At 35.2% G+C, this 72,089-nt stretch overlaps 1 protein-coding gene across 2 annotated transcripts; it reads right to left on the bottom strand.

Moving 5' to 3' along the window:
- Positions 1–23,168: 23,168 nt before the first annotated feature.
- Positions 23,169–69,829, bottom strand: LOC148944336 (uncharacterized). Of its 2 annotated transcripts, none has more exons than XM_089100447.1 (4): positions 69,654–69,829; positions 47,534–47,648; positions 46,337–46,545; positions 23,169–23,420 (listed from the first exon to the last, which is right to left on the bottom strand). In XM_089100447.1, the coding sequence occupies exons 1-4, from the start codon at positions 69,735–69,737 to the stop codon at positions 23,322–23,324; spliced, it is 507 nt and encodes a 168-aa protein (XP_088956573.1). In that variant the 5' UTR covers positions 69,738–69,829; the 3' UTR covers positions 23,169–23,321. The 2 variants fall into 2 exon arrangements, with proteins under 2 accessions (XP_088956573.1, XP_088956574.1); XM_089100448.1 differs by lacking the exon at positions 23,169–23,420 and adding an exon at positions 30,319–30,454.
- Between the last annotated feature and the right edge of the window lie 2,260 nt (positions 69,830–72,089).

The following is a 72,089-nucleotide window of genomic DNA, read 5'->3' as shown; positions in this document are numbered from 1 at the left end:
CAGGTGCGTCAATCATTGAGGGGGTTGGGCAACTGTCCCCTAGATCTTTTTTTTACTCCATCTTAGTTTTTGAATAATATCTTTTGGTATTTTCATCGAAAAATTCCGTCTTTGGCATTTTTGTTGAAACAAATTGAAAGAGGCACAGAATTTCCCCCCTAAGTTTTGAAGAGCACATTTCGCCACCCCTGCTAAATTTTCGTGGATTGATGTCCCCTGAAACTGCCTACCAAATTGGAAGGATTCGCCTAACCCGTCAAAATTCCATGATCCACCCCCCTCTCTCTCTCCAAGACCAACCACATCCTTTCTTTATCTGTAATAGTGTTTTTTTTATCTTGACGTAGATACTTGTTTTTTGCTGAAAATAAAGGCTAGAATTTAAATTTGCAAATTGTAGTGAAGTTATCGGATTATCCTATCTTAAAAAAAAAAAAAATAATTTTCGTTGATTTATACATTTAAATATTTTAAAAAATTTTTTGGTAAGTTCAAAAATAATAAGCGACTCGGCTCAATAGTTACCGAAACTCTAAAAAACGGAATTTTGCAGTCAATTTACATCAAAAGAATTTGCTTTTTATGCTGATTACAAATATAAATATGATTCAATAAGTTTAGTATTGCTCATAAAAAGCTACGAGCCTGAGAAAATTTGACTGATTTGAGAAAAAGGGGGAAACCCCCCAGAAAATTCAAGGAATCTTGATGAAAATTGCAGTGTCAAATTCAACATATCAGATAACCCTGTTGTTGGGGTTTCAGGCTCCTATCTGCGAAAATATGGAATTTTGTATTTTTTGGCAGAAGAAATATCAGAGATGCGCGTTTATTTGTTGTTTTTTTCCCCAGGGGTGGTCCTGTCGAACTAATGGCTCTAGAATATCGAGAGAGGGATAATTCTAACGAAAAACAAAAGTTCTAGTGCTCTTTTCAAATGACCAAAAAATTGAAGGACAACTAGCCCCCAACCCTCTTTTTTCCCCAAAGTCGTCCTATCAAAATTTTGACATAGCCATTTTGTTCAACATGGTTGATAGTTCCATTAACTATGCCTTATTGTGCATCTAAGCTATGAAATTGCCCAGGATCTAACGTTCCCCGAGGGGTTTAGTTAAATTGGGTTGAGTTGCACGAAGGTTCAGTAGTACGAGAGTTCAGTAGCACGGGGGTTCAGTTGTACAGGGTTTCGGTTATAAAGGGGTTCAGTTACATGGAGGGATTCAGTTGAACAAAGGGGGACTTTGGGCAGTGTGTGTCTCTTTAGGCTGTGTGTCTCTTTGGGCAGTTTGAATCTTTATGGTCTGTGTGTGCCTCTTTTGGCTGTTTGTGTCGTTTTGGGCTTTGCGTCTCTCTTTGGTCTGTATGTGTCTCTTTGGGCTGTTTGAGTCTTTTAGGTCTGTGTTTGTCTCTTTGAGTTGTGTTTCTCTTTGGCCTGTCTGTGTCTCTTTGAGCTGTTTGTGTCTCTTGAGACTGTGTATGTCTCTTTGGGCTGTGTGTCTCTTTGAGCTGTTTGAGTCTTTTTGGTCTGTTTGTGTGTCTCTTTGAGGTGTTTGAGTCTTTTTGGTCTGTGTTTGTATCTTTGGGCTGTGTGTGTTTCTTTGGGCTTTGTGCGTCTCTTTGGGCTGTGTGTCTCGTTGGACTGTTTGAGTCTTTTTGATCTGTTTGTGTCTCTTTGGGCTGTTTGAGTCTTTTTTGGGCTGTGTTTGTCTCTTTGGGCTTCTGTCTCTTTGGGCTGTTTGTGTTTTTTGGGCTATGTGTGTCTCTTTGGGCTGTTTGAGTCATTTTGGTCTGTGTGTCTTTCTTTTGGCTGTTTGTGTCTCTTAGGAGTCGTATGTGCCTCTTTGGGCTATGGGTTTCTCTTTGGGCCGTTTGAATCTTTTGGTCAGTATGTGTCTGTATGGGCGTTTTTTTGTCTGTGTGTGTTTCCTTTGGCTATTTTTGTCTCTTAGAGGCCATGTGTGTCTCTTTGGGCAATGTGTGTCTCTTTGGAGGGATTTGAATCTTTTTGGTATGTATGTGTCTGTATGGGCGTTTTTTGTCTCTTTGGGCTGTGTGTGTGTGTGTCTTTTGGGTTTTCGTGTCTCTTCGAACTGTGTGTATGTCTCTTTAGCCTGTGTGTGTGTCTCTTTGGGCTGTGTGTGTCTCTTTAGGCCGTATGTCTCTTTGGGCAGTTTGAATCTTTATGGTCTGTGTGAGCCTCTTTTGGCTGTTTGTGTCTATTCGGTCATTGTCTCTCTCTGTTGGATGTGTGAGTCTCCTGTCTATTTGGGCTGTGTGTCTCTTTGAGCTGTTTGAGTCTTTTTGGTCTGTTTGTGTGTCTCTTTGAGCTGTTTGAGTCTTTTTGATCTGTGTTTTGTCTCTTTGGGATGTTTGTGTATCTTTGGGCTGTGTGTGTTTCTTTGTGCTTTTCGTGTCTCTTAGAAATGTGTGTATGTCTCTTAAGACTGTGTGTGTCTCTTTGGGCTGTGTGTATCTCTTTAGGCTGTACGTCTCTTTGGGCAGTTTGAATCTTTATGGTCTGTGTGAGCCTCTTTTGGCTGTTTATTCAGATATTTTCTTGATAAAACATAGCCATGACTACATCAGATGGTTTTGTAGTGGAGTGAGTTGTTACTAGTAGTAGTATATTCGTGTTTTTTGCAAGCCGTTCATGCTATACCTTAAATGCATTCAGATATTTTCTTGATCAAATATAGCCGTGATTACATCAGATGGTTTTGTAGTGCAGTGAGTTGTTACTAGTAGTAGTTTTTTCGTGTTTTTTGACATAATTGTGATCACATCAGATGGTTTTTTAGTGAAGTGAGTTGTTACTAGTAGTAGTATTTTCATGTTTTTTTGCAAGCCATTCATACTATGCCTTAAATGCATTCAGATATTTTCTTGATCAAATATAGCCGTGACTACATCTGATGGTTTTGTAGTGCAGTGAGTTGTTACTAGTAGTAGTATTTTCGTGTTTTTTACAAACCATTCATACTATACCTTAAATGCATTCAGATATTTTAATGATCAAACATAGCCGTGACTACATCAGATGGTTTTGTTCTCAAAGAGATGACAAAATTTAAAATACTGTTCCAAATTTTTCATAGAAGACAGAAAAAGTTATACTTTGATATAATTCTAAATTTTCTTAAATTCAATTCCGACCTTTCTCAAAGAGATGAAAAAATTTAGTTCTGGTCCAAATATTTTCCAGGAAAAGAAATTCAACTTCGATTCTGAATTTTTTCAATGAAAATGAAATAAGTTATTGATCAATTCTATTTTCATAAAATAATATAAAATTTTCCACTTCAATTCAGATTTTTCTCAAAGAGATGAAAAAATTTAAAGTTCTCTTCCAAATATTTTCCCCGAAGAAGAAAAGTTCAACTTAGAATCTGAATTTTCGGCCACATCAGTTTTAAGTTCATTCTCAAGGAGATGAAAAAATTTAAAGTTCTGTTCCAAATAATTTCCCGTAAAAGAAAAGTTTAAATTCAATTCTGAATTTCTCAATGAAAATGAAATAAGTTATTGATCAAGCCTATTTTCCTAAAATAATATAAAATTTTCAACTTCAATTCAGATTTTTCTCAAAGAGATGAAAAAATTTAAAGTTATGTTCCAAATATGTTCCCTGAAGAAGAAAAGATCAACTTCGAGTCTGAATTTTATTAATGAAAATGAAATTAGTCATTGATCAATTATATTTTCCTAAAATAATATGATATTTTCAACTTCAAGTCAGATTTTTCTCAAAGAGATGAAAAAATTTTAAGTTCTGTTCCAAATATTTTTCCGGAAGAAGAAAAGTTCAACTTCGATTCTGAATTTTCTTAATGAAAATGAAATAAGTTATTGATCAATTCTATTTCCCCAAAATAATATCAAAATTTTCCACTTCAGTTCGGATTTTTCTCAAAGAGATTTATTTCATTTTTTTAAGGTTCATTTAGACGAGGTTACGTGCGCGCCCTTAACCTCGGCTAAATGAACCTTAAAAAAATGAAATAAAGCTATGTCGACTTTGCATATCTCTCCTGATTGGTCCCTAAAAAACCAGTCTGGTTGAAAACGTGGAGTTTTCGTACTGCTCACTTTTTTGCAATGTGTAGGAACCAGTGGGGAATCCCTGTTCGTTTGGAAAGGTGCCAAGGAAAGGCATACAAATAGCATGTAGTTTCAAAACGTGTTTAATCACGTTTCTTGAATGAAGTATCTGTACTGTATATTCAAGAGGTGAAATCAATAAAGAGCTTGTTACTTACTTACAAATATTTTTTTTAATTTCTTGAATGAAATTTCCGTATTGTGTGTGTATCCAAGAGTTGACTTCAAGAAAGAAATTGTTACTTACTGAGAATTTTTTCATAATTTCTTGAATTAAATTTCTGCATGGCGTAGCTAAGTGAACATTGTTTTTGATAAAGAGAAAAAAAAAGCTACTTACTTGCGATTTTTTCATAATTTCTTGAATTTAATTTCTACGTCGTATATCTAACTCATGAAAACACTAAAGTTTGTTACTTACTTAGAATTTTGTCATAATTAATTGAACGAAATGTTTTTTTTTTTATCCAACAGGTGAATTCAAGAAATAATTTGCTACTTAGACTGAGAATTTTTTCATAATTTCTTGAATTAAATTTCTACGTCGTATATCTAACTCGTGAAAACAATAAAGAGTTTGTTACTTACTTAAAATTTTGTCATAATTTCTTGAACGAAATGTCTTTTTTGTTTGTCCAACAGGTAAATTCAAGAAGGAATTTTCTACTTAGTTACAATTTTTTCATAATTTCTTGAATGAAATTTCCGCATTGCGTATCCAAGAATTGACTTCAAGAAAGAAATTGTTACTTACTGAGAATTTTTCAATAATTTATTGAATTAAATTTCTACATCATTTCGCTAAGTGAAAAATGTTTTTTGTTTATCCAACAGGTGAATTCAAGAAAGAATTTGCTACTTAGACTGAGAAGTTTTTCATAATTTCTTGAATTTAATTTCTACGTCTTATATCTAAATCGTTAAAAAAATATATAGTTTGTTACTTACTTAGAAATTTGTCATAATTTCTTGAACGAAATGTCTTTTTTGTTTGTCCAACAGGTAAATTCAAGAAAGAATTTGCTACCTAGTTACAATTTTTTCATAATTTCTTGAATTAAATTTCCGTATTGTGTATCCAAGAATTGACTTCAAGAAAGAAATTGGTAAAATTCAGAAGAGAACTTGAACTTTTCTATCTTCTATGAAAAATTTGGAAGTATTTTATATTTTTTCATCTCTTTGAGAAAAATCTGAACTGAAGTGGAAAATTTTGATATAATTTTGGGAAAATAGAATTGATCAATTAACTTATTTCATTTTCATTAAGAAAATTCAGAATCGAAGTTGAACTTTTCTTCTTCCGGGAAAATATTTGGAACAGAACTTTAAATTTTTTCATCTCATTGAGAAAAATCTGAATTGAAGTGTAAATTTTTAAATTATTTTCGGAAAATATAATTGATCAATAACTTATTTCATTTTCATTGAGAAAATTCGAAATCGAAGTTGAACTTTTCTTTTCCGTGAAAATATTTGGAACAGAACTTTAAATTTTTTCATCTCTTTGAGAAAGGTCGGAATTGAATTTAAGAAAATTTAGAATTATATCAAAGTACAACTTTTTCTATCTTCTATGAAAAATTTGGAACAATATTTTAAATTATGTCATCTCTTTGAGAAAAATCTGAATTTCAGTGGAATATTATATAATCTCTTTTTAAAATATAGTTTCTCAATTAATTATTTCACTTTTCATTAATAAAATTCATAATTGAAGCTTAACTGTTCATCTCCGGGAAATTATTTTGAGCATAACTTTAAATTTTTTTCATATACTTGAGAAAGTACCTAAAACTGAGGGTGACGAAACTTAGATTTATAGAAAAGCAAGACTTTTTCTATCTTCTATGAAAAATTTGGAACAATATTTTAAATTTTGTCATCTCTTTGAGAAAAATCTGAATTGTGGTGGAAAATTTTATATTATATTATGTAAATAGAATTGATCAATAACTTATTTCATTTTCATTGAGAAAATTCGAAATCGAAGTTGAACTTGTCTTGTCCGTAAAAATATTTGGAACAGAATATTAAATCTTTTAATCTCAGTAATAAATGTCTTAATTGAATTTAAGAAAATATTTCCTATATTCTATTTAAAATATTATAACTGACCTTTAAATTTTTTACGTTTTGGTGAACTTCAAGATGACTTGGACGGTTTTTATTTTATACGGAGACCGTAGAATTGAATTGGGTTCGTTGGTAAAATTAAGAAGAGAACTTGAACTTTTCTATCTTCTATGAAAAATTTGGAAGTATTTTAAACTTTTTAAGCTCTTTGAGAAAAATCTGAACTGAAGTGGAAAATTTTGATATTATTTTGGGAAAATAGAATTGATCAATAACTAATTTCATTTTCATTAAGAAAATTCAGAATCGAAGTTGAACTTTTCTTCTTCCGGGAACATATTTGGAACAGAACTTAAAATTTTTTCATCTCTTTGAGAAAAATCTGAATTGAAGTGGAAAATTTTATATTATTTTAGGAAAATAGGATCAATAACTTATTTCATTTTCATTGAGAAAATTCAGAATCGAATTTAAACTTTTCTTTTCCGGGAAAATATTTGGAACAGAACTTTAAATTTTTTCATCTCTTTGAGAATGAACTTAAAACTGATGTGGCCGAAAATTCAGATTCGAAGTTGAACTTTTCTTCTTCCGGGAAAATATTTGGAAGAGAACTTTAAATTTTTTCATCTCTTTGAGAAAAATCTGAATTGAAGTGGAAAATTTTATATTATTTTAGGAAAATAGAATTGATCAATAGCTTATTTCATTTTCATTGAAAAAATTCAGAATCGAAGTTGAACTTTTCTTTTCCTGGAAAATATTTGGAACAGAACTAAATTTTTTCATCTCTTTGAGAAAGGTCGGAATTGAATTTAAGAAAATTTAGAATTATATCAAAGTATAACTTTTTCTGTCTTCTATGAAAAATTTGGAACAGTATTTTAAATTTTGTCATCTCTTTGAGAACAAAACCATCTGATGTAGTCACGGCTATGTTTGATCAAGAAAATATCTGAATGCATTTAAGGTATAGTATGAATGGCTTGCAAAAAACACGAAAATACTAATACTAGTAACAACTCACTGCACTACAAAACCAACTGATGTAGTCACGGCTATATTTGATCAAGAAAATATCTGAATGCATTTAAGGCATAGTATGAATGGCTTGCAAAAAAAACACAAAAATACTACTACTAGTAACAACTCACTTCACTACAAAACCATCTGATGTGATCACGATTATGTCAAAAAACACGAAAAACTACTACTAGTAACAACTCACTGCACTACAAAACCATCTGATGTAATCACGGCTATGTTTGATCAAGAAAATATCTGAATGCATTTAAGGTATAGCATGAATGGCTTGCAAAAAACACGAATATACTACTACTAGTAACAACTCACTCCACTACAAAACCATCTGATGTAGTCATGGCTATGTTTTATCAAGAAAATATCTGAATAAACAGCCAAAAGAGGCTCACACAGACCATAAAGATTCAAACTGCCCAAAGAGACTTACAGCCTAAAGAGATACACACAGCCCAAAGAGACACACACAGGCTAAAGAGACATACACACAGTTCGAAGAGACACGCAAAGCCCAAAGAAACACACACAGCCCAAAGAGACACAAACAGCCCAAAGAGACAAAACACAGATCAAAAAGACTAAAACAGCTCAAAGAGACACACAAACAGACCAAAAAGACTCAAACAGCTCAAAGAGATACACAGCCCAAAGAGACAAGAGACGCACACATCCAACAGAGAGACACAAAGCCCGAAGAGACACAAACAGCCAAAAGAGGCACACACAGACCATAAAGATTCAAACTGCCCAAAGAGACATACAGCCTAAAGAGACACACACAACTAAAAGAGACACACACACAGGATAAATAGAAATACAAACAGTTCGAATAGAAACACAAACCCAAAAGAGACACAAACACCCAGCCAAAAGAGAAAAAACACGCCCATACAGACAAATAAATACCAAAAAGATTCAAATCTCTCAAAAGAGACACACATTGCCCAAAGAGACACACATGGCCTCTAAGAGACACAAATAGCCAAAGGAAACACACAAAGACCAAAAAACGCTCATACAGACACATACAGACCAAAAGATTCAAACACCCAAAAGAGACACACATAGCCCAAAGAGGCACATACGACTCGTAAGAGACACAAACAGCCAAAAGAAAGACACACAGATCAAAATGACTCAAACAGCCCAAAGAGACACACATAGCCCAAAGAAACACAAACAGCCCAAAGAGACACAAGCCCAAAGAGAAAAACACAACCCAAAAAAGACTCAGACAGACCAAAGAGACACAAACAGAACAAAACGACTCAAACAGTCCAACGAGACAAACAGCCTAAAGAGACGCACACAGCCCAAAGAAACACACACAGCCCAAAGAGACACAAACAGCCCAAAGATACAAACACACACCAAAAAGACACAAACACCCCAAAGAGACACACAAACAGAACAAAAAGACTCAAACAGCTAAAAGAGTCAAACAGCCCAAAAAGACACACACAGTCTAAAGATACAAAAACAGATAAAAAAGACACAGATCTTCCTAATAGAAACAAAACTCAAATATACAAAAACAAACCTACGAGACTCAAATAGCCCAAAGAGACAAAGACAGACCATAGAGACACGTAAAGCCCAAAACGACACAAACAGCCAAAAGAGTCACACACAGACCATAAAGATTCAAACTGCCCAAAGAGACACACAGCCTAAAGAGACACACACTGCCCAAAGTCCCCCCTTGTTCAACTGAATCCCTCCATGTAACTGAACCCCTTTATAACCGAAACCCTGTACAACTGAACCCCCGTGCTACTGAACTCTCGTACTACTGAACCTTCGTGCAACTCAACCCAATTTAACTAAACCCCTCGGGGAACGTTAGATCCTGGGCAATTTCATAGCTTAGATGCACAATAAGGCATAGTTAATGGAACTATCAACCATGTTGAACAAAATGGCTATGTCAAAATTTTGATAGGACGACTTTGGGGAAAAAAGAGGGTTGGGGGCTAGTTGTCCTTCAATTTTTTGGTCATTTGAAAAGAGCACTAGAACTTTTATTTTTCGTTAGAATTATCCCTCTCTCGATATTCTAGAGCCATTAGTTCGACAGGACCACCCCTGGGGAAAAAAACAACAAATAAACGCGCATCTCTGATATTTCTTCTGCCAAAAAATACAAAATTCCATATTTTCGCAGATAGGAGCTTGAAACCACAATAACAGGGTTATCTGATATGTTGAATTTGACACTGCAATTTTCATTAAGATTCCTTGACTTTTTTGGGGTGTCTTCCCCCTTTTTCCGAAATTAGTCAAATTTTCTCAGGCTCGTAGCTTTTTATGAGCAATACTAAACTTATTGAATCATATTTATATTTGTAATCAGCATAAAAAGCAAATTCTTTTGATGTAAATTGACTGCAAAATTCCGTTTTTTAGAGTTTCGGTAACTATTGAGCCGAGTCGCTTCTTATTTTGGACCTTACCACAAATTGTTTGAAAATCTTTAAAGGTATCAAGCAACGAAAATGATTTTTTTTTTTTTTTTAAGATAGGATAATCCGATAACTTCACTACAATTTGCAAATTTAAATTCTAGCCTTTATTTTCAGCAAAAAACAAGTATCTACGTCAAGATAAAAAAACACTATTACAGATAAAGAAAGGATGTGGTTGGTCTTGGAGAGAGAGAGGGGGGTGGATCATGGAATTTTGACGGGTTAGGCGAATCCTTCCAATTTGGTAGGCAGTTTCAGGGGACATCAATCCACGAAAATTTAGCAGGGGTGGCGAACTGTGCTCTTCAAAACTTAGGGGGGAAATTCTGTGCCTCTTTCAATTTGTTTCAACAAAAATGCCAAAGACGGAATTTTTCGATGAAAATACCAAAAGATATTATTCAAAAACTAAGATGGAGTAAAAAAAAGATCTAGGGGACAGTTGCCCAACCCCCTCAATGATTGACGCACCTGGCAGGTACCTACAGCCAAGGAAACTTTCTCCAAGAAAGGTTTAACCCCGTACCTTTACAGCGAATGCACTAGAAGAATTCAGTTTCGAACTCCGAGTTTGACCAGAAAATTTGAAGCCTGCTAGCTCTGCTACACAAAAGAGCCAGTAGTTTAAAATTCCTGGAGGAAAGTCTATTTAACTTTAGCGATGTGTCTAATAGATTTCAGGCTGTTTGGGTAATTTCGTATAGTAGATTGGTGCGGCTCGGAATCGGCATGAGTCTTTGAAGATCCATCAATAACATGGGAATTCCTATACACGCAAGCAAATAACATAGGAATTCCTATACATGCAAGCAAATAACATAGGAATTCCTATACATGCAATCAAATAACATGGGAATTCCTATAAATGCAATCAAATAACCATGGAAGTCATATGCAAGCAGTAAAATAACAATTTATTTAAAATACACAAAAGCACATAACTATTTAATACCTCAACATGCAATAAAATATCATTGTTATTCCTATAAAATAAATCACATAACTTTTTAATTAATAAACATTAAAGAAAATAACTTGTTATTTTCTATTCATGCAATCAAATAACATTGTAATTCATATAAACGCAATAAAATAACATAACAATTTCTGTTATTCAAATCCCAACCACAAATCAAGTTATCGTATATTGAACAACCTCTGATTGACTCATAAAAAATGCCCACGTCAAACGATATATTCATTGTTCAATTCTTATCAAAAACAAAAAAGCTTTATACCCCTTTTTTCCAATGAGAGTTAGCTTTAGCAACGACACATTCCTAACAAACTATTCTTGACTAAAGGCAATTGTCCAAAAAATCAATCACACTAGGACCGGTATTGCGTACTCGTTCCTCTTTGAAAGATGTATTGACCTCTAGATTAGAATTACCTACCAGAAAAACCGGAAGGTCATTGTAATAGGCAAATGACCCTGGTAACACGATTACTTGAGACCATACCCACTTATCTATGCCTCAGGTGTAGGTTTGCGTTTAGGTTTTCAAGTGCCTATGGCCTTACTACTTTCAAGCTCATATCTGCAAAAATCTGCAACTTTGCATTTTTTGCCAGAAGAAAAATATACGAATATAGAAGTTCGTTACGTAAGTTAATTTGTAAATTACGTCAGAACCGAATTTAGAGAAAGTTTGACTCTGTCTCACAACTTTGTTTCTTAAAACAATAAAAACTTTAGCGTAAAGAGCGAGGCGTTGAGGAGGGGACAGCCCCTTTCATATACGGAATAATTTCTGTTCGTTTTAAGTTTTAATGTCGCTCCTTACTTTCAGTTTAAAAACTTGTTTTTTTCATTTAATCGTAAGAGGGCTCATGTGAACGGAAATTAAAAGTTCTAGTGCCCTTATTAAGTGACCAAAAATTGGAGGGCAACTTGGCCCCCTCCCACGCTCATGTTTTCCCGAAGCCCCCAATCAAAATTTTGAGATAGCCATTTTGTTCAGCATAGTCAAAAATTTAACAAATATGTCTTTGAGGATGACTTAATCCGCCACAGTTCCTGGGGGAAGGGCTGGAAGTTATGAACTTTGTCCATTGTTTACATATAGCATTGGTTAATGGGAAGTATAAAGACGTTTCAGGAGGGATTTTTTTTCTGATGGGGGGGTGTCGGAGGAGTGGGTTACGGGGGAGGATCATCCCATGGAGGATGTTTCCTTGGGGGATGGGACATTTCTATGAAAGGGGTGCCGGATTTCCCAGCATTATTTAAAAAACGATCAGAAATTAAACAAAAAATTAGTTTTTTCAACTGAAAGTAAGGAGCAACATTAAAACTTAAAACAAATAGAAATTATTACGTATATGAGGGGGTTCGTCCCCTAGTCAATACCTCGCCCTTTTCGCTAAAGTTTTTTTTAGTACCTTCAAAAGAGCTATCTATTCTAATTAACCGGACTTTGGGATTCAGGGGTTTGTGATTCGAACAAAATTCAAACTTCAGCGTAAAGGGCAAGGTATCGACTAGGGGGAAAACACTGTAATATACTTAATAAAACATATGAATATACAAGTTCGTTACGTAAGTTAATTCGTAAGTTACGTCAGAACAAAATTTCGAGAAAGCCATTTAGCCAAAAAAGTAAAATTAATATGCAAATTTCGTTTTAATTATTCATGTACGGTGAGCGAATCAAAGCTGCATTAATTATAAAACGTTCAGAAATTAAATAAAAAAAACAAGTTTTTTAACTGAAAGTAAGGAGCGACATTAAAACTTAAAACGAACAAAAATTATTCGTATATGAAAGGGGCTGTCCCCTCCTCAATACCTCGCTCTTTACGCTAAAGTTTGAATCTGTCACACAACTTTATTTTTTAAAACAATAAAAAACTTTAGCTTAAAGAGCGAGGTATTGAGGAGGGGACAGCCCCTTTCATATACGGAATAATTTTTGTTCGTTTTAAGTTTTAATGTCGCTCCTTCCTTTCAGTTAAAAAAACTAGTTTTTTTTTATTTATTATCAACCAAGAACGTTTATTTCTAAACATAAACTACAAAATCTCTTCACTACTAGAACGTGAAATCACGTAACAAAACAGCTACTTGATCGGTTACATGCGGCGTGGACGCTACGGTCCTAAAAATTAAACAGTTCGTGACAATGAACTGTACGTAAGGAGTGACCTTGGCTAATTGTAACTGAAGCTCTAAAAAAAAGGATTTTGGTAAAATTATATGCATTAAAAAAAATTTATTTTTATTGGTATTTCCAAATATGCAAAATTTATCAAGTTTAAACTTACCCATCGAAGCTGAAAACCTGAGAATAATTGCCTGAAAAGGGGTGAAATCACACCCAGTAGGGCTAAATATCTTTATGTAATGGGTATCATCAAATACAGGACATTAGAGAGTCATGGTCTCGAGGCTTCAAACTCCTCACTTCAAAAATATAGAATTTCGTTTTTTTTCAAAAAGGAGAATCACTGAAATGTGTTTGTTTGATTGTTTTGTTTTTCTTAGGGTGATTGTTTTCAATTAATAACCCTGAAAATGGAGAGACGGCTCATTCGAAAAAAGCTTTAAAGCCTTTTGAAAAAAACAAAAGATTGCGCCATAGCAAAGTAGCATTTTCTGCCATTTTGTGGCACAAAATCACAATCTTGCCCCAAAGAGGGTCAAGTTGCTACCAATTAAAATTTTGAGGTAGCCAATCGAAAAAAAAAATAAAAACTATATATTCAACTTCTCAGTTTCAAAGGCAGGAATGCGGTGCAGTGGCACATCTGGTGCTAAGGAGTCACGTACTTCATCCACAATAAATGGTTATAATATAGACATTTATTCTGAAGCTTCATTCAGCCAAGATTATTCATGTTCTAAAAAATTATGTACGGTGATGCATGATTGTGAATCAGCTCTTACGGAGGAGAGCTGGTGGGTCATTGTTTAGGTATAAGGGTGGCATGATGCCTAAAAAAACGCATTTTTGTGCCAAAATTTTTAAATTCCCCGTGATCTTTCAAATAAATTTAGAAAAAGATCGAGAAGGAGGGGAGGTATACATTAATCTCTAATTAATCCAATCATTTGAATTAAGCCTGAATATAGCTACCTTCTTACAAAAATAAGTGTTTTTTATGTGACAAAAAAATATAACATAAAAGGCGAAGAGCGGAGCATCTTGAGCACCGTCAGGGAATTTTCCAGGAGGAGGTAGGCACGGGTTACCAAGAACTTTGTTTTTACAGACGCTTAAATGGAAATATTGGGTTTATGTTTATTTTTTAAATACTAGATACTTCCTGTTAGCAGACTCGAGCAAATCTTTAGTAACAAGGATTAAAAAAAGAAATTTTTATAATAATGTATAAATTAAAAGAGTTGATTTTGTATGGTACTTCCAAATATATAAGATTCATAAGTTTAAAGTTACCCAACAAAAGTTACGAGTCTGAGAAAATTTGCTTCATTTACGAAAGAATGGGAAAACACTCTTAAAAGGGCGATTGGTGTTGATGAGAATTACACTATCAAATTCAGCATATCAGAGAACTATATTGTAGAAGTTTCAAGTCTTTATCTACAAAAATCTGAAATGTGTATTTTTTCCGTGAAGGATGATCTCGGATCCGTGTTTATTTGGTTTTTTTTTCAGGAATGATTATATCAAACCAATAGTCCTAGAATACTCTAAGGAGGCCTTTCAGAAGGGATTTTGAAGGTTTTGTCGACAATTTAAAGTAAAAAAAGGTTGTGCCACAGCAAAGTGACGTTTTCAGTCACTCTGTCACGCAAACCAGCAATTCTGGGTCAAAGGATGCCAAATGCAACCGAGTGAAAAATCTGAGACAACAAATAAATTTAAAAGTATATATAAATAATATATTTACCTTTTCAGTTTCAAAAACAGTAATGCCGCGGTGGCACAGTTATTTGTGAAGATGCAAGTACTCTAGACTAAATAAATGATTAACATATTTTGCGGTTAACGTTTATTTTAAAGCTTAATTTAACTGGCTTTATTCATTTAAGACTTGAAAAAAAGATGCACAGTGCTGCATAAGTGTGCATAAGTTATAATTTCGGAGTGACACTTGACCTTTGTGTGGGTGTCAGAGTATGCTTGAAGCCTCAAAAGGTGTGATTGCATGGCTCAATTTCCTAACTCTCTGTGGTACTTCAGAAAAACATAGAACAAGGCTTGGTGAGGTAGAAATCAATCTCTAACCCCACTTGATTCTCGAAAATGTTTTTGGACTACACCTATAACACTGGTGCAGGGGGAGGGGGATATCGTTCTTATTATTTAAGAAAATATATTTCTTTATAACATAAAAGATTACATCCACGTACCTAACGTTGCAAAGGTGGATAATGGGAGGGGCTCATGAGCACTGTCAGGGAACTTCTCGTTTACGTCTGTTTTATATTAATTAAAAGCGCTTTCGCAATTTTATAGCAAATGACAGTATCGGTAAGATTTTGGTCTGCAACAGACTAAAAAAGCTTCCGTAAATACGTCTGTCTGCTTTTTGTTCTTCGTGCCGTGAACACATTCGGGATCCTGTTTTTAAAATGGCAGGTATTGGAATTATGAAGTTCAGTTTTATCTGTGATAAAACCGATAAATTGTTTGTGCTAGAGCTATACTGATCCCTCGATATATTAAGTTGTTTTTTATATCAACAATATACCACAGATCGTTCAGGTTGAAGTTCAAACTTCTAGTAATATAGTCTATACTGCAGGATTGGTAAAAATATTTTTCGGAATAATGCTCCATACGCAAACACTGGCCAATGGTCACAATTATATGGTTATATAATAGCAAATTCAATAGTCTAGGGACTTAATATCGATAAAACTTAATATTGTTCCTTAATTTTGATAAAGCTTGAATTTTTTCAGAAGTATGATGTTTTATTCTGTATCTGCATGCAAATCCTTGTTACCAATCAGTAAGATTTCGTTCTAAAATAGAAAGTGGATTTGTCCCTCTCATTTCAAAAAACAAGGATTATTAAATTTTGCAGCAATCAGTTATTATTCGTGAAAAAATAAGTATTGATGTTCAATTGTTTTTTTTTGTCAATTTGAATTGTCTGGTTAACCTTAACCAGTTTTCTACTTTCGATTTTTTTTTTTCTCATACAGCCTATTTTTTTATTAATTCAGTTACTAGTTTGTTACTAATTCAATTCGTAACAATATAAATATAAAGCCTGTCAAATTCTTATCCTGTTACTAAAATGCTAACTTATTACGAATTATAGTTTTTTGTATGAAAATAGTAAATAAATATACGGTATATTTTAACTGTACATTAATATATTAAACACAATATTGATTGTGACACGTAGTTGTAGAATTTCTATCGTGGGTCTACGAGGCTCTTTGGCTCTAGCCCTAATCTTTGTATCACTGGCCCTGCCCTCTATGGAAACCACCCAAATTTGGACTGAACTCTCTTGTCTCTAATCCTAACTTCAGGTTTCCAATGCACAGGAGACCTGGCACTCAACCCCTTGGCTTACATCTTCAATAGGCCCAACTGTACATGCTGAAGCCGACGACGCTAGGTTGTCGAATGAAAACTATTTTTTAGTACTTGGCAATTGTACTTGATTATCAATAATAGCCTGAACAAAAAAAACAACAACACGATGGTTAGTCGTTGAACATGGGTTTTACCATAGTGATTCATGAGTAAAGCTTGATCAATTTTTCCACTTCAAGGGTTTTTTTTTATGCGTCACAGGTACTTTGAATTCAAACGTTATTAACGTCTCTTCGAAATTTGTTGAACCTCAAAAATTCTTCCGCTTCACATAATAATACAACTCTAATCAACTGAACACCCATTGCTAGGACAGCTAATTGGAAGGACTTTTTTTTTTGCTTTCCCTCCTGCCTAGATTTTGAGAAATAAATTTTTCGGGGTATTTTCATCGAAAAATGCCTTTTTCGTCAAAAAAAAAATTGTCCTTTCATAGATTTTGAAAAATATATGTTGCTCCCCATCCCTCTCCCCCTATTTCCGTGAATTGACGCTACTACCCTTGGCCAAAATCATACCCAAGCACTCCCTTAGTCCATCGTAATTTAAAGCAGTTTTTTCGTCTTTAGAAGCTTGGGGGCATGGGGACAATTAAATTTCAGATCGAAAATGAAGAAATTACAGTTCGTCTTGGGAGGAGTAGACCAGCGTATTGAAAGAGTGTATTCATTGTAAAGCAATTTTACTACCTCTCTTTAAATGTACCTAGAAAAAGGCTTTCGTCTTTAATTTTGTTCCTTAGAAAAGTAGAATGATTAAACTCAGGATGAACTGTTATTTAAAATGATTATAATAGAAGTTCAATTCAAAGGACGTGAGACAGGAAAAAGAGCAAAGGGATCAAATGCCATTCAAATGTCAATATACTTTTTCCGACAATAGAGATAGCATTTAGTACAATTTTCTGATTTAGTCTTTATGAGACGGGCAAGTTTAGCAAACAGCTCAGACTAAAACTGACTAGCCCACTAACTTCACTCAATTACACAGTTAAAAATTATTCTTTTTAATTCTGTACGCAGAAAGAAACTATTCTGTCTGCAGTGTGAGTGTTTAATATTTCTTATGATCTGCCTCTACCTATTTTATTCCATTTTCTTAGGTCCATACTTTCTTTGGAAAGTCGTCATATTTCTTAAATATATCCTCAGCAATATATGGCTCATCAACAACAGACAAAAGAAACAAGTAGCTTCCACACATGGGAACTAACAACTTAAACTTAACTATAAGGATAGATTTAAAAAGATGAAACGCTGAGCAGCTGTGAATTTTACAATTTCACATTTGACCGTCACCTAATAAAGCTGATTAGCCTAATGATAATATCTGTTAGTACCAAGTGATGCTTGAAATGTGAATGGCCTTGGCACGATAGCCTCCAATCAGGGGAGGTTCTGTCAGTCCTCCTTTTCACCTGAAATTAGCTCTACCTGGGTATCACCACCTTTAGACCCCTCATCGATCTGTACACAACATTCTGTGTCAATTTGCATTTCACAGACAAACATACTAGAACAAACTGAAAAGTAATTCACCTCTCTTTTCGCTAATATCTTCGTCCTCCCTCAACTACACCCTTTTGAGCGTTCCTTTTATATCACTTTCTTTGACAAAAATGCCTTTTCTTTTACTGGAAAAGGTGTGACCCAAGGGAACCCCGAAAATTTTAAACGTGACTATTTCTTTGAGTCAGAAATAATTAAGTAAAACCAAAATGTAGCCAAGTGTACCGGAAATTTAAGATTGTGCAAAAACTTTTCAAGTGTATGGTATTGTGCCAGGATTCCTACAGTGTGCCAGGATGTCCCGCGTTGACAATATTGATGGGAATCACGAACACCCATGAAAAATTGATCTTATTGTAAATTGCGGCTGTGTATCGTTTTCCGGCCTGACCAGTTTTTAATTACTTTTCATGTAATTTTTTGGTAGTTTTTGATATAAGCCAAGGGTTCCAGCAATATATAAGACAATATGTTAAGAAAACAATTCTTGCTTCATAATATGCAGAATACTCCTAGTTAACATATTTTGCAGGGGGGAAACTTTTATCGTCACTATTTTCCTTGTATTTCCAGTTTTTCTATTGCACTTTTGTATGTTTGTGTCTATTAATTTAAGTCTTGAAAATCGTTTATAAATAAACACCCAACGGCCATCTAACTAATCTAATCAAGCCTAACTTAACCTAATTCATGAGTATTTGTCTATTAATATATTTTTGGGAGAAATTAGTAGATGGCGCTGATGGTTTTATATAGATTATTTGAAAACAGAAAATTCAGTCGACTCCATGTTTATTTTTCAGAATTTGTTAAAAAAATTGTACAACAGTGAAAAAAGTGACGATAAAGGTTCTCCCCCTGCAAAATGTATTAACTAGGATTATTCTGCATATTGTGAAGTAAGAATTTTTTTCTTAACATGTTTCCTTATGTATTTCTGGAACCATAGGCTTATCCCTATTTTTTCCCATTTTTACTCTTTTGACAATGCAAAGACAAATGATGGAGATACCAATTAAATTTCGCCTAAACACCAGTATGTTTTTTTTTATGTTATCGAACAAAGTAGTATTGTTTTTTCATCCACCTCAAAAGAATCACCGTTTATTTGTTGTCGTTTTTCTTAATTGGGACAAATGCCATCTTAGATGGTCCTCGTTTCACTCGGGCTGGTGTGTAGGTATTCGGACTATGTAAAACTTCACTATTGTATTCCCATATTAACATTTTTATTTTCCTAAATTGGCGGCGCCAGGTATCTTATTTTTCACTAGTCTTTTATCGAGGTTTTGGATAACTGTTGAAGCTACTTTTGAAAGAGTCAACAGAGAAACTTTTAGAGATACCGTCCCCGGAAGATCTTTCCAAATCAAAGTGCAACGTCGAATGATGCTGTTCTTCGAATACTCTATTCTCAGCGTTTCAACCTCAAGATATTTGAACCGAGCTATGTGACTTCGTGTATCTCTTGTCGGTTGGGCAATGAGGGGAGGGGCACAATACAAGAGTGCTCTAGAGAAGGAGGAAAATATATATGCTTATTGAGAACAGCCATTGACGCTACATCAAACTTCTCACTAACAGATCGGAAAGAGTCGTGGGGATTGATTGAACTTGTCCTCTTAGTCCTATTCTGGATCTTTTGTAGTGGTTTCAACAACATGTTTAGAGCACTGATCCAAAACTTGTAAAGTGAGATGATCGAGCTGAGCAAAAGAAGGTTTTTGTAGTGAAGGGTGATTCCCAGCTTTCTTGCGCGCAGAAGATTATGAAAAACCCGTACTAAGGATTATATTTCTCTTGAGGTTGGGGAGGGGGGGGGGTTAAGGAATGCAAAAACTACATTCTTCATCTTTGATTATGGTTTTCAGCTATCTTGATGTGACTGACATTGATCAGCAAAATAGTTTTATCGTATGATATTCCTTCTTGAGACGTGTAGGAGCTGCGCAATAGGCCGCAAAAGATATTTACTGTGCCGTAGCCAAACTACTTTTTCAAGAAACTGGAGATCCAGGAAGAGGTACAATAAGATTTCCCACAGATAATACGTCTGACTATTAAGGAGCAGGGTAAAGTGCAGCCAAGTTGTGAAAATAACTGCTAAAAATTTGTTATGGTTGTTCATGCCTTTTCATTCACCCGTGCACTGGTCCCGCCAGAAGCCATGTTAAAAAAGAAATTGAAGCTATTGTTACGATGTATATAGCAATATTCGGTGGATCCTAAAAGGGGCAAGTGATAGGATAAAACTTCAAAACTTTATTGCATTAGAAGAACCCTGAATTTTGAAATAAATAACTATTCAATGGTTGACTAAACATATTGTTTTAACAGGATAACTAGTGCACTAGGGGCGCTTTTTTTACCCTCTCTGGAAAGTCTCATAGAAGTCAACAAACCGGAGACGTCAGTGGCAATTCTAAAAAAAAATCCAGCATCATCGGTTGGCAGGGCTTATTCTGGCTTCCTTTGTTGAATTTTGAAGTATACAGGGTTTGTTCGGAAAGTAAAAGGATTATTTTTTTTTCGCCATGACTGTACTTCGGAGCGTGCGTGCTCCAACTTGATTCGGTAGAGGGCTTTCCTAGCTAACAAACGAGCTGCTGTTCAGTTGTCTCCGAGCACCTGGAGAGTCAGGACAGGCATTTTTGCATGGTGTGTTTTCTGTGATTGGTGCAAGCCGAAAATGCAGCGTTCGTTAGAACAGAGGTATGCGATGAAATTTTGTGTGAAACTTGATAAATCTGCGACAGAAACTTCCGATATAATCAAGCAGGCTTACCCAGATATTGCTTTAGCAAGAACTGGTGTTTTGGTGGCACCAGGCCTTTTTGGAGGGCCGGGAAATGGTCATCGATGTGGAAATTCTGTGTGAAACTCGGTAAATCTGCGACAGAGACGTTTGATATGATCAAGCAGGCTTACCCAGATGTTGCTTTAGCAAGAAGTGGTGTTTCGGTGGCACCAGGTCTTTTTGGAGGGCCGAGAAGTGGTCATCGATGAAGACCGTGATGGAAGACCTTCGACAAAAACTGGCAATGCAACTCGAGTGTGCAAAGTTTTGAACTCAGACCGTCGACTAAGTATTCGTTTAATTGCCCTACCAAAATCTGTTGTTCATGAAATTGTGACTGTACATTTGAACATGCACAAGGTGTGCGTGAAGATGGTTCCAAAAGTGCTCACTGACGACCAGAAATTGTGGCGAGTGGAAGTGTGCCAAGAAAATTTGAAACATGTGTGAAAGTGACCCTCAGTTTTCGCATAAAGTAATCACAAGTGACGAGTGCTGGATCTTTGAGTATGATCCCAAGACAAGGAGGCAATCTTCCGAGTGGTACACGTCGGTGTCTCCTCGCCCAAAAAAGGTAATAATGAGCAAATCCAAAGTGAAAAACGGTGCGTATTGTCTTTTTTTTTTACATCAAAGGCATCGTCCACCATGAATTTGTTCCTCCTTGACAAACTGTCAAGCCAAGTTTTATGTGGAAGTTCTCAGAGAATCAAACGAAGGGTCAATTGGGTCCGACAAGACATCGCATTTGACTGGAAGTTGCACCATGGCAACACCCCAGCTCACAAATCCTTTCTCGTGAACAGCTACCTGACCAAGGTTGGCTTCCCAACGCTTCTGCAGCCACCCTACAGCCCAGATGTGGCCCTCCAGACTTTTTTTTTCCTCGCCTGAAAAGGCCGATCAAAGGCAAGTGATTTGAGGGGGCAGAGGGGATCCAAGCAGCATGCACCGCGGCTCTCAAGGCTATTCCTGGGAATGCCTACCGTGACGCCTTCAATGCTTGGAAATGACGCCGGCAGCGCTGCACTGACGCAGAAGGAGCCTATTTTGAAAGTTTTTAAAGAATTTTGACGATTGGCTAAATAAATGTTTTTAAATCGACTCATTCCTATTGTTTTCCAAACAAACCCTGTATTGAAAACCAAAACAGGTAATTTTAGGTCTCGTGTCAGTCTGTTCAGGCCGTGGGTTGAATTCATTTGTCTTCTGAAGTATACGAGGTAATAACATTCTATTTTTTTATCACCCCAGTTATACCAAAGCAACTGATTTGATGTCTAGGATGTGAATTTCCAGGGTCTGCAGGGAAGTAATTTTCACCCTATAAAAGTGATACGTGTCTGCTGGGGTTGAGTATACCAAAGCAACTGATTTGATGCCTAGGATGTGAGTTTCTGGGGTCTGCAAGGAAGCAATTTTTACCATAAGAAATTGATACGTGTTTGCTCTGGTTGAGTCTCTTAAAATTCTCTTAAAATTAAATTAAGACAAATAGTTTGCTTAGATCAAATGTTCGCTGAATGATCACTTTTTTACTCTAAAACAGTGACTTATTTTTTTCAACCCAGCGGGGAACTCTATCGGTCATGTAATATCTTGTGGAATAATAGAGTGATTTTTTCCCCTTCATTAGAAGAAATTAAAAAACATGAAGATTTCAATTTATTAATTTATCCGTATGCATACGCGCCAGAATAACTCATCTTATTTTCCAAGGTCGACAGAAATTTGGGATTAGTGGTTATATTAGTCAGATAACCTCAGATTTACCTTAAATTGACAAGAATTTTCAATAACAAGAGCCATTCGCAGGCTTCTTAAAACTTCTGTCAATACCAAAGTATAATCACCTATGGAACAAGTACTGACAAAACTCTCCAAAAATGACCCCGCGTACCTCAGCGCCTCTAGACACAAAGTGCTGGACGCTGTAATACTTAATCGCTCCGAGCCAAAGTACTTTGCTACGAGCCAATAAATTATGCTAGAGCGTGATTCAGGCGACGAGTGACCGGGAAAGTTGTATTGAATTGTGTAACTACGGTATTTAGTTGCCAGGTTTGCATAGGTATGGAATCGTCTCCGGAGACGCGGACAAAGGTTCACTTTCTTGTGTGGAGAGGATAGGTTTTGTCAGTACTTGCTCCGTAGGTGATTATACTTTGGTCAATACTCTTTGCAAACACCAAAAATACCCACTTTTTTAGGACAATATACTTTCGATACAAATATTGCTTTTGCCTCTTGAAGAGATTAGAGAAATTGAAAAATTTGATAATGCTAAAGAAATAAGCTGTAACACTCTAGATAAAAAAAAAGGACCAAATATAACAGCAAACTCTGTAAAGCTCAGTGACGTGACCCTGTAAGCTCATCCAGCGTCGACCCAACTTTTAAAAGGTACCTGGAGAAATCCGGGGAAAGTATACAGGGAGGGTGTGGGAAAGCACAGGATGGCTGGCCCCCAACCCCTCCTTGCACTTTCTGGCTGAAGGGTCACAAGACGGAGATCAGAACTGCCAGTAAGGACGGTAAAAGTCCAAGGCCGTATTTTTACCTTTTTTTTATCTTTGTCAATGGAGATTACATAAAGTCGGTTGCTAATCCTTGTTTTGATGGTTCTGAATTCGAGCACGGGCATCCTGTGCATAAGAACAGTATTTTTTCTTTACTAGTAATAAAAATAAATTACAAAATTTCTACAGACAGTTTTCAGCTGCCAATCTCAGGCTGAATTGGCGGAAATCCTTGGATATCGCGGATTCCTCTGGTGGCACAGGCAGATATAGCACAACCATGAACGTAACTAAAGCATTTTTGAGCGTTTAGGAGACTTTGGATTCTTAAGTTTTCCTACTACATGCTGTGAAGACGTAGATGCAGATTCAGCAAATCCTCGAAAAACCTGCAAAGGAAACTAAATTCTAATAAAATATTCAACACTAATGGATATGCATAAAATGGGTCTAGGCGTTTCCTCCTCCTCAAAGACATAATTTCCAGATCTTTAAAGTACGTTGAACAAAATGGCTATCTCAAAATTTTGATTGGATGTGTTCGGGGAAATGGTAGGCGTGGAAGGGGTGCTAGTTGCCTTGTAATCACTTTCGGCTATTAAAAAGAGCACAGGTCCTTCCAATTTCCAATCGAATGAGCCCTTTTTGAAGTTTCTCGACAACTACTTGAAAACGAAGTGCCTTTGTCTAAAACCAAAAAAAAACAAAAAAACACTGTGCCAACATCGTTCTTTAGTTTCGCAGCTCTATTGCGCTGCCTATGATGGTCGTCAAATCAGCAAGAAAAGTTAGGAAGAATAGAAAGATTAGTCAGCGTCTGAAACATGGGGGATTCAAAAGGCTGAGGAAAATTTGTTAAATGTATCCCAGAGGAATTGTCTAAGGGCAGTTTTAAGTAGTCGTTTGGCTGTATGTATATTAGATAATGGCTGTCCAAACAAAGTGGTTCGATCCTACTTTCTAGGGCCCTAATGAAAGAAAGATTAAGATGCCTAAGCCACGTTCCACGAATGAAAGATTACCAAATATGGTGCTGTTTGGTCATCAATCTGGGGTAAAACCAAAAGCAGGTCGTACCGAATGCTGTGGGAGGAGCTCACAAAACTGGATATAAAGGAAACTGAAACTTCATATGAAGGTCGTTAACTGGGAGAAGGGGGTATTTGCTCTTTCCGCCTAGATTCTTTCACCCCTTCCAGATTTTGAAAATACCTTTTTTGGTGGTTATTTTCATTAAAAAATTCATTTTTTTTGTTCTTTTAGTATCTTCATTGAGGAATGAAATAATAACTCCCCCCGCCCCATTGATTTAAAAAAGAATTTACCCCCTCACCTATATTTTCATGAATTGAAACCACTGCGTAAAAAGTTGAGTTTTGAATAGGTTGAGATGGAGAAGGAGCATACACTTCTGTGCTGGCCTCATACCGCTTAGTGAGGCAGTGAGTTAGTACAGTAAAAACGGTAATCAGCCATTGTGTACCAGTGGATTTTCAAAAACATGTATTTTATTTTGTACATGAAACACATTTTGCCACAGTAGCCCGTCCCAATGGCGTGAAGTGTTTTTTCTTTAATCGAAGGCAGGGCAATAGCGCTGCCTAAGTAAAGAACGATGTTGGCACAATGTTTTTTTTTTCTAGACCAGGGCACTGCGTATCGAAGTAATTGTCGCAGAAACTTTGAAATGGGCTCATTCGATGGGAAATCCGAATGGCTAGTGCCCTTTTTAATAGTCGAAAGTGATTGGAAGGCAACTAACACCTCTTCCACGACCACCATTTCCCCAAATACATCCAATCAAAATTTTGAGATAGCCATTTTGTCAACGTAGTCGATTTCCAAATATAAATCATGTTTTTGAGGAGGACACTCCCCCCACAGCCCTCAGAGCTAAGTTTGTAAGTTATGTCCTGGGGGTATATGCTTGTCTTACGGAAAGCTTAGTCATACAAAACTTAAAAAAGAGTTCATTCAATTTGGATGTGAATAGGCTAGTGCCCTTTTTAATAGTCGAAAATGATTGGAGGGCAACTAATCCCGTTCTCTCGCCCACCATTTCCCCAAACATATCCAATCAAATTTTGAGATAGCCATTTTGTTCAAAGTTGAAATTTCTGGAAATTAGGTCTTTGAGGATGACAACCGACCCACAGCCCTCAGGTAAGAGTTGTAAGTTATACCCTTGGGGCATATAAGGTTTTTTATAGAAAGTTTTGTCGTAGAAACTTCAAAAACGGCTCCTTAGATTATAAATTGAAATGGCTAGTGCCCTTTTTAATAGTCGAAAGTGGTTGGAAGGCAACTAACACCCCTTCCACGCCCACCATTTCCCAGAACACATCCAATCAAAATTCTGAGATAGCCATTTTGTTCAACGCAATTGAAAGTTCTGGAAATTATATCTTTGAGCAGGACACTCCCCCCAAAGTCTTCAGGGCAAGGGTTACAAGTTATGCCCTGGGGGCATATAAGGTTTTTATTGAAAGTTTTGTCGTAGAAACTTGAAAAAGGGCTCATTCGATTGGAAATTCAAAGGGCTAGTGCTCTTTTTAATAGTTGAAAGTGATAGGAGGGCACACATCAATATCAATAAATAAACGAAACCCAAAACAAACAGAAATTAAAATAAATAACAGAGTCAAACTCAAAACGAGCAGAAATTAATATGAGTAGAGTTCTAAAACCCTTAGCTTTCTAAAAGCCAGAATATAATTTATAATCTACCGGAAAAATTTTTTTTAAATGTTTTCATTTTTATAACTTTAAGAAATCAAAAATTAATTAAGATTTTTACAGTAAATTCATTTGAATTTTTTTCAGTAAACTACAAATTATATTCTGGCTTTTAGAAAGAATAGCGTTTTAGAACCCTACTCATATCAATTTCTGCTCGTTTTGAGGTTGAATCTGTTATTTATTTTAATTTATTTTAATATCTATTTGTTATGGGTTTCATTTATTTATTGATACTGATTTGAGGTAGTGATATGCTTGGTAGATTATTTGATTCTTTTTTTTTGTTCATTTTTGGTTTAATGGAGTTCTTTACTTTTTTTGAAAAACTTATTTTGTGGAAAAAAAATTTTTTAACTAATTTTTAAATACATCGGTTGCCATAAGTCTTAAGAGCTCTCCATAAATAAGCGTGGGGTTTATAACCACTAAAAGCCCCGCAAAAAAAAGAATAGCAAGACAATAACAAAGGAACAATTAATAAGAAAATTTATTAAAATTGAAAGAAAAAATTCTTTAGCAAAAATCTCATCCACTTGTGCTCCATCCATACATCAATCGAGTAGCAATACGTTTAAATTCTAAATTATGGCCTTTTCAGTATCACAGATGGTATTGAAATAGGTGAATCGAATTTACACAGATGGATTTGGAATATATATTAACCTCTGGGAAGCTATTTTGTTCATTCTTTTTCTTCTAAGGCCTGGAAGGCTACACGCAAAACCTGTTTCAAATTTTGTGTTCAACTTTAAACTTTCAATTTTGTTTCAACTTTTCTTTTACTTTAAACGTAAAAATAAAACATAGTTCTAGCTTGTTTCATATGTAAAATCAGAATTTTGATAATAATTACTTGCTTTCTTCTTTGTAGATTAGTAAATGAAAAAGGATTGACTCCTTGTTAGTTAATCAGGTGCACACGAAGGATAAGTTAAAGCTTATGACCACCCCTCTAATTGTTGGTATTTTTGCAATGTTCTGATTAAAATCTACTATTTTCTGTATGATTGCCCGTTTTATAAATATATGTCTCACACCAAAATGCATGGCCCTTTCCAGGCTAAATGCTTAAGTACATGCTTTCCCGAGATTCTGAAAATTAATATTATTATCAAAACAAGTTCAAAACTAGATTAAGCTCCTTTACAAGAAATCTATTTATTAAGAAGGCATTACCCCAAAACTGAATAAACATATCACCCTAACTTCATTGCTAGATCAAGAACATGTTGATCTTTTTTTAACTAAACAAGGGACACCATTAGGAGGGGGAGAGGGAAATAATTACCATTTGGATTTTGAAAATATATTTTTTAGCTAGGAAAAACTCTTTCCTGTATTTTTGCTGTATAAAATCAAAAATAAATCCCCCTTAGGTTTTGGGAATTTTTCTCCTAATAATAAATTGCGAAAATATTTGCCCCCCTACCTCATTTTCACTCACTCACTTATGGCCACACGCCATGTAATATTAAAAGGTTGAATTTGCAATAGAAAAAAACATTCGAGAAAACTGGAATAGAAAAAATCAATTTTTGTGGAATCGAATTCAAACTAGATAGAAAAACAAGTGAAACGCCTATCTAAAGTTGCTAATTTGTGACACCTGTTGCCAGAACCTCGGTCCTGTTAGAGGAAATTCACTAGGTCAAAAGGTCATTAGGTAAAAGGTCAAAGGTCAACTAGCTCGATGAAAATATCTATAATAATCCTTATTGGAAAAATATCTGAAACTTCGCGTTTTGTAGATAGGAACTTGATGCTTCCACTCGTAGGGGTTCCTGGCATGATGGATCTAATGACAATATTCCCTCCAGATCGCAATTTTATTTTGGGAGAGGTTTCAATTTTTCCTAAAATTGTGTAAATTTTACTGCGGTGGAGACTTTTGACTGGTAAATTTAAAATTAATCAATTAGTATTTGGAAAATTAAAGCTTTTTTTGAAAATTAATTCTAAGCTCAAGATTAGTATATAAAATTGTAAACGATAATTTTATTAAAATTATAATGGGTAAAATTTATAAACTACAAGTAAATTTGTACGGTTTATGTATAGACAACTTAAGAGTAAAAATTACCATTCATAAAATAAACATATGGAGTGGAAGAGAGAGAGAGAGAGAGAGAGAGAGAGAGAGAGAGAGAGAGAGGAATGGAGGGAGAGCACAGTTTACAACAGGTAGAGTAGAAAAAGTAGTTTTTTTTTTAAACCAAATTCCTCTGGCGAAATTGGATAGTATAGTTAGTTAGGACTTGGCAATTTCGCGCCAGTCTAGAGCAGTCTAGAGGAGTTTTCTGATAGTTCTTGACCAGACATATTTAAGTTTAAAGTGAATCTATTATCAACCCATTATCAATTTTTGACTATGTTATGCGAGTCCTTTACTATGATTAAATCAAAATTTGAACTTAAATTTTAAGTAGACTCGTGTTAGAATATATCTCCCAGTGTATAACTTTATCAAAGTGTCTATGACAGTGAATTGAAGTGCAGATAATTTGATATTCCTGATCCAGTTTTGTATCGCAAATGTGAGTAAAAAATAAATACATTACTTTCTTACTTTTTGATTCTTCATGTTAGTATTTCTCAAGATAATTAGAAATCTTGAGCCATTGATAATATTCAATGGGCGGTTATCATAGTGGATTTTTTTTCACTGTTTTATTCTTTTTTTCATCGTCGTAGAAGAAATTTCCAAGAAACAAATGTGTTTGCTTTCCTACTCTCAAGCCCAAAGAACGGGGAAAAATATTTTTGCCTTTTAGGTCGTGAAAGAGGAGTTACGAAAAAAACGGGGGAAGGGGTGATGGTTATAGTGAAAACAATCTTTCCGTTAATTTAAACAAGAAGCAGGCAAAACTTCAAGAAAAATCAAGATTTTTTCTGCAATGATGTTACAAGACATGGCGAACGCTCCTCTCCTAAAAAAAAATCTTTAAATTATTAGAAATCAGATTGGTTTTATTTTGTATAGTCCCTGAGAAAACCTTTCCTGGCAGAAGTTTCTTTACAGATTTTGATGAGCTTTTCTAAATTTAATGCTAGCTAAGAACATCCTTCACCCTTAATTAATAAAAAAAACTTTTTGCACAAAATAAGTTTTTCAAAAAAAAGTAAAGAATTCCATTAAACCAAAAATGGAAAAAAAATAAAATCAAAGAATCTGCCAAGCACAAAAATGCCACAAATTAGTATCAATAAATAAATGAAACACAGAACAAACAGAAATTAAAATAATTCAAACTCAAAACGAGCAGAAATTAATCTGAGTAGGGTTCTAAACCCTATGCTTTCTAAAAGCCAGAATATGACTTGTACTTTACTGAAAAAAATTCAAATGATTTTAATGAAAAAAATCTGCATTATCAGTTTAATATACATATGCTAATATTTATTCCTCAAAATCATAATTAGTTTTTGAAGTTATAAAAGTGAAAACATTTTAAAGAATTTTTTTCAAAAACTCAAAAACAAAACTTAAGTTTTTTTTGAAAAACTTATTTTGCGCAAAAATTTTTTTGATTAATTACAACCAAAGTACACTCTCAATAAAACAAACTGAGAGAGACTTCATGTAAAATCCTGTTGCTCATGACTGTATAGAAATAAGACCTTAATGACCTGGCAATTCAATTACGATAGGAAGGAAAATCTATTTGGAAGGAACAAGAGCGGATCTCTAATTCTAAGAGAAATTTCTAACGCTTACATAACTCCAATTGGGTTACCTATCCTGGAAATGGTAATTTGCTGGTATTCACGAAGTAGTTGAATTAAAACAGGAATGAGAAATCTTATTTCTAGAAACGAATAATGTATTTCAGAAAAACCGGAAAATACATAATTATTATGTATCTATGCATAGGGGTTATAAAAATAACAAATATTAGAGATCTCTATGGATCAAAGAGATTAAGGTAACAAACTGTAAGTAAAGAGCGACCGGTGTCAACCGTAACTATAGCTAAAAATGGAAAGAACTTCAATATTAATACGCTAATAAGAAATGTAGTTTTCATATTGATTCCAAATATGTGAAATTTATTTTAAGTTAAGCCATCAAAATTTAATAGCATAAATTGATGGCTTAATTTTCGAAAAAAGTGGAGTTATCGCAAAAAGGGGTATTATCTTGATTAAAACTATATCATCAAATTCACCATGTTTGAAACCTCTTCAGTGGAGGTTTCATGCCCCTACCTAAGAATATACGAAATTTTGCATTTTCCTTAGAAAAGTAGTCTTCACTGAGTGACGCTTCCTATAACTTGAACAAAAACTAAAGTAAAAAATTAAATTCTGCCCTTTCAGAGACAAATTTGACTAAATCAACTTTTTCTCTTCCTTCAAGTGTTAAGCACGGGTGAGGCAATTAAATGACTCCTAACCATACAGAATCACAAGGATATTTCCTAAAAATAAGGATTAATACAACAAGGTAGCAAGATTCTATTTTGCAAATATTATCACGGTTTGAGTAAATAACAAAAACAAGGAAAATTTTAACATTGTCACCACCAGATGACACAACACAATCAAAGCCAGTAACAAATCTTCTGTTTGAATTGTCACCACTCTTCGCGTTAACTATTTCGAAGTTACTGTAAAACTACGATTCATACTACTTATTCATCACAGCTGTTCTTTTTCCGATATTGAAGTAACGCATTTTTAATACCTAGAAAAACAAATATGTTTTTTTTTGTTGCTCCAAAAGGGCATTTCTATCTATTATCTTTTAAATAAAAATCATATTAATTATCTTCTAAAAAAAAATTACCTTAATATAGTTGTCCAGAAACATTGGCTTCACAGTGTTTATTACCATCACCATTGCACAGTGCGAAAGATTTTTCGGTTCTGACTGGACAAAATTCATTTTTTTAACAGTCAGTAGTCATACGCCCCTTTAATGAATAGACAATCTACTCTTAAAGTTATTGTTACCTCTGGGATTGAGTAATGAGCTCTACGGAGCCTTGGGACTTGTTTTTTTCTTTTTTGCACCATTTCAAACGGCACTACCTATACCTCTGTAGGTTTGCGCAGAAAAAAAAGAATAGTGCGATATGCAATATTCGCGAATTGAATCAATGAGGAGCTCCAACTGCCGCAATTTTCACACAGGATTATCTCTGCATGGCTGTTACTGTTATTTAAAAACAAGAGTAAACAATAATCTACATGGCTGTTTCTGTCGTATAGAAAAAAATGTGATACCCTAGGCTGATTCTTTGGATATACATACCTTGTGTTTTAAGCTAGGAATCTCGTTGTTAAAAAATCATATTTACAGGGGAAAAAAAATCTATTCATCAACTGATTTTGACATTCATGGATAGTGTAGATGAATAATTTTCTTTCATGTATTTCCCAAGTCTAAGCTAAGTTACCACTAACTAAGAGGTAAATTCTATCCATATTCTATCTAAGAGGTATGTGAGCGACCTAAGCGACGACCCAATTCTAGCTTTTGCATATAAATAAAAGCTAGATTCGTTAAGAATTTCTAAAAAATGTAAAAGAAAAAATAACTTCTTTGAATACTTATTCAATAGATTTCAAATAATAAATTTTTAAAGGACGAAAAGATTTTCATTTATTGGGTAAAAAGAAACTTGACTGTTAAGGGACAGAATCTGTTTCCTAATGACATTGACAGGGTAATAGGAAATAGAATGTCCTCAATCAATCAACAAGGTAGATTGTCAATTAGCAAACAACAAGGTGACAAGGAATGTGAATTGTTTTACTTTACAGTGAGCGTACAAAGTACACTTTCTTGGATACACCACAATAATTCGAAATTAACGAGGACGTTTGACAAAAAAGTGACTAGATTTATTTCGCCTGGGCAACGTGAAGTATCGCAGGTACCATTTGTCAGCCTCCCCGAAAAAGGTGTGAAGAATTGGAGAGGATAATAGATAAAAGAATGAAAAAGACCCAAAAGAAGAAAACTTTGCGAGAGCTTCAGAGTGTGACTAAGCTCATAGGAAATGGTAAATAAATTCTTATCGTACTACAATAAATTCTACAGTACTGAATGAGCCTTTGAACTGTGAGGACGCAAATTGGATTTAACTGTGAATTTAATTGGTTTGTAAAAAGTGTATTTGTTAGACAGTGAAGATACTGCGAAACATTGAATTGGCTTGGGATTATACACCTTGGATTAGGTCATTTAATTATGACAAAAAAAAGAAAATAGGCCAAAATCAATGAATCAAGCTCTGATTGAGTAGTAGTTCAGGTGTCTTTACCGCTTGCCCTGAGGAATGGAATGAAATGCAAATATTTGATTAGTTGAATTTTGCAAACGCTACAGAGTATTCCTGAAAGTTGGTTGTGATTCCTAAAGTAGCGTCAATATTCAAACGCTGTTGGAAATCGTCGGTGCAGGAGATAGGGGTGTTAGCCGTGCCCAAATTAACGGTGGCTTAGCGAACTGCACGTCCGCATCGACGTGGATAAATTATAGGTGCCAAAATAGGTAAGAGAGATTACATATTTTATTTTATTTGCACTTGCCATGGGGCGAAAAAGGAAGATTGCTAAAACTGTCCAAGTAGGATCCCAGTTTGTTGAATTCGACCGTTTCATCTGAAGGAAATAACGATGTCGCTTCACTGAAGACCCTGGCGGATGATTTTGCTAGGATGCTAACAATACTTACTGAAAATGGTAAAAAACTAGACTCTATAAACGATAGTATAAAAATGTTAGAAAATCGTATGGTATCAGTGGAAAATACACAGTCTGAGCTAAAATCAGAAGTTAATACTACGAGTTCGCGTGTTACACAGCTTGAATCTGATGTTCTAAACTTAAGAAATCAAATGTCAATTATCGCTAGTGCAACGAAAAATTATGAAACTGGGAGTGCAGATCTGTCTCGTCGGCTTATGGCATCAGAGTATCGACATACAGAGACGAATATTATCGTTTGGAATGCTCCCTGCGAAAATACCACCCAAGCCGAAACGTTCTTTGACCAGTTGTGTTTGGAGGGTCTAGGACTGTCCATGGTCCCGAGGTTTCAAGTTCTTGGTAATGTCCGTAAGGAGCAACCGTATTTTAAAGTTGATGTTGGTTCTCGAGATGCGAAGGTCAGTGTGTTTAAGAACGGAAAGAAATTAAAAGGTAAAGTTATTGGACACCATAAAAATGTATCTGTTAGCGATGATGCACCAATATCAGTTCGCGAAGCTCGAAGGAAGTTGTATGTAAAGAGATCTAGATTAAATGCTATAGGAGTTTCATCATGGGTTTCCAATACAGTTCCACCATATATACAGATCGATCGTGGTGGTGTGGCGGCAAAATTTGGTTACGATGAGCCTATCCCTGAGTTATGTGACCAGTAGCTGGTTATATCATGAATGGTGAATTAAGAGTTTGTTAAGATATTTTTATTTTGTTTTTTTTTGTTTTGTTTTGTATATGTGTTTATGGAAAAAAATGAAAAGTTGTTTTTTTTTCCTCATTTATTTAGTTTTTGGTAGAATTGAGAATGGGTAATTTGTAGACACAGGTAGAGCATTTTGTTTTCTTCAATTATAATTTTCTGGAATTAAGTAATGGAAACAGTAAGCCTGTATTGTGACAGGCTAGTGTTAGTGAAAGTTTTTTCACCTTTTTTGTATTCGTTTGTTTATTTATACTATTTTGTTAATATGTTTCTTATTATTTTTAGGTTATATTGTGTTTTTTCTGGAGCTTCGATTACGTTGGAAACGGGACCACCGACCCTCCGAGTTATAGTAAGTTATTTAGTTGGTTAGGTTTGGTTGCAACTACCCTCCTTTTCTTTTATATATATATATATATATATATATATATATATATATATATTTATAAAAAATGGTAATTTTTCGTAATGATCGTTTGGATTGGCTTGAGAATAATCCATTGAGTGTTTCGGATTTAGGATTAGGGGTACTTCACAGGTATTTTGATATGGGGGTAGATGATGTTTTTCCGAAGGTTAATTATAAGTGCCCAGTTGATTTACATACTAGACTGGCACCGGATAAACTTGGCATTTTTCTTTTGAATTGTCAGGGGTTAAATAGTACATTGGATTATTTGTCGGAGCTGTGTATGCTATCTGATTTTCATATTCTTGCACTTACTGAAACATGGTTAATGAATAATAATTCTGGACTATTGGATATTTTAAATTATAATATGTATGTTAAGAACCGTACTCACCATCAGCATGGAGGACTTGCCCTGTATATTAGAACTGATTTGAATGTGATGGTTAGGGATGATTTGTCTGTTAATAAAGAGATGGTTTTTGAGTGTTTTGTTACGGAGGTTGATAAGAATGGTGACCCATTTTTTATTGCTGTTTGTTACCGCCCCCCTTCAGCTAGTGTAGATTGTTTTTTAGAATTATTAGAGCAACAAATGGACCTTCTAACTCGTAAGAACATGCCGTGTTTTGTGTGTGGAGATTTTAACATTGATTTGACATTGTTAGCATCTAATTTAAAAGCCCGGATTCATCTTCATCTCTAATTGATAATGTATTTTTGAATGTTCCCCATGATTCGTCGAGTGTTGTGTTAAATGATGTTTCGGATCACTTTGGTTTGGCTATATTAGTTCCGGGTATATTTAAGAATATTAATATTAATTGTGATGCTCGCCCTAAGCCTAAGAAATTAATAGTTGATTCAAATACTATTTCAAGATTTAAGCTTAGGATAGAACAGTTAGACTTTAAATTTTTACAAGAAGAATTAGATTTAAATTTGAAGTTTGAGCTTTGGTATGGTAAGATTAAGGATACGTTTTTGGATTGTTGTGAAGTGTCAGGAATACAGAAGAGAAGGATGTCTTCAAATAAACCTTGGATTACATAGAGTTTGTTACAGTCAGTTAATAGAAGACGTTTTTTATATAAGTTGTCAACAAGGAACAATGATCATCATGATAAAGTAATATATAGATTTTATAATAGTAGTTTAAATGCTGCACTCCGACTGGCTAAGGTAGAATATTATAAGGTTAAATTTAAAAAAGTTGAGGGTAACCCGAGTAAGACTTGGAAATTGATTAAGTCGGTGACTTGCCCTGGTATTGTCTTGATCCGTCCAGATTATATAGGAATGAATAATAATGTTGCAGATGAGATGTGTAATCACTTCGCTACTATTGGACAGCGTGTGTCATCATCGGTGCCAGTATTTGATCAAGATGGAGATTTTCGTCAGTTCCTACCTGAAGATTGTGATGTGTCTGCGTACCTTAAATCTGTAACTATTGATGAATTATTTGATGTTATAAATAATATGAAAAATGGTGCATTAGGAGGCGATTTTATTTCGTTGAAGGTTTTGAAGTCGATATTACCTGTTATATCTAGTCATTTTTTAGGACTGATAAATAATTGTTTAAAAGCTGGAATATTTCCTGATTGTCTAAAGTGCACGAATGTTATCCCGATATTTAAAGGAGGGGATAAAAATTGTTTTAGTGATTATAGACCGATTTCTTTACTGCCATTTATTTCTAGAGTGTTTGAAAAGTTGATTCATAGTAGGATGGTAAGTTTTTTCGAAAAAAGACAATTTTTTAGTTCTAGTCAGTTTAGGTTTAGGAGTCATCATTCTACAGAGCATGCAGTTTTGTTTTTAACAACTTTTATTAATGATGCTTTAGACAAGGGTCTGAAGATAGCTTCGATATTTTTGGATATTACTAAAGCATTTGACTCTGTTGATCATGATATACTAGTTCAAAAGCTCTATAGTAGTGGTATACGTGGTGATTTTTTAAATGTGATAGTTAGTTTTCTTAGTGGAAGGACTCAGTGTGTCGTGATGGATGGAGTTACATCTAAAATTGAATATATTTCGATTGGAGTACCCCAGGGTTCCGTTTTGGGCCCTTTGTTGTTTTTGGTTTATATTAATGAACTTTGTAGAGCTTCAAGTAATGTGTCTTGTTCTTTAGACCTTGATACTTACGGTACTAAAGGAATTCTACCATGTTTTGCTGATGATGCCCATTTCGCCGTAGCTGCTAGAACTGAAAATGAGTTGATGACTATATTGAAACAAGGTATTTCTTCGATTGAAAAGTGGATACGAGTAAATAAATTGAAACTGAATCATAATAAGTCGAATTTTTTGATTTATGGTAGAATTACTGGACATTATCCATGGATTAATAATATAGAAGTAGGGCACCATACTATTGTAAGATCTACTAGTACTAGATACCTTGGTGTTATAATTGATGAAAGCCTTAGTTTTAAAGACCATATTGCATCTGTTAACAGCAAATTGTCTCGTAATATTGGTATTATGCGTAAACTTAGGTAACTTTTTCCGTGTGAAATTCTGAGAATGTTGTATTTTTCTATGGTTCACCCATATCTCATTTACTGTTGTATGGTTTGGTCAAAAACATTCGTAACGCACCTCCATCCGCTCTGCGTAACACAGAATATGGCAATTAGAGTTCTTTATGATAATCAAATTGACCTATCTGTATCGGTGAGGCATCTTTACCGCGAGTATAAAATTCTACCGTTAGCAGGAATATGTGTATTTTATAATGCTCTGTTTATGTTTAAATATTTAGCTTCGCAGTTACCATCATGTTTTTCAGGAATGTTTAGTCTTGCGTCTACTACTCACGATCATTTGACACGATCTTCTCAGTTGGTGCGAAGACCAGCTATGGTCACGTCTAGGTCTAGGTTTTCAATTCGCCATGTTGTTCCGTTAGTTTTGGAGAGTTTGCCTGAGGATTTGAGGAATGTTGGGGGTTTGCAGGATTTTCGTAAGTCGCTAAAGAACCATTGTTTTGATGTGTATATTTTGAATGGATTATTCCACGCCACTTAAGTTTTTTTTTTGAGGAGGGTTTAGTTGCAGCTGAATATGATTATAATTATTATAATTTTTTTGGGTTTTGTTTGGAGGTTCGTTGGTTCTCGGGTCCGGTAAGTTGAGCTCTAATTATGTTTTTTTTTTTTTCTGTTTTTTTTTTTTTTTTTTTTTTTTTTGGTTTCTTGGTTTTTTGATTTATTAGGTGGATTTTCTCCCGCACAAGCAATGCTTCAGGGAATCGATGATGTATATATATTTTTTTTTTTTTTTAGATAAACCCATTGTTACTTACCACATAGGCTACTGTAAAACTTACTAAAAAGTTTTAATTGGTACGGTTGACGGTGCACAGTTAGGGAAAGAATCAACTTTATTCCCAGAAAGAAAAGCAAATAGGCCTCGCTTTAAATTAATTAGAGACATATTTCGAACGTTCCCAACATCGGTGGGGTGGGGTTGCATTAATAAAATTTTGACTATCCGACACAATATTTATTTGAATATGTTTTTTAAGTTAAGTAGCGCAATATAGTAACTCGATTGAAAACTTTTAGCTATGGACGCGCGATTGTATTTCTTTTCCTTTGTTTTTACTCTGATTAAATAAAAAAAAACAAGTTTTTTTAACTGAAAGTAAGGAGCGATATTAAAACTTAAAACGAACAGAAATTATTCCGTATATGAAAGGGGCTGTCCCCTCCTCAACGCCTTGCTCTTTACGCTAAAGTTTTTTACTGTTTAAAAAGATAGAGTTGTGAGAAAGTCAAACTTTAGCGTAAAGAGCAAGGCGTTGAGGAGGGGACAGCCCCTTTCATATACGGAATAATTTCTGCTGGTTTTAAGTTTTAATATCGCTCCTTACTTTCAGTTAAAAAAACTTGTTTTTTTTTATTTAATTTTTGACCGTTTTTGAATAAATGGAGGTTTTGATCTTGGCTCACAGTACATGAATAATTAAAACAAAATTTTCATATTAATTTACTTTTATTTAGTTAAATGGCTTTCTCGAAACTTGTTTCATTTTATTTACGAACGTTTTTATTAGTAATAAATATACGTAACATACGAATTAATTTACGTACAAACTTCTATATTCATAAATTTCTATTACGTAAATTAGGGGGTTCGCCCCCTAGTCAATACCTTGCTCTTTAAGCGAAAGTTCGAATTTTGTTCCAATTCTTTAAAAATGACCGCTTAATTACAAAGGCCGTTAATTAGAATAAATAGCTCTTATGAAAGTACTAAAAAATCTCTGGCTTAAAGAGTGAGGTATTGACTAGGGGGTGAACCCAATCATATATGTAATATTTTCTGTTCGTTTAAAGTTTTGATGCTGCTGCTGTTGCAGTTGAAAAACTTGTTGTTTTATATTTAATTTCTGATCTTTTTTTAAATAATGCTGGGAAGTCCAGCGTCCCCTTCATAGCAATGTCCCTTTCCCCATGAAAACTTCCTTCATGGAAAGATCCTCCCAAATAACCCCCGACCCCCCCCCCCTACCAGGAAAAATCTCCCCTGAAAACGTCTGTACTGTATACTTCCCAATAACCAATACTAAATGTTAACATTGGGTAAAGTTCATAACTTTCAGCCCTCCTCCCGGGAACTTCGGGGGATTAAGTCATTCAAAAGACATACTTATAATATTTTCGAACCTGCTGAACAAAATGGCTATCTCAAAATTTTGATCAGGTGACTTTGGGAAAACAATGAGCGTGGGAGGGGGCCTAGTTACCCTCCATTTTTTGGTTACTTAAAAAGGGCACTATAACTTTTAATTTCCATTCCAATGAGCCCTCCCACGATATTCTAGGACCACTCGGTCGATACGATCACCCCTGGGAAAAAAAAAAACAAATAAACACGCACCCGTGATCTTTCTTCTGGCAAAAAATGCAAAATTCCACATTTTTGTAGATAGGTGCTTGAAACCTCTACAGTAGGGTTCTCTTATACGCTGAATATGATGGTGTGATTCTCATTAAGGCTTTATAACTTTTAGGGGGTCTTTCCCACCATCAGCCAAATTTTCTCAGGCGCGTAACTTTTGATGGGTATGACTCAACTTGATGAAAATTATATGTTTCAATTCAACACTGAAATACGATTCTTTTGATGCATCTACTGGGATCAAAATTCCATTTTCTAGAGTTTCGGTTACCATTGAGCCGGGTCCCAATAACCAATACTATATGTTAACATTGGGTAAAGTTCATAACTTTCAGCCCTCCCCCTGGGGGCTTTGAGGGATTAAGTAATCCTAAAAGACATAGTTATAATATTTTCGACCATGCTGAACAAAATGGCTATCTCAAAATTTGATCGGGTGACTTTGGGAAAAAAATTAGCATGGGAGGGGGCCTAGTTGCCCTCCACTTTTTTGGTCACTTGAAAAGGGCACTAGAACTTTTAATTTCCGTTCCAATGAGCCCTCCCACGATATTCTAGGACCACTGGGTCGATACGATGACCCCTGGGGAAAAGAAAGAAAACAAAAAACAAAAAAAACAAATAAACACGCATCCGTGATCTTTCTTCTGGCAAAAAATGGAAAATTCCACATTTTTGTAGATAGGAGCTTGAAACCTCTACAGTAGGGTTCTCTGATACGCTGAATATGATGGTGTGATTTTCATTAAGGTTCTATAACCTTTAGGTGGTCTTTCCCCCTTTTTTAGAAAATAAGGCAAATTTTCTCAGGCGCGTAACTTTTGATAGGTAAGATTAAACTTGATGAAACTTATATATTTGAAATGTGCATGAAAATTTGATTCTCTTGATGTATCTATTGGTATCAAAATTCCGTTTTTTAGAGTTTCGGTTACCATTGAGCCGGGTCGCTCCTTACTTACAGTTTGTTACCACAAACTGTTTGATAAATATAATCCGACAAGAAAAAGAACTTAGGGCATGTATGTTATGATACTAAAAACAACTAGTTTTTTTGCCAAGGTTACCTTGTGAAGAAACACCTAAGTGCTTCTTTCATACAAAAATAAATAATAAATTCAAATTTCATTAGGACACAACAAATTCTATTCAGTTCTCTAGTCAAGAATTCAGTTCTGAATGGTCCAACACGAAAACTGGACTATTCAGAGAAGGGCTGCCATTGAGTAAAAAATTTGGACAATCCAGGACTGACAAAAACAATACAATTTTTGACGTAAAAATGTAACGTATGAACAAAATACTGCACATGTTGCACTTTTCTTGTTCAATGCAGCTAAATTCTTGTTTGTTTGTTTTTTACAGTTAATTAGCACACAGATGCAGCTGAGCTTATATTTTCTTTTAAGATGTCTGTGTTTTAGGAATATTAACAAAAAAAACTTATATTGTTTGATTTGTTTGAACAACCCAGGATGATCTATCAGTTACTTACAAGATAATTTGCTCACTACAGGTTACGTTCCAAATTGAACATTTGGGAAAAGTGACTGATTTTGCTTAAATTTGGATATTGCTGTGGCTGGCCTTAGTGTGCAAACAAATGGACTAGTCCAGCACGAGAGGTCTTAAAAAAGAAGAGGCTAATATAACCTAAGATGTGGGATGCCAAAGTAGGCTAGGCACTAGACAGCTGTGAAAAACTCACCAGCCTAGGTCAGAGGCTGCAAACACGGGACCACAATATTAAGTCTATCTGCAGGGATGAGTCGGACAAGGTATATGTAGGCTACCTTAATTAAGAAAATCTCACTTTATCGCCATCTATAATTTTCCTTTTTTGGCCAAAATTGGCTCTGAAAACTTAGACAGAACTCATAGATACTGAAATCTAAATTGATCCAAACCTAGGCGTTACTATTTTAATTTTTTAATACTGCTGCAAAACCTGAATCCAAATGTTTCCGCTTATGTTTATGTTAATGAGTAATAACCTGTTTATTATGGTGAAGAAATGAACGAGAACGTCAAATATTTAGTTTGGTTCAGTTCTTGTTGTTTTTTTTTTTTGCTTTCATTTAAGGGAATGGCTCTTTATATTTTTTTCTATTTTGATTAATTTTAAGGTTTGGGTTTTTATGTTACGATTTTTATTATGGCCTATTGGTTATTATCATTTTTTGTATGAAGGAGGGTCTGCTACTTTCTTGAACAGATTTTTTAAAATAATATTTCTTTTAATAAATAAAACCCACCGCCACTCCTCTCAGTGACAGGATTTAATCTAAAAAAGATTAAATAGCAGCTGGACCGGATAATGAAAGGCATCTTCCCACCACAGGAAGCCCTTTTCACAGTGGTCTTTCTTAGAATTTCAAATCTTTTCCAAATGGTGGCCCGTCACGTCTCCTACACTAAAAAAGAGAAATCTCTTTATTCTCAAAAAGGAGAATAATAAAAAATAATAATCATTTAAGAAAAACTAATCATCATTAGATAATAAAAATAAAACAAATAAAATCTAGATCAGTCTTGATCTAGAGCGTGTGGTGTAAAGAACTCTTTTTTGGATAAAACCCTGTTTTACATTGTGAGTAATTTCCCAGTGGACATTTATTTGAAGATTTTTTATAATCGGCTTATCTATGGTTTATTTATTTGACCGCTGTGATTTACCCTGGGAGCAATTATTTTAGCTCAGTGTTGCCGATTGAAGATTGTCAACAGAAGATTTTATTAGGCAAATCTTATAGTCAAATTCCAACCTTCTCTTAAGGTGCGTCGACAGTACCGTGTTGTTTTCGGGATCTCGACGGAAATGGAGGCATTCTTGAATGCTGTGTTGAACTTCGTGAGCCATAGTACGGAAAGAGGAGAAAAACTGGAGGGAATAGTAGATATAGGCGTCGGATTTCTCACACCAGTAGAAATCATGAAAGCCAAAGAAACGCTCCATCAACTAATGCAGTTTACAACACACTTTAAAATTCACACAAAAGATAAAGAGAATCTTACGGATTCAACAAGCTCACGCCGAGAAGGCCAAATTGCCGACCTTTGTTATTGATTCTCCCTGCTCAGTCCAAGCTACTAGTGAAGCTACTGCAGCAACCGTAGCTACTAAGGTATAATGAATTGTCTCGAGTTATCAAGAACTATTTTGCTATTAATGCCAACAAACCCATCGAATGGCCAAGCGCTTCAAATCAGCCTGATAAGCCCTCCATTGCAATCTTCCTGAAAAATCTGTCCTAGTCACTTGATACCCCGAGTGCTAAGAAGAGATTCGTTGATTCGGTATGTGCGGATACTAGTGACATATCTGAATTACGAAAAGTCAAATCGGACTGGAAACTAATATTTCGTTCGAAAGACACAGCTGAAACCATTGTTCAGTCAATCAATACCAACCAGCCGCCGATTTCTGCTGCCATAAAGAGCCCTAACTAAATTGCTGTAGTCAAACGAGTTCCCTCTGACGTATCAACGGATGAGCTAACTGCACTGATCACCAGAGCTATGAAATTTGAACAGCTTGCCAGTTCCTGTACGTTCAAGGTATTTTTCAGCTGTCGATCGGATTTGGATAAATTTCTTAAGGACTCGGTGAAGATCTATTACGAAAAACTGCCCACTGAAGAATTCCGTTTCTTACCCCGTCGCTGCTACTCGTGCCATAACCAAGGTCACCTAGCTGCCGATCGCACCAATAGCCCTCTCTGCTCCAGATGTAGTGCGTCTGACCACGTTTCCAAAAAGAACGAGGCAGAAAAGTGTACTCGTGCTATGTTTTGCGTTTCGTGCAAGAAAGCGGGTCATTCCTGCTATACTATACTATATACTATATACTATATATGCATACTATAGCGTAAAGTGTCCGGAAAACCAGCAAAAGGCACCTAATTAACATGCTGAACAACGAAATCTCTGGCATTTCACTACTCTCTTGGAATATAAACGGAAATTTTTCCGAGCGGTCTCTTGTGGCTGATCAGTTTGTGAATAGATATAATGGGATATGCCTGCAAGAACATTACATCACAGAAGCTGGCGTAAACCTACTAAATCTCTGTCCGTCCTACTCTGTGTTCTCCGTGCCTGCAAAACGTTCATCTCGCGGGGACGTCCGTCTGACGGTATTGCCACATTGGTTAGCAATCGTCTCGCGCGCGAAGTATACGCTATCAGTGACAATTTTCTTGCAATTAGACTAGAAAACCTGCTAGTTATAAATGTGTACCTTCCAACTGATTACCGTGACGACAAATCTGATAGTGCTTTTGCTATAAGTGCTGCCAAACTAGCCCGTTGCCTTAAGAAAGCCGGGCGTGAGTCCGTGGAGTGAATAATTATGGGTGACTTTAACTGTAATTTAGAAGTTGATATTAGTTCCCAAAACAGTCGGTGTGGCATTCTAATAGGGATACTTGAGAACCGCTTTACTATTTACCGGAAAAACCAGGACTTTTCGTATATTCAATAATCTGGTTCTACGTCCAATCTAGACATATTGTTAGCTCTAGTTCTTTGCCAGTACGTGAGGTTCTTGTCCTTCCAAATATTTTCACTTCGAATCATTTCCCAGTTCAGTGTATTATCAGTTGGCCTACTTCATTTTCTGCTGCGAATAATTCGTCGGCATTCACTCAGAGGTTGTATGAGGTTCCGGTTTGGCGTAAAATTGAAAAAAAAAAGTTTCAAGATTCTTGTGATCTTGCTCTGTCAAAATTCGCGTACCGTTTGACCTACTTATAAAATTCTCTCATCGAGATGAAAGAGATGCGCGGCTACGTCTTAATATTTATTACGCCAAACTGACCCATGCTCTTCTGTTTGTCGAATCTCAGGGAGTGCCCAAGTCTCGTGTTAAACAAGGAACTCAAGAAAAGGGATGGTCTTCTAACCCTTTGTTACAATTAGCATGCGACCGAGCTACATTCTGGCACGGGAAATGGAAAGAATGTGGTACACCACGCTCAGGAGTAGCTAAAGAGATCAGAGTTGCATCTAAGCGTAGGTTTGGGAAGGAACTTGCTCGTCACCGCGCACAGTTGAAATCTGAGCCTTCTGAAAAAAAAAAAAAAAATCCTAATATATTATGGAAAATGTTTTATAAGAAGGAGTCAGCGGGTCCTAAGTCAGATATCCCATCTTTAACATGGATAAACTATTACCTTAATGAGTTTTCAGCCCCTAAACAGGATCTTAACATTTCTGTTCAAGAAAGCTTTCATCCTTCCTCTCATTAATTCAAGATACAGATTTGCTAGCTACCTAATCACAGGTGGCATCCGCAATCCGACGGTTGAAAAGAAGAAGTCGGTTGGCATTGACCGTGTAACCGCCCTTCACCTTAGCCATTGTATCCCGACTTTCATGGGACACCTAACTCTTCTCTTTCAGATGATCGTCACCACTGGATTCGTACCATCGGCATTCCGTACTGGGTCACTTAGGCCAGTCCAGAAAAAAGGAAAAAGTACTTCAGAATGTGCTTCGTTCAGACCGATCACAGTGGCACCAACGTATTGCAAAGTCTTCGAACTTTTGGTCATTGATGAAATCCAGGAAAAATGCTGGACTCCCCCTTCTCAGTTTGGGTTCCAGAAGGGTATTGATTGCGGCGACGCCATTTCTTCTTTGGCTTCAGTCTTGATTGACACCTATGAATCGAAGGAGTCTATTGTCATAGGTCTACATGACGTCCGACGTACCTACGACTCTCTTCTCCATGACCAACTCATTCTGGACATGGGAAAAAGGGGTGTACAGAAGAACATTTTACTACCCATTAAAGACATGTACGACCACCTTCAGGCTGAACTCCTACTTCCTGGCCATGATCGAACCCTCACTGAATATACACCAGACGTGATGCTGTCCTACAGAGGGAAACCTGTAGTCCCAGTAAAAAAGGATGCTGGACAAGGATCAGTCACATCTTGTGCCTGTAGTAACTGTATTATTGAGCCATAGTCTACTATCGAAACAACATGCATAGCTCGTGGCATAGACGTTACAATGATAGCCTACGCCAATGACATTCTGAACCCCAGTCGCACAGTCGCAGGTACGGAGACCGCCTTCTCCACAATACAATCAAATTACAGTCGCACTGGGCTTGAATTTAACCCGCAGAAGTCGGAGATTCTTCTGTTCAACTGGCGCCAGGAAGAGGTCTCGTCTGTGAGGCTGGGAGAACTGTCTGTAGCCCCTGTCCCGAAAATTATTTACCTTGGTTTACAAATTGGAAAGGATCTCAAAACTACCCTCTCCCTTCTTATTGATCATGTCCGTATACGCCTGGCTTTTACTTACAGTATAGTAGTTTCATCAAAAATCCGTTTTAACCGTTTAATTCTGGCTCGACTTCATAACGCAGTATCCCTTCCCCATTTCCTGTATCCAAACCATTTTTGGAGAATTTTTCCTGAGCCAGAGAAAAGAAACCTCAAATTTGCGTTTTTTATGTATACGAAATTCTTGTTGCTGCTCCCGCCGTGGACAAGAAATTCGCACCCTGTTAAAAAGTTTAAAATTGTGGACCCGACGGCAGCTATAATTGAACAACGGTATAATTGAACAAACGGTACAACGAGAAAGTTTCTTCCCAACCTTGGTACCGATTGCTACGGCAGTGAATCGCTGTCCATTTAACTTCGTTCGCCCTAGTGCCTAGTCCCTTCTTTTTTCTTTTGTTTATACTTTGTCTGTGTCTTCCTTTTGTTCTAGAGAAGTTACAAATAAATAAAGACTTAATTAAAAATGGGGAAAGCCTTTCCTGCCTAAAATCTAGATAGTGGAAGTTAATTTTATCGTCGGTTGCTTATTTAATTAAGTCAGCTGTAATTGCGTTAACATTGTAATTGTTGCAATTTTAATTGAATGATGATTTAGTCTCTTTTCGTATGAATAAAAGTCCAACTTATGTGACGCTAGTTATTCTCAATCTTGGTGTTAATTTTTCTCTGATAATATATTGCGTATATTACTAATAATTTAACTGTTTATTAATTATCCATTATTTTAAGCATTTTGTTTTATTTAATGAAGTAAAGAAATCCGTGATTGAATAATTTCCTTGTTTCTGATACTTATGCATATCGGAGTAAATGAACCATTTGTTGAGAGTGATCTAAATTCAAGACCAGCGAACGAAAGTGTCGTTCAATTGTTTTACCGTCTCTTGTCATATTTAGATTAGTTGATATGATTAACTAGTGTATATTTTTTTAATTCACTGATGATTATTTGGTTTAATTTTTTACCAATTGCGGCTTGAGAGTTTAAAAATTAAAATACCTTTAGTGCAGTGTATAATTGAGTTTTTGTTTCTCGTCTTTGTAATTTGTTCGATGGTTGTTTTTTTTTTTTTTTTTTTTTTTTTTTTAGTGATACTCCGTCTTTTGTACCTTTTTTGACGGGTAATATATAAATAATAATAATAATAAAATTTCCATCATTATAACTTTGTTTTGCTCTAGTAATATACACAATATATCCAAAAAGAACAAACAATAAAGAAAGTTATAATGATAACTCCAACAGATTTTTGGGACAAATGGAGGCCTTGCGGTGGGTTTACCCGTTTTTTTGTCCTGTTCAATTTGTTGGTTGAACATTTTCCTTGGTTTGATTTTTCAGCATTTCTTGGTTTTATCATTATTAAATTGTGTAAAAATAAACAATCTATGACCTAAGATTATTGAATTATTTTAGAAAAAAAAACAATTTAAATTAAAAATTAAATTTGACAGAATCTGTAATCGCTGACTCAATATTTTCTGGACAGTTAGTTCATAAAATTTTCACGTCACCTTATCTGCTTTTCTCAAAACATTATCGAATTCCCTCTCAGTATGTCGTAGAGTAGCATGAAGCGTTTCCATGGAAAAAGTTGGATCACTTTTAATGCCCTCATCTCCTTTCCCGTCTCTGCTACGTAGTCCTAAATCTTCTATTCTAAATCCCTCTTTTCTTTGCTCTTCGTCAGAATCATAGTTTACAAGTTGTTCGAAATCCTTTCCTAAAAAAATGTATTCTATTCTGAGTCTTTAAAGATTTAAACTGGAAATGACTATCATTAAACACGACGTCAGATAGTGAATATCCTTCTTCTCTGGAATTTTAAAGATTCAGAATAAACAGTGATCAAATCCTGAACAGAGTTTTAGTACGCTGAGATAGAAATGGCCATGGGCGTAGGGAGGGGGGCAGCTGCTCCCCCCCCCCCTAGACCTTCAAATTTACATTAGATATGTCTGAAAAAGCAGACGGTTGGAAAAACAGTTGATAAAAGGCCCTCCATCACACTATCGACTGCCCCCCCTAGACAATATGCTGCCTACGCCCATGAAAATGGCACAACAAGACTTGGTATAAAACCGGTAGGGCTAGTTTTTGATGTTTGAATTCACATTATAAATTTATAAGAGAACTATACGGTTTATAGTTAAATATTAACTTTTGAATTTAGTGACGCGTACAAGCTACTGTTGGCACTCTCGATATTAGTTTCACCAAGATAGTACAGGATTATCATTAGCCTTAGATTAAAAAAAAAAAAATCACTTCCTGGAAAAAACAACAGTACATACATTAATTGAGAGTAATTGATTATAATTATACGACTTTGTGATGAAAAATTTGTAAAACCAAACACAGTTGAAAACACACGTCGCCATTTGCTGTTCCAAGACATTGAACGCCCGAAGTCTTACTACTTAAGAAACAATGCTTCGAATAAACACATTTAAAAAAAAGAAAAAGAGCTCTGATTACAAAGGTTAATAAATAGTCAAGCCAAGAATGGCACTACAACAGAGAAATTGTAGATGATAAATAGGACTAAACCATGGTCATCGCGATTACTGGCATAATAAAGTCAACACCCACCATTCACAATACTTTAGTTTTCAACTTCACTGCTGGATTTCTCATATTTCTCGGTCGTTATCTGTATTGTCCTAATTTATTATAAGGTTTATAGCAAGAATATAAGAAACAATAAATACCTGAAGTTGGGAGTGTTCCGCTTGTTCTCGATGCACCCTTTGGATGTTTCAATATGTCTTGAAATTTTCGCGTGACAGTTGTTGTATCTTGAGGCTGAACAAGTTTATTTCGAACCTAAAATTTTAGGTTCATGAGATTGGCGTGAAATTGGCCAAATCCTCTAATTGTCAGCGTGCCTCTAAACTTATAATGGAAGTCGCCAGTCTCTTTCAAATCCCTGTTATCTATAGCTTAATAATAGGTCTCAAGATAACAGGTCAGCAGTGTTTCTAAAACACTGTTGACCTCGATTGCTTCGAAATACATTTTGCAGTTAACATGCTGAACATGTTGTGATAAGTAAATTCGGCTGTGGCAACTGAAAACACATTAAACAAGACAAATATCTAACAAATAGCTGCGCAATTAAAGCCCTACAAACGTCAATATATTATATTACATTATTAGGGGTGTGGTTCTGTTACTTATATACACGTGCTTTTTATCAATTTTACCATCCATAAGTACCATATAGCACTAAAAACGGCACTTTTGGTCCCACTTCTTAAGTGGAAGAGTTTGGAACCACAAAACGGTATCATTGCAAGAATTATCGTCCAAAGCCCTTAACTGGAGGTCCATAAGAACCCCTCACATATCCTCCTCCTCCAGACCCTCTTAGTAAGTTTCATAAATCGCTTATTCATCTTAAAAGTAAAAGATTATTGCGAAAACAAATTAACTAAAACTAAAAACTTTTCAATTAAAAATCTAAAAATTAAGCTTGAATGATCAACAGTTTTGAATTGAACCTTCAAACTTAACTCTGCGATGAAGCCTGTGTGCTAGTTCTAACGACGGTAATTGAGGGGAAGGGATGTCCTTGCCCCCTTAGTTGTTTGTTCCTGCCTAAGTTTTCAAAAATACCGTTTTTTGTTCATTTCATTGGAAAAGTCCCTTTTTTCATTTGAAGAAAAAATGGGGAAACAACCGAAAGTGTACTTTGTGGAAATGTTCTATCAAGTCAAAGCCATCTTGATAGTATTAAGACTATATACTAGCTCTAGAATTTGTATCATAGCTTAAAATTCACTGTTGTATAGAGAGAAATAACCGGATTTCCAGATTTTATTTTATGTCTTATTTGATCTTTATTACAAGTAATACTAAAGCATATTTATTACAATTTAAGATTGTATATTACTCACTATTAGTATTATAGCTAGAGAGACCGAAATGCTGCCTGATACATCAAACAAATATTTCTGTATGCTGTTCAATTACTTTTCGGTTATTAAGAAATATTTGATTTTTTGCTTATGTTTTTAAGATAATTTTAATTGTATACTGAAAGTTACTGATGTCACAACGGGTGTAAGACTATGACAAGCTTTATAGATTAGTTTATTGTTGTCAGGCTACATACTCACTTTTGACTCCCAAATCAATATTCCTGTTTTTTATACTTGACTATTGTGCTGTCAGTAAAGCGCTAGTTTTCTATAATCCTAGAAACATAGGGAAACATAATTAGTTGGTTAATTTGTACTAGTTTTATTTATATTATTAGATAGGCTGTGAAGTAACAATTTTTGTCCGTTTTAAGTTTCAACTTCGCTCGTTACTTCCCTCGGAAAAACTTTGTTTTTTTTTTAGATTAATCATCAACAAAAGCTGAACCTCTTAAATGGGAAAGCTGCTTACACCGGAGGAGAAAATGGCCCAACTCATGATCTCTCTCTCTCTACATCTCAGGCAGGTAGCCTTGGCTTCCGGACCTTACCTCATCTCCGCTGCATCCTTACTGCCATACAAAAAACTCGAAGCTAAATCCATTGCTTGGTGTAAAGTGTCAGTAGAACTTGGGCAAAAATCGTCACTTATATTTATGTTTGCGTTCCATGAATTCGCTAAACAAACTTTCATCAAAATTATGTGCTCCGCTTCTATCGGATAAAGTCTAATTTTGCTCTTTAGGGCTATAAAATAGGTCCACTATCAGGCACACGTATATCGGAAAGTAAGAGCAAATTTTTCAAACCACTATAAAAACAGCATAGTTCATAAAACTAAGTGCAAGCGAAATAAAATTGGTCCCCAAACACCCAGTTCCTCTCCCTTTTCTAAACAATGGCTCATCAATTAAATATCTTTAAAGAAAAAGACAGGTGAACGAAACTTTTGGAATTAAGTCAAATGTCAGTTTCTGAAATCTCTGAGAGTTACATTCCCCTTAGCATAAATACTTTCTTGAAAACAATCAAGAAAGTTTGCCTGGAAAGGGATTTGTTTACCTTATGCGCCTATAAAGAGATATATTTTGAACAAGTCATGATTTTATTCATTTTATCGAACAATTTTTTTCATTAGACATAACCGTTGGTGCTACCGTGCTAGTGACTGAAATGACTATTATTTTTACATAACTCAAAGGCCTACAAAAGTACATCTATTTTTTAGCTATCTCTTTATAGACATTTACCATCTTATATTTCCAATCGACTCACGTTTTTGAAAAACACGTAGGTCTATGCAAAAAAAAGTACATGAAATAACACAGGTTTTGCCCAATCAAACAGTTAATGGTAACGAGCTATAAGTATGAAGCGACCCGGCTAAATAGTAACCGAAACTGTTAAAAATCGCAATTTTGATACCAATAGATATATCAAAAGAATCGGCTTATTATGGTAATTTCAAATATATAAGTTTCATTTTAGTATTACCCATTAAAGGCTACGAACCTGACAATGTTTGCCAGATTTTTGAAAAAAGAGGGAAACATCCCCTAAAAGTTATTGAATCTTAATGAAAATCACACCATCAGATTTAGAGTAATCAGAGGTTTCAAGCTCCTATCTGCAAAAATGTGGAATTTTATATTTTTTGCCAGAAGAAAGATCATAAATGCGTATTTATTTTATTGCTATTATATTTTTTTCCAGGGGTGATCGAAGTGACCCATTAGTTCTAGTACCCTTTTTAAGTGACCTAAAAACCAACAAAGAGAAAAATCTCTAAAAAAAAACAAACAAACGAGACTGTGGCCAGTGGAGAGAAAAGGAAAACAACAGAAAAAAAACAACGCGGATATTTCGCCTTTATACAAACAAGGCGTCTTCAGCACGAAAGACACAAAAAAAAAAAACAAGATAAAACTAAAAACCAATAAAACCACCACCAAAAAAAACAACAACAAAAATGTACAAGTGGCTCAAACAAATCCACGTAGGGATTAGTAACTCTATTTTAGCATCTTTTCCCTACGTGGATTAGTTTGCGCCGATTGTACATTTTTGTTTTTTTGTTTTTTGTGGTGGTTTTATTGGTTTTTAGTTTTATCTTGTTTTTTTCTGTGTCTTTACTTCTGAAGACGCCTTGTTTGTATACAGGCGAAATATCCGCGTTGTTTTTTTTCTGTTGTTTTTCTTTTATCTCCACTGGCCACAGTCTCGGTTGTTTGTTTTTTTTAGAGATTTTTCTCTTTGTTGGTTTTTTGTGATGGCTGGCCGGTTCGGCTTAAGATCTTTCATTCGTTAAGTGACCTAAGTAGAAAGCTATCTTATACTCGTGTCACGCACCCCTGCTGCCATCTACAATTTAGTCTAACTCTGTCAGTACACCAAATAAGGACATGGAATCCCTAGGGATAACACGTGGTTAATGGGGTCAATGACTTATTTTTCTAAGGTCAATATATTCGCTGTTGTTGTTGTTGTTTTGGCCAAGTGCATGCTCGAGGCGAATGTTAAGAGTTTCCTGGGATGGAAAACAGTTAGATCACGCGTTTCTTTTTCAGCCAATCAGAGGGCTTGCTTTCATATTAGCAGCGGAATTAATATGAGGAAAAGATTTTTGCCAAAGTTTTAGTAGTCTGTGAATAGAATTCAAAGGAGTGAAAAGAACAGTTTTGACTTTACTCATTTGGATTTATATTTGTGATGGCGATGAGTGGAATGTTTACCCTCTTAGAAGTTGATAGTGGAGTTGATGGCAATAATACAAGAGCACCAAACATTGCGGTGGAAATCACGAGAGGATCACGGCTTTGTCTGGAATGGGATGCAGTATATGCAAGATATGTGATATCCTTGAGCAAATTTAAAATGGAGGATCAATTATGTTTCGCCGCTAAAGTTGATATAGCCCATGTGAATAGACTTCAATGTGCTTTAAATGCATTGGTGAAACATATCGAAGACAATAAACTCTATCGCTCATCGTACATGCTTAGTATTATTGCTGTTATTATAATTTTTCAATAAAATTATTTCGAAATAAAAAGTGTTCCATTTCCTTTCTGGTTAGGTTAGGTTAGGGCTAGTCTAGAGTCAGCTGTAATAGCGAAAGGACTGAAAAATAAATGAATTTGAGAAAGGGAGAATTAGATCAAATCTAGTGTTTATGGAAAAACAGTTGATTTTGGATGATGTTTTTCTCAAGTTATATCTACAATACAGGATATTATCCCATCGTGGAATACTTGTAAGTATAATGAGAAGTGATTCTCCCCCATTGGAAACTTATATGAGAGTTCTAAGATGTGACTCAAGCTCATATAGTCAATTTATTGCTATATTAATTGGAACAAAGCAGAATCTTATCGTGGATACACTTTTGAAAACATTGCCAATGGATTCAATGTAGATGCCCCCCCCCGTCATTCGAAAGAGGTAACGTCACAGAGCTACTCCTCTCCCCATTTACCCTCACTGAATTTACCGAGCGAGGACGATCAGTGTCGTTTTAGCTGTGAGTGAGTTGACATTAGAAACCAAAAAATGTTCTATATATGTCAGTTGTGCATGTACACTCTTTGTAGATGGACTCAATGTGAAAATTGTAAAATTATTGATGACTATAGTGAAAAGTGTAAATTATGTAATCCTTGTAAATTACATAGAGGCTATGCAGTACAAATTAAAGGATGTAATTCATGTCTTGAAGAGGTGTGTGACTCTCACCCTAGGGGACACCTGTGCTCCAATTGTCACCATGATAAATGTGATCAGTGGGAGAATACTAACCCCGCTATGATTGAAAAGAATCCTAAACGTGATTTTAGTTTATTTCTACGATATTGGTATCGTCGTGGATTTAAATTATTATGGAAAGAGGAATCTGGTCTACGATTCAACTGTTGGGGTAACAAGACAATTTGGTTTCTACGTCATCGTTGTGACCACACTGCCTATTATGACTATAAACCAAGTGATTTTTATTTGGCAGTTACCGAATGTGATTCACCATTTGAAAACACTGTATGTGATATTGCTTCAAATAGACAGATTGAAACTCGTGAATTTCATAATATGAATGCAAATAGCATCATTGACCATACAAAGAGATATGACAAGAGTGAAGTTACATTGTACTGTAGAAAATGTGACCCCGACTTTGCAGTCAATCAGGATCAATATACAGTGAATCCAAATGATTTACCGGCATTAGTGGTTCATGACAGTTGCCTATACATCGAAGAAGAAGAAGAAATCTAAAGTGAAGATTTAAAGACATTGTTGTATATATATATATATGCATTTTATTAATAAACAAATTCACAGATCTATATATTTTATCGTTTTTAATATTTTGACATCTTCAGCATCATCTTCATCATCAACTTCTGATCTCTCCATCTTAATATCTACTTTCCGTCTTTTAGCGGGTGGAGGGAGAAACTCGATGCTCTCACCATCGATTAATAACTCTTGAATCATTCGTCTTTTAGTGGATGGGGGGAGAAACTCTAGTCTATCTTCATCCACTGCCTGGTCTACAGGAGTTTTCAACTTTTTCCCCCCTGGTCCACAGAATTTCCTACAGTTGATAATGTTTCATCTTTCTCCTCTTCAATTACTGGCATTTCTTTCCACTGATTACAATCAAATATTGACTTTGCCTCCTAATACTTAAAAATAATATATGAGGATCATATCAGTAAAGTTAAATGAATATAAACCCTTTTTGTATGCATGTATGATTCGGACAGTTAATTTACTCGAATTTCTAAAGTTTAGAATCTCCTGAAACCTAGATCTCGGAAGCTTATTGTGTTATTTTTTTTTGTTCGGTATAGTTGAAAGGTTCAATACCTCAGTTAAACTGAGAGATTACATTTGACATGGTTTGAAATTTAACTCAATTATAAATGTTTTCTTTAGTTTCAAAGTGTTTTTGGTCAGTCACCATATTTAATCGTTCATAATCAATACTGAAGAAAACCAATTTCCAGTGTTTGTCTTCATTAAATTATTAAGAAGTCTATATTGGACTTCATACTTAAACAGTTGTATTAAGAGCTATTGCTATGGAAATGGCCCATTTTTGAATCGAAACTACGCTTTTCTGACTGAAGATACACATTTGAATCAGAAAATCTGAAAATGTATACAACTGAAACAGAGAAGTTTGTTTTGACCATATTTCCTATAATTTCGTCTGAAAAATAGGACTTCACACTTAAAAAGTTCTATTAAGAGCTATTTTTAGGTCATGTCAACTTTGGGGGGGGGGGTTTAGAAGGTAACCACCCCCTCCCCCCTTAACGCACATCTTTCCCCAAATGCATTCGATTTAAATTTTTAAATAGTCATTTTGCTAAAAATAAGTTGGCAAGGGTTGTAAGTTATGCAAGTTACTTTGATTCTTCATTTACTTTGAAACTATGTTTAAGTTGATACTTTATTTACTTTGATGCCTTTTTTTTTACTTTGATACTGTGTTTACTTTGTTACTATATTACTTTGATACTACCTTTGAAACTTTGATAGAACTTTGATAAAACTTTGATGTTGAAAAACAAATTTGTTTTGAAATAGGGAATTTTGAAAATTAAAAATTTGGCAATTAAAAACCAACAGAGATTACTTAAAAAACAATTCTGGAAATAAAGGTTTTCAAAGAAAAGTAAGGCCATATTAAAGTTAAGATCAGCAAAAATAAATATCAATAACAATTCAAACTTAAAACGACCAAAACTTACTATTGAAGTATAAATTAAACCCAAAACGAACGACAGATGTCCCCTACTCAACGTCTCACTCTTTACTCTAAAGTTTATTATTGTTTTAAAAAACAGAGTTGTGAAAAAGAGTCAAACTTTAGCGTAAAGAAGGAGGCGTTGAGGGGAGGACAGCTCTTTTCATATATGGAATAATTTCTGTTCGTTTTAAGTTTTTACGTCGCTCCTTACTTTCAGTTAAAAAAACTTATTTTTTTAAACTTAATTTCAGAACGTTTTTGAATTAATCATAAAAACTTACATACACACAAAAAGACTTACACACACACAAAAAACTTACACACACACACACACAAAATCTTACACACACACAAAAACTTACACACACACAAAAAAACTAAAAACTTACACACACACACAAAAACTTACACACAAAAAAAACTTAGACACACACACATAAACTTACACGTAAAAACTTACACACACACACGCAAAAACTTACACACACACACAAAAACTTACACACACACAAAAACTTACACACACACACAACAAAACTTACACACACACAAAAAAGCAAATATAATAGTCATTTAAAATCTCCCTTCCCCCCAAACTCAAAATTTCTCTTTCTAGTCTTTAGACTTTTCAAGCACAGTAAACTTGATTACGATCTGTAACTTGTAGGACCGATGGTGTTTTCCTTCAAAAAACATTCTCATACAGCTAACCGTTGATGCAGAACTATAAAACTAATTCATTTTAAATATTTGCAGTTGGAATAAAAAGCAAATTCTGGGGGGGCGTACTAGCTACCTCAGACCCAGATGCGCTGAATTCACATTTTAGAGATAAAAAGTGCACACAAAAAAAAGCAAATATAATAGTCATTTAAAATCACCCTTCCCCTCAAACTCAAAAATTTCTGGGGGAACGTATTTTCAAGGTTTTATTCTAAGTGAACGGTCTTGCCTTTCAGGAGTGAGGAGTCGTTCTCATAGGATTGGGAATGAAAGTTAAACTTAAGCGCAAAGAGCGAGAAGTTTTAGTGTTACTTCTTACTTCCAACTGAAAACTTATTTTTTAATTTGATGTTTTACCTTTTTTTTTCAAATCATCCCAAAAATAACCGTTTGAATAGACCCTCTCTTATCAGTTTAATTCGATTTGAGTACTGGTACGATTCGAACAGCAAACATTCTTTCTAGTCTTTAGATTTTTCAAGCACACTAAACTTGATTACGGTATGCAGAATAATTTATGTTCGTCTTAAGTTTTAGTGCTGCTTCTTACTTCCAACTTAAAACTTATTTTTTAATTTGATGTTTTACCTTTTTTTTCAAATCATGCCATACATATCCGCTTGAATAGACCCTCTTTTATTAGTTTAATTCGATTCGTGTACTGGTTCGATTTGAACAGCAAACATTCTTTCTAGTCTTTAGACTTTTCAAGCACAGTAAACTTGATTACGGTATGTAATTTGTAGGACCGGTGGTGTTTTCCTTCAAAAAAATTTCTCGTACAGCTAACCGTTGATGTGAAACTATAAAACTAATTCATTTTAAATATTTGCAATTGGAATAAAAAGCAAATTCTGTGGGGGGCGCACTAGCTACCACAGACCCAGAAGGGCTGAATTCACATTTTAGAGACAAAAAGTGCGCACAAAAAAAGCAAATATAATAGCAATTTAAAATCTCCCTTCCCCCTAAACTCAAAAATCCATATTAAGAGCTAAATTTGGGAGTTTTTCACTGACAATTCTTTTTTTAGCCAAGCCTTAACCTCCCTAATTGAAAGATATGAATTATAATCAAGGGAACATAGTTCATCGTATTTCACATATTTTTGGTTGGAAAACACACTAAAAAGTCATATTATTTGAACTTACATCAAACGTTGGAGAGCATACATTTGAAGAACTATCCATTATTTTTTTATCTTGTTCTATATTTCAGCTTATACTGATTTTGTAAACCTTTCAAAACCCTGAAAACCTAACGGTTATTTATTTACGAAAATCGTGCTAGGTGACGATTTTAGAACAATAATTACCTTCTATTTATCACTTAACACTCACGGGAATTATCACATAACACTCACGGGGAAAGGATTCAAAACAAAACTTCTTACATCATATAGTGTAATTGCGTCAAAAATTAAAGTGGCTAGTGCCCAATTCACAGGAGGGGGCGTGAAAACTATGGTTTTTAACTTTGATATGCAAGACTAGAAAGAAAAGTCTTTAGGAGTGGGGCTGCCCCCCCCCCACCCGCCTCAACCCTCGCTCTTGAAATCTCCCCACCCCCTCCCCCAAACTCAAATTTCCAGAGGATTTTAAAATCCCCCTTCCCCCCAAACTCAAAAATTTCTAGGAATGTATTTTCATCATATTTAAATATTTTCGTTGGAAAACCTGATTGCCGAAACTATAAAAAAACGGAACTTTAGTAGCTAGTACATATTTTCATCGTATTTTAAATATTTTCGTTGGAAAACACACTGAAAAGCCATATTAAGAGCTAAATTTGTGAGTTTTTCACTGACAATTCCTTTTTTAGCCAAGCCTTAACCTCCCTAGTTGAAAGATATGAATTATAATCAAGGGAACATAGTTCATCGTATTTTACATATTTTTGGTTGGAAAACACACTGAAAAGTCATATTATTTGAACTTACATCAAACGTTGGAGAGCATACATTTGAAGAACTATCCATTATTTTTTTATCTTGTTCTATATTTCAGCTTATACTGACTTTTAAACCTTTTAAAACCCTGAAATATACTAACCTACCGGTTATTTATTTACGAAATCGTGCTAGGTGACGACTTTAGAACAATAATTACCTTCTATTTATCACTTAACACTCACGGGAATTATCACATAACACTCACGGGGAAAGGATTCAAAACAAAACTTCTTACATCATATAGTGTAATTGCGTCAAACGAGGCATATTCAATGCAGATTAAAACCAGAAAAGAACAGAAACGCATAAAAATAAGAAAAAAAGAAATTGCAACTAATCATAAGCAGAGCGCTAGTGCTGCCTAAGTAAAGAACGATGTGGGACACAATATGTTGTTTTTGGTTTTTTCTTCATAGCCGGCCACTTCGTATAGAAGGAGTCGTCACAGAAACTTTGAAAAGGACTCATTTGATTGGAAATTAAAGTAGCTAGTGCCGAATTCACAGGAGGGGGCGTGAAAACTATGGTTTTTAACTTTGATATGCAAGACTAGAAAGAAAAGTCTTTAGGAGTGGGGCTGCCCCCCCCCCACCTCAACCCTCGCTCTTGAAATCCCCCCACCCCCTTCCCCCAAACTCAAATTTTCCAGAGGATTTTAAAATCCCCCTGCCCAACTCACAGGAGGGGGCGTGAAAACTATGGTTTTTAACTTTGATATGCAAGACTAGAAAGAAAAGTCTAGGAGTGGGGCTGCCACCCTCCTCAACCCTTCGCTCTTGAAATCCCCCCACACCCCTTCCCCCAAACTCAAATTTTCCCGAGGATTTTAAAATCCCCCTTCCCCCCAAACTCAAAAATTTCTAGGAACGTATTCTCATCATATTTAAATATTTTCGTTGGAAAACCTTCTTGCCGAAACTATAAAAAAACGGAACTTTAGTAGCTAGTACGTATTTTCATCGTATTTTAAATATTTTCGTTGGAAAACACACTGAAAAGCCATATTAAGAGCTATATTTGTGAGGTTAGGTTCGAAATATTGGCCGGCCACTTAACCTAATCTAACCTAGCCTAACCTAACCTGCTATTCCTAGACCTAACCTAACCTAACCTCACAAATATAGCTCTTAATATGGCTTTTCAGTGTGTTTTCTAACGAAAATATTTAAAATACGATAAAAATACGCACTAGCTACTAAAGTTCCGTTTTTTTTATAGTTTCGGCAAGCAGGTTTTCCAACGAAAATATTTAAATATGATGAAAATACGTTCCTAGAAATTTTTGAGTTTGGGGGAAGGGGGATTTTAAAATCCTCTGGAAAATTTGAGTTTGGGGGGAAGGGGTGTGGGGGGTTTCAAGAGCGAAGGGTTGAGGCGGGGGCAGCCCCACTCCTAAAGACTTTTCTTTCTAGTCTTGCATATCAAAGTTAAAACCATAGTTTTCACGCCCCCTCCTGTGAATTGGGCAGGGGGATTTTAAAATCCTCTGGAAAATTTGAGTTTGGGGGAAGGGGGTGGGGGATTTCAAGAGCAATGGTTGAGGCGGGGGGGGAGCAGCCCCACTCCTAAAGACTTTTCTTTCTAGTCTTGCATGTCAAAGTTAAAAACCATAGTTTTCACGCCCCCTCCTGTGAATTGGCAATAGCCACTTTAATTTCCAATCAAATGAGTCCTTTTCAAAGTTTCTGTGACGACTCCTTCTATACGAAGTGGCCTGCTATGAAGAAAAAACCAAAAACAACATATTGTGTCCCACATCGTTCTTTACTTAGGCAGCACTAGCGCTCTGCATATGATTAGTTGCAATTCCTTTTTTTCTTATTTTTATGCGTTTCTGTTCTTTTCTGGTTTTAATCTGCATTGAACATGCCTCTTCTGATGCAATTACACTATATGATGTAAGAGTTTTGTTTTGAATCCTTTCCTCGTGAGTGTTATGTGATAATTCCCGTGAGTGTTAAGTGATAAATAGAAGGTAATTATTGTTCTAAAATCGTCACCTAGCACGATTTTCGTAAATAAATAACCGTTAGGTCAGTATATTTCAGGGTTTTGAAAGGTTTAAAGTCAGTAAAAGCTGAAATATAGAACAAGATAAAAAAATAATCGATAGTTCTTCAAATGTATGCTCTCCAACGTTTGATGTAAGTTCAAATAATATGACTTTTCAGTGTGTTTTCCAACCAAAATATGTAAAATACGATGAACTATGTTCCCTTGATTATAATTTATATCTTTCAATAAGGGAGGTTAAGGCTTGGCTAAAAAAGGTATTGTCAGTGAAAAACTCACAAATTTAGCTCTTAATATGGCTTTTCAGTGTGTTTTCCAACGAAAATATTTAAAATACGATGAAAATACGTGCTAGCTACTAAAGTTCCGTTTTTTTTATAGTTTCGGCAAGCAGGCTTTCCATCGAAAATATTTAAATATGATGAAAATACGTTCCTAGAAATTTTTGAGTTTGGGGGGAAGGGGGATTTTAAAATCCTCTGGAAATTTGAGTTTGGGGGGAGGGGGTGGGGAGATTTCAAGAGCGAGGGTTGAGGCGGGTGGGGGGGGCAACCCCACTCCTAAAGACTTTTCTTTCTAGTCTTGCATATCAAAATTAAAAACCATAGTTTTCACGCCCCCTCCTGAGAATTGGGCACTAGCCACTTTAATTTCCAATCAAATGAGTCCTTTTCAAAGTTTCTGTGACGACTCCTTCTATACGAAGTGGCCGGCTATGAAGAAAAAACCAAAAACAACATATTGTGTCCCACATCGTTCTTTACTTAGGCAGCACTAGCGCTCTGCATATGATTAGTTGCAATTCCTTTTTTTCTTATTTTTATGCGTTTCTGTTCTTTTCTGGTTTTAATCTGCATTGAACATGCCTCGTTTGACGCAATTACACTATATGATGTAAGAAGTTTTGTTTTGAATCCTTTCCCCGTGAGTGTTATGTGATAATTCACGTGAGTGTTAGGTGATAAATAGAAGGTAATTATTATTCTAAAATCGTCACCTAGCACGATTTTCGTAAATGAATAACCGTTAGGTTAGTATATTTCAGGGGGTTGAAAGGTTTAAAAAATCAGTATAAGCTGAAATATAGAACAAGATAAAAAAATAATGGATAGTTCTTCAAATGTATGCTCTCCAACATTTGATGTAAGTTCAAATACTATGACTTTTCAGTGTGTTTTCCAACCAAAAATATGTAAAATACGATGAACTATGTTCCCTTGATTATAATTCATATCTTTCAATTAGGGAGGTTAAGGCTTGGCTAAATAAGGAATTGCCAGTGAAAAACTCACAAATTTAGCTCTTAATATGGATTTTTGAGTTTGGGGGGAAGGCAGATTTTAAATTGCTATTATATTTGCTTTTTTTGTGTGTCCTTTTTGTCTCTAAAATGTGAATTCAGCCCATCTAGGGCTGTGGTAGCTAGTACGCCCCCCACAGAATTCTCTTTTCATTCTAACTGAAAATATTTAAAATGAATTATTTTTATAGTTCCGCATCAAGGGTTAGCTCTACGAGAATTGTTTTTGAGGGAAAACACCACCGATCCTACAAATTACATATCGTAATCATGTTTATTGTGCTTGAAAAGTCTAAGGACTAGAAAGAATGTTTGCTGTTCGAATCGAACTGGTACTCAAATCGAATTAAACTGATAAGAGAGGGTCTATTCAAACAGATATTTATGGCATGATTTGAAAAAAGGTAAAACATCAAACTAAAAATAAGTTTTCAGTTGGAAGTAAGAAGCAACACTAAAACTTAAGACAAACAAAAATTATTCTACATACCGTAATCAAGTTTACTGTGCTTGAAAAGTCTACAGACTAGAAAGAATGTTTGCTGTTCGAATCGAACCAGTACTCAAATCGAATTAAACTGATAAGAGAGGGTCTGTGGTAGCTAGTACATCCCCACAGAATTTGCTTTTTATTCCAACTGCAAATATTTAAAATGAATTAGTTTTATAGTTCCGCATCAACGGTTAGCTCTACGAGAAAGGCTTTTGAAGGAAAACACCATCGATCCTACAAATTACATGTCGTAATCATTTTTACTGTGCTTGAAAAGTCTAAGGAATAGGAAGAGAAATGATAAGTTTGGGGGGGACGGGATATTTTAAATGACTATTATATTTGCTTTTTTTTGTGTGTGTAAGTTTTGTTGTGTGTGTGTGTAAGTTTTTGTGTGTGTGAGTAAGTTTTTGCGTGTGTGTGTGTAAGTTTTTACGTGTAAGTTTATGTGAGTGTGTAAGTTTTTATGTGTAAGTTTATGTGTGTGTGTAAGTTTTTGTGTGTGTGTTTCAGGTTTTTTGTGTGTGTGTAAGTTTTTGTGTGTGTGTGTGTGTAAGTTTTTAGTTTTTGTGTTTGTGTGTAAGTTTTTGTGTGTGTGTAAGATTTTGTGTGTGTGTGTGTAAGTTTTTTTTGTGTGTGTAAGTTTTTTTGTGTGTTTGTAAGTTTTTATGATTAATTCAAACACGTTCAGAAATTAAGTTTAAAAAAATAAGTTTTTTTAACTGAAAGTAAGGAGCGACGTAAAAACTTAAAACGAACAGAAATTATTCCATATATTAAAAGAGCTGTCCTCTCCTCAACACCTCCTTCTTTACGCTAAAGTTTGACTCTTTTTCAAAACTCTGTTTTTTTAAAACAATAATAAACTTTAGAGTAAAGAGTGAGACGTTGAGTAGGGGACATCTGTCGTTCGTTTTGGGTTTAATTTATACTTCAATAGTAAGTTTTGGTCGTTTTAAGTTTGAATTGTTATTGATATTTATTTTTGCTGATCTTAACTTTAATATGGCCTTACTTTTCTTTGAAAACCTTTATTTCCAGAATTGTTTTTTAAGTAATCTCTGTTGGTTTTTAATTACCAAATTTTTAAGTTTTTCAAAATTCCCTATTTCAAAACAAATTTGTTTTTCAACATCAAAGTTTTATTAAAGTTCTATCAAAGTTTCAAAGGTAGTATCAAAGTAATATAGTAACAAAGTAAACACAGTATCAAAGTAAAAAAAAGGCATCAAAGTAAATAAAGTATCAACTTAAACATAGTTTCAAAGTAAATGAAGAATCAAAGTAACTTGCATAACTTACAACCCTTGCCAACTTATTTTTAGCAAAATGACTATTTAAAAATTTAAATCGAATGCATTTGGGGAAAGAAGTGCGCGAAGGGGGAAGGGGGTGGTTACCTTCTAATCCCCCCCCCCCAAGTTGACATGACCTAAAAATAGCTCTTAATAGAACTTTTTAAGTGTGAAGTCCTATTTTTCAGACGAAATTATAGGAAATATGGTCAAAACACACTTCTCTGTTTCAGTTGTATACATTTTCACATTTTCTGATTCAAATGTGTATCTTCAGTCAGAAAAGCGTAGTTTCGATTCAAAAATGAGCCATTTCCATAGCAATAGCTCTTAATAGAACTGTTTAAGTATGAAGTCCAATATAGACTTCTTAATAATTTAATGAAGACAAACACTGGAAATTGGTTTTCTTCAGTATTGATTATGAACGATTAAATATGGTAACTGACCAAAAACATTTTGAAACTAAAGAAAACATTTATCATGTAATAAAATTTCAAACCATGTCAAATGTAATCTCTCAGTTTGACTGAGGTATTGAACCTTTCAACTATACCGAACAAAAAAAAAATAACACAATAAGCTTCCGAGATCTAGGTTTCAGGAGATTCTAAACTTTAGAAATTCGAGTAAATTAACTGTCCGAATCATACATGCATAAAAAAAGGGTTTATATTCATTTAACTTTACTAAAATGATCCTCATATATTATTTTTAAGTTTCAGGAGGCACAGTCAATATTTGATTGTAGTCAGTGGAAAGAAATGCCAGTAAGTAAAGAGGAGAAGGATAAAAAATTATCAACTGTAGGAAATTCTGTAGAGCAGGGGGGAAAAAAGTTGAAAACTCCAGTAGACCATGCAGTGGATGAAGATAGAATAGAGTTTCGCCCCCACCCACTAAAAGACGAATGATTGAAGAGTTATTAATCGATGGTGATAGCATCGAGATTCTCCCTCCACCCGCTAAAAGACGGAAAGTAGATATTAAGATGGAGAGATCAGCAGTTGATGATGAAGATGATGCTGAAGATGTCAAAATATTAAAAACGATACAATATATAGATCTGTGAATTTGTTTATTAATAAAATGCATATATATATATATATATATATATATATATATATATATATATATATATATATATATATATATATATATATATATATATACAACAATGTCTTTAAATCTTCACTTTAGATTTCTTCTTCTTCTTCGATGTATAGGCAACTGTCGTGAACCACTAATGCTGGTAAATCATTTGGATTCACTGTATATTGATCTTGATTGACTGCAAAGTCAGGGTCACATTTTCTACAGTACAATGTAACTTCACTCTTGTCATATCAAGGAGGCACACTTGTGCCTCTATAAAGAGGCGACCCACCACAATGTTAAGCGATTTCAGGTCCTAGAGGTCGCAGAGAGACGGCGGTAATCGCATTTTGTAGCCCAAGCTCAAACTAAGAAACTTGCAAAATTTCATCCTCCTCCGACTTTTTCTTCATTGGGTAAACTGGGCCGGAAGTTTGGACCCTCCCACCACAGCCCCCCTTTAACGTTGTCCGATTGGGCTGAAATTTAGAGGTTAAGCTTTCCTAGGGCCCGGGAGCTTATCCTCGAAATTTCAGCTCAATCCGATCACTCCCTCCCTGTTTTCAAAAAACCAAATATAGCCACTTAAAATTCATCATCATTTCTTTTTTTTCTTAGCCACGCCTACAGGCCACAGTTGGCAACGGATCCGGTTGAATGAGGACTCATTCGAAGCAGAATTCGACCTGTTAGGGCCTTTGGATATTTTCAGACCGAAAAAATTATCCCCCGAATTTACATTTACGAAAAACCTTAGTTTTTTCAAATAGTACAGATAAACAGGTTAGACATGCTTTGTTATGAAAATATCTGCGCGTCAATTTTCATAACAAAGCATGTCTAACCTGTTTATGTGTATTATTTGAAAAAAACTACGTTTTCTAAAGAGTTAAAGAGGCTGAGTTACAAGGTCAACCCTTAAAACGTACAGGGATTAGGAGGCACAGTTGGGGGGGCTGTTAAAGAGGCTGAGTCACAAGTTCGAACCTTAAAACGTACAGGGATTAGGAGGCACCCTGTACGACGTGATTTGAGTATTCAGGAATTAAAAGCCTTAACACAAGAATGTTCAAGAGCGGGGGTTTGGGGGCGGCAGCCCCCCAACTTCAACTCCTGACACGATCAGCAAACAGTTAGTCAAGCAATAATAAGTAATAAACTGTACAAAAACGTGCAGAAATTATTTGAAAAAAACTACGTTTTCTAAAGAGTTAAAGAGGCTGAGTTGCAAGGTCGAACCTTAAAACGTACAGGGATTAGGAGGCACAGTTGGGGGGCTGCCGCCCCCAAACCCCCGCTTTCGCAGCCTTTAAATTAAAAAAAAAATTTCAACTGAAATTAAGGAGCGACATTAAATCTTAAAACGAACAGAAATTATTCCGTATATGAAAGAGGCTGTGCCCTCCTCAACGCCTCGCTCTTTACGCTAAAGTTTTTATTGTTTAAAAAAAGAGTTGTGAGAAAGTCAAACTTTAGCGTAAAGAGCGAGGCGTTGAGGAGGACACAGCCTCTTTCATATACGGAATAATTTCTGTTCGTTTTAAGATTTAATGTCGCTCCTTACTTTCAGTTTAAAATTTTTTTTTTTTATTTAAAGGCTGCGAAAGCGGGGGGTTTGGGGGCGGCAGCCCCCCAACTGTGCCTCCTAATCCCTGTACGTTTTAAGGTTCGACCTTGTAACTCAGCCTCTTTAACTCTTTAGAAAACGTAGTTTTTTTCAAATCTCTTTGTATAGTCAATGATGCTATTTGCATTCATATTATGAAATTCACGAGTTTCAATCTGTCTATTTGAAGCAATATCGCATACAGTGTTTTCAAATGGTGAATCACATTCGGTAACTGCCAAATAAAAATCACTTGGTTTATAGTCATAGTAGGTAGTGTCATCAGAGCGATGACATAGAAACCAAATTGTCTCGTTAGCCCAAAAGTTGAATCGTACACCAGATTCCTCTTCCCGAAATAATTTACATCCAAGACGATATCAATTTCGTAGAAATAAACTAAAAACGCGTTTGGGATTCTTGCCAATCATATCAGGATAAGTATTCTCACGCTGATCATATTTATCATAGTGACAATTGGTGCACAGGTGTCCTCTAGGGTGAGAGTCACACACTTCTTCAAGACATGAATTACATCCTTTAATTTGTACTGCATAGCCTATATGTAATTTACAAGGATTACAAAATTTACACTTTTCACTATAGTTATCAAAAATTGTAAAATTTTCACATTGAGTCCAACTGCCAAGTGTGTACATGCATAATGGACAAATAAAGAACATTATTCGGTTTCCAATATTACTTGACTCTCTCACAGCTAAAACGAAACTGATCGTCCTCGCTCCATAAATTCACTGAGGGTAAATGGGGAGAGGAGTAGCTCTGTGACGTTACCTCTTTCGAATGAGGGGCCATCTACATAGAATCCATTGGCAATGTTTTCAAAAGTATATCCACAATATGATTCTGCTTTGTTCCAATTAATATATCAATAAATTGACTATAAGCGCTTGAGTCACATTTTAGAAGTTTCATACAATAGTCCAATGGGGGAGAATCACTCCTCATTATATTGTCAAGTGTTCCCTGACAAGAGAATATCCTGCGTTGAAGAGATAACTCGAGATAAATCATCATCCAAAATCAAATGTTTTTCCATAAACACTAGATTTGATCTAATTCTCTCTTTCTCAAATTTATTCTTTTTTCAATCCTTTCACTCTGACTGCTGACTCTAGACTGGCCCTAACCTAACCTAACCAGAAAAGAAAGGGAACATTTTCTATTTCGAAATAATTTTATTGAATAATTATAATCACAACAATAATAATAAGCATGTACGATTAGCGATACAGTCTATAATCTTCGATATGTTTCACCAATGAACTTAAAACACATTGAAGTCTATTCACATGGGCTATATCAACTTTGGTGGCGAAAGATAATTGATCTTCCATTTTAAATTGGCTCAAGGATATCACATATCTTGCATATACTTCATCCCATTCCAGACAAAGCCGTGATCCTTTTGTGATTTCCACCGCAATGTTTGGTGCTCTTGTATTATTGCCATCAACTCCACTATCAACTTCTAATAGGGTAAACATTCCACTCATCGCCATCACAAATATATATCCAAATGAGTCAAGTCAAAACTGTTCTTTTCATTCTTTTGAATTCTATTCACAGACTAATAAAAACTATAACAAAAATTTTTACCTCATATTATTTCCGCTGCTAATATGAAAGCAAACCCTTAGAATGGCAGAAAAAAAAACGCGTGATCTAACTATTTTCCATTTCAGGAAACTCTTAACATTCGCCTCTAGCATGCACTTGGCCAAAACAACAACAACAACAACAACAGCGAATAAATTGTCCTTAGAAAAACAGGTCATCGACCCCATTAACCACGTGTTCTCCCTAGGGATTCCATGTCCTTATTTGGTGTACTGACAGAGTTAGACTAAATTGTAGATGGCAGCAGGGGTGCGTGACACGAGTATAAGATAGCTTTCTACTGACCTAAAACATTGGAGGGGAACTAGGCCTCCTCTATCGCCCATTTTTTCCCAAAATCGTCTGATCAAAATTGGAGATAGCCGTTTTGTTCATCATAGTTGAAAGAACCATTAACTATGCCTTTGGATATAACATGACCCCCCCCCACAGCCCCAGAAGAAAGGTCTTCAAGTTATAAGATTCGTCCATTGTTGTACGCATAGTATTTTTTATTGGGAAGTATGCATACATTTTCGGGTGCGGGAAACAATTTTCAGCTGGGTGTTTTTCCACGGGGGTATTTTCCATGGGTAGGGAACTTTCCAGGGGTGAACATGTCAGGGAAATTATACATTGAGGGAATTTTACAGAAGTCTAATATAAATTTTTTTTTTATATGTCGTGCTTTCTCTTTTCCGGCTCAATTTTACGCGTGGAACCGTTAAGGGTAATTGTCCGGGATAAATTATCACCGGGATTGCGTTGTCTAGAGGATATTTCCATGGGAAGGGAGATTTCTCCGTGGAGATGGGGCCAGATTTCCTGGCATTATTTAAAGAAGATCAAAAATTAAATAAAAAAAACAAATTTTTTAAGCTGAAAGTAAGGAGCAACATTAAAATTAAAACGAATAGAAATTATTACATATATGAAGAGTTTCCTCCTGCTCAACACCTCGTTCTTTACGCTAAAGCTTGAATTTTGTCCCAATTCTTTAAGAACGACTCCTGAAACACAAAAGTCGTTTAATTTTAACAGTAGAAGCTTTTTTCTTAAAGTACTAAAAAACATTAGCGTAAATAACAAGGTGTTGAGGAGGGCTCCCCTCATATACGTAATAATTTCTGTTCGTTTTAAGTTTCAATGTTGCTCCTTACTTTCATTGGCAAAACTTTTTTTTTATTTTCTTAAAGTTCGGTGCCCTTTGCATGGCAAAGGGGCGGAGATATATAGCCTACTTCAGAAGACTAAAGCACGGGTTGATGAACTTTGCCTAAAACCCGAGTAGGAGAACAGTTTATTAAAGAACTATAAAAGCAAAGTAAGAGTTTTTGGGGTAGAGAAGGGAAATTTTGCAGAGCGGTTAGTTTTAGATACAGCTTTTAAATAGTTTTTGATCAGTTCACCATCTCAGAATTGTAACTCACTGGCATCCTGACTTTGTTTTGCTGACATTTCTTTTTTTTGCAGAAAGTGGCACATTTGTGGAGCGCAATTTCTTTCGTGACTTAAAATAGACACTGGAACTTTTAATTTCTGTTAAATAAGCACTTGATAATGATACGCGCCATCTGTTTTGACAGTTCACCCTAGGGTAAAAGGAAGGTTAGGATACAATAGCCTACAAGTCATGCCACCCGTCCTAAAATGCGGTTTTCCTTGATTTTTAGGATGATGGAGTGCAAAACTCCAGTTAATAGTTTTGGATCGTGAAAAATTGGTTGGCTAACTTACAATCTGATTCTCTAGAATATTGGCCCTGTTTGGGCCAATATTGATGTTTTGCGCCACTTATTGGCAAAACCGGCACTTTCCTGTGGCACAATCCATTCCGTCCCTTGAGGCAAATAGACATTTAAGGCACCGTTGCAGTGTGTCCTCTCCCAATATTTTACGAAAACTAGTTCTATACGACACCCCTAGGGGGAAAACAGACACACAAAAAAGTCGCATCAGTATTACCGATATTGTCTCCATTTAAGGGTTTTTGACAACGGCTATTCCAAACGGTGTAATTATGTTGCAATTTGACGTCATTTCTTAGGGGAGTTACGGTTATTTTATGAATTACAAAAAAAAAATTGTAACTACAAATTAAAGCTCAATTCAATGTGAATAAAAATTACTACTTCCCAAACAGTGTTACTTTAAAGATACTTATCATTAGACAGTTTCTTAAAGAAATAGTTTTCTTTCAGGCTATCATGTACCGTGGTTTGATTTTTACTAGGTTGAACATACTATTCCAACGATATTTCAAAAAAAGATAAAGGTAACGAATTCGAAAAATAAATTATATAAAACAGAACAGTCCTGTATATTTACCTGCATAAATGAAATAGAAACATTTTGTACCGTTATACATTAATTCAGGAAATTCATCGGTTCTTGTGAGGCTCACTTCATCATTACAACATAAATAAAAAAGTTCTTTGATACAAATAAAAAAAGACTTTGATGTTTTCCTTAAATCCACCTGTTTTTATAATCGAAGCCTTAGTATTTTCAGCTACTTTAATAGTATAGGTAGTTTCAAAAGGTCCATTAATTTTTTTTTTTTTTTTTTTTAGAATTGTCGTAAGTCCAGCTGGGTTTTCCTTATATCTCTAAAAATACAAAGGGTCAAATAACAATAATGTGGAATTTCCAAATTCCAAGAATCTTAACCCAGTCTTTTGACTGTGGACACAGGGGTGAATAGTCTGACTCGGCACTACTCTCAAAAACTGAGCCATATCTCAAAAACTGAAGGGATTATTAGTTCAAGTTTGGTCTCCAACATTCCGTAAAATAAAGGTCAAGTAAAAAAAAACACGAGAATTTAAAAGTTCAGAAGTTCACAACGATAATGCTCATATTTTACAGATCTCACGGTCTGGTCAGCATATTCTATTATTTCTGGCCATAAAAGGGGGAGAAAATGCCCGTTCTCCCGTTCCCCGGATGCCTATATTATTTCAAAGAATGTATAGGAAGTTTCAAAATTATATAGTAAAAAATTATATAGTTTTAAAGGAATAGCTTTAAGCAGTTGAAAGACTGTTTTAAATAACTTACGTCCCTTCCAAAGCCAGCAATATCTCTTTTCATGTCTTTAAAATCGCCTCCAAAACGTTTTGTCGCATCCCGTACCATGTCCATTACTGGGAAACTAATGAAATTCACGAAGTAAAATTACCACACATATGTGTTGTTTCGAACATTAATCTTCGTCTCGATGTTCTTAGAATGCATGATCACGAGTAAAATGTAGGCAATAAAACTGGAAAGTTGACATTGAAGATGCGCAAATTAACTTCTTTCAAGATAGTTTCCCATCACTAGAGAAACAAGAGGAGGTTCTACAGCTATTCACTAAATTTCTTTTCCGTTTCTTAAAGTAACAAGGACAGTGAAAATAAAATCTGATTTTTAAGATTGGTTGAGTGGAAACTTATACAAGGATACATATTTTAAAAAGTAAAGAAAAATCAGGAATTAAATATTTAATGAAATAGACCTCCATATGAAACAGTTCGTGGTAACGAAGTGTAAGTAAGGAGCGACCCGGCTCAATGGTAACCGAAACTCTAGAAAACGGAATTTTGATACCAATGGATACATCAAAAGAATCAGATTTTAATGCTGATTTCAAATATATGTTTCATCAAGTTTAGTGCTATCCATCAAAAGTTAAGCGCCTGAGAAAATTTGGCTGATTTTCGAAAAAAGAGGGAAAACCCCCTAAGAGTTATAGAACCTTAAAGAAAATCACACCATCATATTCAGCATATCAGAGAACCCTACTGCAGAGGTTTCAAGCTCCTATCTACAAAAATATGGAATTTTGCATTTTTTGGCAGAAGAAAGATCACGGATGCGTGTTTATTTATTTATTTTTTTTTTCAGGGGTGATCGGATTGACCCATTGGTCCTAGAATATCATGAGAGGGCTCATTGGAACGGAAATTAAAAGTTCTAGTGCCCTTTTTAAGTTAACGAAAAAATGGAGGGCAAATAGGCCCCCTCCCACGCTCATTTTTTTCCCAAAGTCACTCGATAAAAATTTTGACATAGCCATTTTGTTCAGCATGGTCGAAAATATGATAACTATGTCTTTTAGGATGACTTAATCCCCCGACGTCCCCGGGGGGAGGGCTGAAAGTTATGAACTTTACCCAATGTTAACATATAGTATTGGTTATTGGGAAGTATACACACGTTTTCAAGGGGGATTTTTTCTGGTAGTGGGGGGGCCGGGGGTTATGTGGGAGGATCTTTCCATGAAGGAAGTTTTCATGGGGGAAGGGTCATTGCTATGAAGGGGGCGCGGGATTTCCAAGCGTTATTTAAAAAAAGATCGGAAATTATATATATATAAAAAAAAAAGTTTTTCAACTGAAATTAAAGAGAAACACCAAAACTTAAAACGACAGAAAACATTACGTATATGATTGGGCTCACCCCCTAGTTAATACCTCGCTCTTTAAGCCAAAGATTTTAAGTACTTTCATAAGGACTATTTATTCTAATTAACGGCATTTGTGATTAAGGGGTCACTTTTAAAGAATTGGAACAAAATTTGAACTTTAGATTAAAGGGCAAGGTAATGACTAGGGGGCGAACCCTCTAATATACGTATTAAAAAATATATGAATATAAAAGTTCGTTACGTAAGTTAATTCGTTAGTTACGTATATTTATTACTAATAAAAACGTTCGTAAATAAAATCAAACAAGTTTCGAGAAAGCCATTTAATCAAATAAAAGTAAAATTAATATTCACATTTTGTTTTAATTATTCATGTACGGTGAACCAAAATCAAAACCTGCATTAGTTCAAAAACGTTCAAAAATTAAATAAAAAAAACAAGTTTTTTAAACTGAAAGTAAGGAGCGTCGTTGAAATTTAAAACGAACAGAAATTATTCCGTATATGAAAGGGGCTGTCCCCTCCTCAACGCCTCACTCTTTACGCTGAAGTTTGACTTTCTCACAACTCTATTTTTTTAAACAATGAAAAGCTTTAGCGTAAAGAGCGAGGCGTTGAGGGGACAGCCCCTTTCATATACGGAATAATTTCTGTTCGTTTTAAGTTTCAACGTCGTTCCTTACTTTCAGTTAAAAAAAACTTGTTTTTTTTATTTAATTTTACAGTTATGAGGTGACTGATGGTAGAAAGCACTACATTAATAGAAAAAATGAAAACAAATCACCAAAATAAGCATAATATACCAAACAGTTTGAGAAGCTGCAGCATCACTTTAAATGTAAGCGATTAAAACGAAATTAAAATAAATAGAAAAACGGTTACAAAATATTTCAATGAGACAGTGGAATTTTTTCCTCTGTCTTAGTGATATATTATATTCATTTTCACTCATTCTTAATTGTAAATGGAAAGGTAGAGTGGTCTAAGAAATTGTTTACTTTGAAGATGTCGCTGCCTTTGGGAGTCAAGAGTTTGTTAATGTTTGGATCTTTATAGAAGAAAAGCATCACCAAATTTAACTA

Source organism: Artemia sp. Qi Xiang Cuo, chromosome 14 (genome assembly GCF_049724085.1).
Source record: "Artemia sp. Qi Xiang Cuo chromosome 14, ASM4972408v1, whole genome shotgun sequence".
Lineage (NCBI taxonomy): Eukaryota > Metazoa > Arthropoda > Branchiopoda > Anostraca > Artemiidae > Artemia > Artemia sp. Qi Xiang Cuo.
Note: the sequence above shows the minus strand (reverse complement) of the source record. Positions and strands in the feature narration are given on the sequence as shown.

What these genes read in the sequence shown, in the direction of transcription:
- LOC148944336 (XM_089100447.1), bottom strand. Translation starts at nt 69,737, where the DNA reads ATGGACATGGTACGGGATGCGACAAAACGTTTTGGAGGCGATTTTAAA. An exon ending in TTGCTGGCTTTGGAAGGGAC is followed by an intron (nt 47,649 to 69,653) that starts GTAAGTTATTTA and finishes CTAAAATTTTAG; the next exon opens with GTTCGAAATAAACTTGTTCA. An exon ending in CGGAACACTCCCAACTTCAG is followed by an intron (nt 46,546 to 47,533) that starts GTATTTATTGTT and finishes ACATTTTTTTAG; the next exon opens with GAAAGGATTTCGAACAACTT.